General features: G+C 43.8%; 2 protein-coding genes across 2 annotated transcripts; one reads left to right on the forward strand and one right to left on the reverse strand.

The window, feature by feature from the left end:
- Positions 1-12,974: 12,974 nt before the first annotated feature.
- hint1 (histidine triad nucleotide binding protein 1) lies at positions 12,975-18,571 on the reverse strand. The gene is made up of 3 exons (XM_078214347.1): positions 18,372-18,571; positions 16,601-16,705; positions 12,975-13,300 (listed from the first exon to the last, which is right to left on the reverse strand). The coding sequence occupies exons 1-3, from the start codon at positions 18,480-18,482 to the stop codon at positions 13,136-13,138; spliced, it is 381 nt and encodes a 126-aa protein (XP_078070473.1). The 5' UTR covers positions 18,483-18,571; the 3' UTR covers positions 12,975-13,135.
- A 7,189-nt stretch (positions 18,572-25,760) lies between these two features.
- On the forward strand, positions 25,761-48,492 carry lyrm7 (LYR motif containing 7). Its single transcript, XM_078214348.1, has 5 exons — positions 25,761-25,833; positions 26,577-26,649; positions 34,586-34,656; positions 42,474-42,555; positions 46,667-48,492. Exons 1-5 carry the CDS (start codon positions 25,816-25,818, stop codon positions 46,738-46,740), a joined length of 318 nt encoding a protein of 105 aa, XP_078070474.1. The 5' UTR covers positions 25,761-25,815; the 3' UTR covers positions 46,741-48,492.
- The last annotated feature ends 23,597 nt before the right edge of the window (positions 48,493-72,089 follow it).

Raw genomic sequence — 72,089 nt, forward strand, 5'->3', positions numbered from 1 at the left:
TGCTGCACACAAATTAGCTATCATATTTCCTGTACTGAAATAGTGCCGACATTTTAACAGTACTTAATTGGGTGCAAAACACTTTAGGCTGTGAAAGCTGTCATATATATCTCAAGATGTGGAGATGCCGGCGTTGGACTGGGGTGAACACAGTAAGAGTTTTAACAACACCAGGTTAAAGTCCAACAGGTTTATTTGGTAGCAAATACCATTAGCTTTCGGAGCGCTGCTCCTTCGTCAGATGGAGTGGAAATCTGCAGTGTTGTTAAAACTCTTAATATATATCTCAATCCATATCTCAGTATATCCTCATATAACCTGTGCTATGTGTACATTCAGTGTGGAATGGAGGAGAGCGGTGGGCAATATACAGTAGCATACATTCACCTTGATGTGCTGCATGAGGGTCCTTTGCTTCACCATGTGCTGCTCATGCTCCTCCATGATGATGGCATGCATGCTCCTGAGAGAGCCTCACTGCAGGACTAGGTGGGGGTGGCTTGACAATTGTTCAATTGTCTGACCCTGTCAAAAGCTGTGAGAAGGAAGGCCGGGTCTGTGTAAGAAAAATAGGAACAAAAAAGAACTTGTTGCAAAAGTATTTCAGTAAATTGCAGCTTGACTATGTGCTTGGAGTATAGGTCTGCAAACGCAGCAGTAGCGAGGTGGCAGTTTATGTGCGGACTTGGCATTTATAACACTGAACACAAAACAGATTGACAGGCAATATTCTTGGGACAAATTCTTGGGCCAACTACCTGACAGTGGATGGTCTTCCCTTAGAAGTTACAGTCAAGTATCTGTTCAAGTGGTTCTGATTACACAAACCAGTATTGGGCTGACTGCAAATCTTCTGCTAGATATATTGAATTTTGAGTTCTTTGCTTCTTGCACCACCTTATGGCCCTCTGGGCAACTCATGCTAAATAATGGGTCCTGCACCTCTACTCACATAGAACAGAGTTGAAACTGATTGAACATTTTGTCGGATTTTTCACTGCCGACCAAGGAAAACTCTCATCCATTATATTGTGCGGGATTAGAACAATTTTAAGAGGTGAATGGTTGTCGTGTTCTCATGTACTGAGCTATATCAACACCTCGTAAAAACTGAATGTTGGCCCATATTTTGCAGTCAGCAGCAGAGACTGCGGGCCCGATCTTATCGGCCGTTCCGCCACGCTCCTGCTGCAGCGAGGTCGGAAAATTTGGCGCCCAGCCAAATCCCCACTGCAGCAGGATGGAAAACCCCCGCCAGCATGAATGGCCGTAACGTTCCAGCCTGCATTTTAAATTATGGGCCAAATCTTCTGAGGAGTTGGTAGTCAGTGTTATAATATTGTGCACGATGTAGTCTCGATTAAGTGATCTTGAGACTTGAATGTTTAAACATGAGCCATTTATTGTTAACTATTCACAGATCTGAGGTAAGGTCGTGCATGCAGCTGTTCCACACAGGTAGGCAGCTCACAGAGTTCTGTTCTATACTGTTCCCTCAGAGTCGCTTACCATATGACTCTGTATATCATGCCTTGGGTGGTGCTATCCTCCAGTGCCACATTAACCCTTCCTCAACCGAATACCTTTATATTACAATGCATGCAGGTACATAACACAACATGGCTCTTTATTCTCTAAAAAGACTTTGTGACCTTCTACAGAGTATTACAATACAATTTTTATTTGCTATCCCTGCTCCCCCATCTCAAGTCTCAGACTTCATAAATTCAGATAGTTTTGAGGGTTAACAATTCTTCCACAACTCGGTCTGTCATGCTTAGAGGAATGATAGTAGCACTCTGTGTTTCTGGTACTTGGCGATGTCCATTTGATTTGTTTTGTGCAGTCCTTCGAGCTGCACTTCTCTTTATTAACAAATGGGCTGTTTTTTTCAGACTTTGTGGGTGTGTCCCATCCCTTCCCCGGGGAACGTTCATTCCTAGATTGGATTTGATTTTTTTTCTATCATGTCCGCCATGTTCGTGCTGGAGCTGGACGTTTTACAAATGGAGCCTTCATTTCCACTTGTTTCACAATTTCAGCCAAACATTTGTTTGCTGTTGTGTTTCCAAATCATTTGCATGTTTATAAATCTTTTCATTCAGCTCAATAATTTTCACTACGTATGAGACATTCAGGCTTTTCCGTCTTCTAGCTCCTTGTGCCTCAGTGTTGGATTTACATTTTCTGATCCCATTCCTGTCTCGTCTTTCTCTGTGTGCAACAGAACTTTGTCCTTTGTCTTTCATTTTGGATCTTTAATTAACCCAGTCAGTCTCCAGCGAAGTCTTGATTCAGTTCTGTAATTGTGCTACCAAGTGGCTCTGTGGACCATGCTGTGAGGTGATGCTAATCTTCATGAGGAGATCCTGAGAATTCATTTATTTATCTCTTTTGCTACTTCAACTCAGTGAACTGCAAACCACACAACATCAGAACTGCAACTGACTTTGTCTGTTCCCAAACTTAACTGCTGTCTGCCTGCTTCTGTGAGCAAATACACAGGAAAGAATAAAGGAACCTCCCTAATCCCCAAAGCCCACTTCCATGGCAATGTGGCATACTGAGGACATTGCAAACAGAAAAGTAAACCAATTATCTTTTATCTTCAAAACAACCCCTTTGTTTCTGTGACCCATGTAAATAGTTTATATCTCAAATGGAGTTAACAGATTTTTTTCCAGACTTGTTGGTTCCACCATGAAACTCCCTTCTTTACCAATATGTTTCTTAGCTTCTTTAATCTGGAACTACATGATTAATTTAGACATTTTATGAAGGCAACTGTAGACATCACACCTCTACCAAGAAGCTAAGTACAATAGCCCATTGAATGGTATTTATCTTAGAGGCGTTTACCAATCTCTCAAAACCAGGCTTTTCCACTTACCTTATATTCCTTTATTTCCTAAAGCTAAAAGTTATATTTCTAAGACGCATGCATTATGGAATCAAATATTCACAGCACTCTGCCACTGTGTACTGGATACATCTGCCAGCAGAAATAGCCTCTCAGTGTCCATCCCGTCAAGCCCCTTGAGAATATTATATGTTTCAATGAGATTGCCTTTCATTCTTTCAAACTCCAGAGAATACAGGCCCAATTTGCTTAGTCTCTCATCACAGGACAACTCTCTTATCCTCAGAACCAGTTTAGTGAACCTCCAATGGCAGGCAAGTATATCCTTCTTTAAATATGGAGACCAAAACTCCACAGATTTAGGATGGAATTTTCCCGTATGCCCACTAGTGTCCCGGGAATCGTAGCAGGGGGACACTGACCATGCAAAGGTCCATTGACTTCAGGCGGGATTATCCAGTCGTGGGAAGAGCGAGGCCAGAAAATCTTGCTCATGGTCTCACAAAGCCTGAACAATAGAAGCATGTCTTCCTTATTCCTGTTCTCCAATCCCCTTGCAATATAGACTAAAGTCCCATTTGTCTTCCTAATTGCCGGCTGTAACTGCAGGTTAATTTTGAATTCTTTGCAGGAAGACACCCAAATCTCACTGAACATCAACACTTACAAGTTCACGCCTTTTAAAAAATATTCGCTTTTCTATTTTCATCACCATCGTGTATAACCTCACACTTCCTCCTCTTCATACATTTTTCATCATTTTAAGTATTTTCTTTATTAAACTCTTAATTCTAAATATCCCCACTTCCCGCTTCCATTGTCACCTGCAGCACTACTTTCACTCCAGTCCTGCCACACCTGACCGCACAACCAACCCCTGCGGCACTCATTCCCTGCTCTATGATATCTGTGGGACTGAGGTGCGAGATGGGAGATGGGAGTTTGTGAACAGGGTCAAGGATGCTGGAGGGAGTGGGGGTGATGCCAGAGTGTTTTGACATCCAACTGAGCAGGTTCCAAGCCAGCTGGGAGCACCACTAAATAAATCAGTGTAAATAGCAGCGTAAGTACAGGGCAATCAGTCCAAGTCCATGTGATCCCAGCAGGGTCCCATGTGAGTTCTCCTGGAGCCATTTCTGGCAAACCACACTTCCAGGTTCCAGTTTAAGGCTCTCTGGAAGTTATGCTGCAGAACTCAATTGTGGCAAACTTCTCAGCACTCACTGTTACTGGGCTGCAAGATGCAGGTCATTGTAAATGACATCTTTATTTACATTGGTACTTATTTTAATCCCCATTTTAAAATATTTAAACAATAGGTGGAATTTTCTTCTTTGAAGACTAAGTGCAGTGAAGAGTGGGAAAGAGAGTGCTTTTCCTGCCAACCAACTTGGCGGATCTCAACAGCCGATCATCTGCTTTTTGACTCATTATATGTGCATGAATATCAAGTATGTTGCATTGTGCGGCAGGATTGCCTGGAATTAACCCTCCCTGCCATTATCTCATTGGCTCATCTTTGTGGGTGCTATATTTAAACCATGCCCCCACACACGCCCACTCTCTGATGGGGGAGAACAGTAGAATGGCCCACTAAAGAAAGAAGGCCGCTGCCCCAAAGCTTACCAAAAATACATTGGCAGCACTCCTCCAAGCTGTTGAGTGGGGCTGGGGGGACATACCTTTCCTCTGTGATGGGAGCCAGAGGTCGACTAACCTCACCACCAAGGCTTTGGAGGAGGTCGCCAGTGCAGGAAGAGAATGAATGATCACATCTGCCCAACCAGGGTAGTCCACCTCCTTCTCACTCTCAGCTCTCACTCTCAGAAGCAGGCATTCGCAGGGTGACAGTCCACAGGGATCTCACACTCTACCAGCACAAGGGATATCACCACTGAGTCTCTCACGCACACTTCTACATCTTTATCTCTGCCCACATCTTGCACTAGTCATGTCCTCAGGCCTTACAGAGGTCCACTCAGCACACACAGAGAGCAGGCATGCTTATCATCAGCTTTGCCATCCTTCCTGCTCACAGTCTGTCCATATGTCTTCAGTAAGAAGTTTAACAACACCAGGTTAAAGTCCAACAGGTTTATTTGGTAGCAAAAGCCACACAAGCTTTCGGAGCTCCAAGCCCCTTCTTCAGGTGAGTGGGAATTCTGTTCACAAACAGAGCATATAAAGACACAAACTCAATTTACATGAATAATGGTTGGAATGCGAATACTTACAACTAATCAAGTCTTTAAGAAACAAAACAACGTGAGTGGAGAGAGCATCAAGACAGGCTAAAAAGATGTGTACTCGGCCAACGTTGTCTACCTGATACGTTGCAAGAAAGGATGTCCCGAGGCATGGTACATTGGGGAAACTATGCAGATGCTGCGACAATGGATGAATGAACACCGCTCGACAATCACCAGGCAAGACTGTTCTCTTCCTGTTGGGGAGCACTTCAGCGGTCACGGGCATTCGGCCTCTGATATTCGGGTAAGCGTTCTCCAAGGCGGCCTTCGCGACACACGACGGCGCAGAGTCGCTGAGCAGAAACTGATAGCCAAGTTCCGCACACACGAGGACGGCCTCAACCGGGATATTGGGTTCATGTCACACTATTTGTAACCCCCACAGAGTTTCACTGGCTGTCTTGTCTGGAGACAATACACATCTTTTTAGCCTGTCTTGATGCTCTCTCCACTCACGTTGTTTTGTTTCTTAAAGACTTGATTAGTTGTACGTATTCGCATTCCAACCATTATTCATGTAAATTGAGTTTGTGTCTTTATATGCTCTGTTTGTGAACAGAATTCCCACTCACCTGAAGAAGGGGCTTGGAGCTCCGAAAGCTTGTGTGGCTTTTGCTACCAAATAAACCTGTTGGACTTTAACCTGGTGTTGTTAAACTTCTTACTGTGTTTATCCCAGTCCAACGCCGGCATCTCCACATCATATGTCTTCATGCAGGAGTAAATCACCCACAACAACAGGGAGAGTTCCAAACAGTTGGGGATGTCAAAACTCAGGCCACACAATGGGCACAAGGAGCGGACAACAGAACTGGCCAAAGAGAACTGGGACTCTGCGTGTGCCGATACAGAGATCACCGTCCTCCAACAAACCAATGAGGACCCACCAACAGCTCCTTGACCAGCAGATGTGTAGCATCCCTAGGATATGTAGCAAATCCCTAATTATATTTTCTCTTTTCAACAAACACAAGTAGGAATGGAAGAGGTTCGTTCATAGCCTCCAGCCAGACCTAGTCTTAGACCACCTCGGATGAGGATCCTGAGGACCATCAGGTATCGAGCCGTCATTGCGTCTTCCACATTGACCCCAGCCATTCCCATTCCCCAGGCTGAGGAAGGTGCATCTACCCCACAGCATGAGGCCTAAAGCAGGCCAGGGGCCCTCCAGACCTCGGCTCTCCTGAGACTGCCCACCAAGGCCATCACAAGCTACAGGATATAGAAGTCGGCAAGCTGCCTCCACCTCCACAGTGAATGTCAGGGAAACACTTAAATGTAGCGACAGGTTCAGAAAAATTAATAAATAGTAAGATCATAAAAGTGGCACGGGTGTTCACAATCTGTATATACTTCGCACAAATCTAAATATATCTTGTCACTGTCAACTTCTCAACTAATGTATGTCTCTTCGAAGTCCTACAAGTCTGAATCATGCCCCTCCCCCTGGCCCACCCTTTGCACGTATGTCCCATTGTGTTGTTCAGGTCAATGGTGTTGGTGTCTTGCTCCATCTCATCACAGCGCCTGGCCATTCTCTGCGCAGCAGTGACATGAGCAAAGCCTCCACCTCCAAGAACATGGTGATTGTGCAAAGCTCTCTGAGAGGCTCATATCATGTGGCCTCATGAGTTTTGATGCTGTAGTCTGGTTTAGTCTCCTGCTGCTTCTGCATGAAAGCATGCTCAGTGTAGATTGTAGAGGATTGAACGGAGACCTACACTGCAGTCAATCTCAGTTGATGCAACTTTCGATGGGCCTCCGTTTAATGTGGGTTGAAAGTGGGTTACATATCCTCCAATACACATGGCTTTTATTCACTCCTGGTGGACTGCAGCGTTCTGTCATGTCCCCTGTCGTAGTCCTCACTTTGCCACCTGCTTGATGCAGAGCTATGGAACCAGCTAACAAGTGGTGGTTCTTGAGCTTCCTGCTGGAGGGCAGTGACAATGTGAGATCGGAGGTGTGTCAGGGCCCCAGTTGACGAACTATGAGGTGAAAGCATTCCACCTGAAGCTGAAAGTCTGGCTAGCATGTCTTAACATCAACCTCCTACCAGCTTACTGATAGGCAACCCTCATGGTTCTGTGATCATTGGAATGCCATCAGTGTGCCTGATTTTTATCTGAATCTCTGAGACTGCTGTGTCAAAACGTGGATGCCTCATGTGGGACCAGAATGAAGGTCCACTACATCTGACTTGTGCTCTTTTTTATCAATGAGTTTACTAATTTAGAGAAATTTGATAGATGGCATGGTAAGCTGACAAGTTAATGTCGAATCGGAGTGTTTCCATTTTTGGGCCCACAGATGGCAAGGCTGGTCTGTACGGGAGTGTCAAAATGGTGACCGGGTCATGAATGCTTGACAATGATCAAATGATGCAGCTGCTGAAGCTTTCACACTCCACTGAAAGGTGAGCTGACTTGTAGACTCTCATCCATGACAGAGTTCAGTGTTCTGGAGAACAATCTCTTGCTGGGTATTCAGTATCATGATGAGATTTGAACACTTGTCCTGCATGAACAATTGTCTATGGAGAGATACAGCGGTGCAGAATCAGAGCGACAACCTCAGACATCAAGGCGACAACCATTGTATCCTGACTGAGGGGCCTGGCTATACTCCAGGTATACTGCCATTAACGCATTGAGGATTGCAGTACTGTTCCTGCCTCTTGAAGGCTGCTGTAGGAAGTGGAATATTGGTGAGATGCTTGACAGGGCTGCACCATGTCTACTCCTCTCACAGTGCATGCTGGTGGAGCTTTTTTTCCCCATAATCGAACAGCCACATGCCCCAGAGCCTACCGAGCCTTCCAGGGATGAGAACCTTTTATGCACAAGTGTATGCTAATGTTCCTCAGGGATCTGGCATTTACAGTATAGTTCACACCTAAATTTGATCCTCCAAAATGTATCACCTCGCATTTGCCTGGATTAAACTCCATCTGCCATTTCTGTGCCCAAGTCTCCAATCTATCTATATCCTGTTGTACCCTCTGACAATCCCTGGCACTGTAAGAAGTCTCACAACACCAGCTTAAAGTCCAACAGGTTTATTTGGTAGCAAATACCATAAGCTTTCGGAGCACTGCTCCTTCGTCAGATGGAGTGGAAATGTGCTCTCAAACAGTGCACAGACACAGAAATCAAGTTACAGAATACTAATTAGAATGCGAATCTCTACAGCCAGCCAGGTCTTAAAGGTACAGACAATGTGGGTGGAGGGAGCATTCAATCCCTGGCACTATCAGCAACTCCACCAATCTTTGTATCATCCTCAAACCTACTAATCAGATCACCCACATTTTCCTCCAGACCATTTATATATACTACAAACAACAGAGGTCCCAGCACTGATCCCTGTGGAACACCACTAGCTACAGATCTCCATTCTGAAAAACATCCTTCCACCACTACTTTCTGTCTTCCATAACCAAGCCAGGTCTGTATCCAACCCACCCCGAATCCCGTGTGATTTTAGTTTTTGTACAAGTCTGCCATGTGGGATCTTGTCAAACGCCTTACTAAAGTCCATATAAACTTCATCCACACCCTTCCCTCATCAATTATCTTTGTAACCTCTTCAAAAAACTCAATCAAGTTGGTGAGACATGGCCTTCCCTGTACAAAACCATGCTGCTTGTCACTAACTAGTCCATTCTCTTCCAAATGTGCATATATTCCTGTTTCTCAGTATCTTCTCTAAAAGCTTCCCCACAACTGTCATCAGGCTCACCAGCCTATAATTTCCTGGATTATCCCTGCTCCTTTTCTTAAACAAGGGAACAACATTGGCTATTCTCCAGTCCTCTGGAAACTCGCTTGTGACCAAAGAGGATGTGAAGATATCTGTTAAGGCCCCAGCTATTTCTCCCCTTGCCTCCCACGGTAACCTGGGATAGATCCCATCCAGCCCCAGAGACTTGTCTACCTTAATGGGGTTGAATCTGACTAAGTGCTGCTCGGTGACAGTAGCCTCAGTGAGGGCACTGACAGATTAAAATCCTTTGTTTTAGAATGCAGCCTAAACTTGCACTCATGTCATGACAGTAATTGAGGGTGGGAGCGTCCAAAACCTTAATCTGCTAGCTCAGAGGTCTTGAGGTCCTTGGGTATGAAGAAGATGCATTTTGCCCATTGTTTTTACAGTTGGATCCTTCTGACCTTCATGTTTTCTGATGAGAGGGACAAAAGGCCTTTGGAACCCAAAGACCAAAAATTACCACAAGAATATCCAACATGAGTTAAGGAGCCTCAATGTCTCAACTCGCATTTGACTGTTCCTAACATGTCTCACCTCTGCCTTCCTCTCCATTTGGTAAAACGGAAATTAGTTGGGTACTCCTTCAATTGGCCCAAAATTCCAGTCACTGACTCTTCCTGAGAACCTTTCTTTCATAGCTTGTTTTTCAACTGTATCATTGTATGCACTTGAAAAATGGTGCTGAGGTATTACTCCAAGATCTTCTTTCAACTGACCACCCCCCTCACCCCCCCCCCCCCCCCAGCCTCTTCTGTGTTGTCTAACCACCCTGACCAGTCAAGCTTTGCCCTTCAACCACATCATCATGCCTTCCTGCTGGTCTCGCCTGAGCAGCCTTGGCACAGAGTCAGAACAGCCATAAGTGCAGCACACTGTAACGTAGGGAAACGCTGTGTGCCTATGCCTCGAGTTCACGAGTGAGTTCATGAGTTCCTCATTGTGCTGGAAGAGCATAATTCCCCTCTCCAATCATTCTCAATGCTACAGCCAATCGTGATTATTGTTGATATCTCTGTTCACCCCTCAGAACCGTTTGATGTTGATGTCCCAATGCTCCATCCAGAACCGACTCCTCCTCATTTTCATCACATTACACTGTGACTTACCGAGACTTTCCCCCCGCCCATCCCCAACCACCACGAGACCATCAATTCCACCCCCACCCACCCCTTTACTTGTTGCCCATATACAGACTGAAGCTGTCTCCCAACTATGACTTCGTCATTTGCAGCCCAGTATTAACCCAGGACGAACCTGTGTGAGGGAACAACTAATTTCTGTGCAGCATACTAGGCATGACTGGCAGTGCCAACAGGCTCTCCCCCTCAGGACTGGACCAGGACAGGCATTCCATGCATGGCCTTCTAAGTATGGTGCTTCTGTTCAGGATTGACTATGCATTCTCATCCCATCTAATCCCCTTCCACTATCCCTTCATGTGTCTCTGTACACTCTCCTCCACCCGCCGCCCCCCCCCCAACTCACACTACTCAAGCATTTCCACCAGCCCCTTCCATGTTGTCTAACCACCTCCAGTCAAACTTTGCCCTTCAACCACATCACCATGCCTTCCCGCTGGTCGCGCCTGAGCAGCCTTGGCTCACTCAGAACTGCTACAAGTGCAGCACATTGAAAGGTAGGCAAGCACTGTGTGCATATGCCTCGAGGTCACAAGTGAAGTGCAGCTTGCCAAGTGCACATCACTTACAGTCATGTATCACACCAGTCCAATTATCCATTGACATGGCCATTTGATCTGGAGTGCAGGCATGATTCCATCGAGCTTGGTTTTTAATATGTATTAATGATATTCAAATACATGCAAAGGTGGTTGCTCACATGGCACTGCTGGCTACCTAACACACCATGAAAGTCGGGAGCAGAAAATTTCAAACAATTTCTATACTGGCAGAAAACTGACTTTTGGCCAGACTCCCAAGTTTTTCACTGCCATGATGCCCTCTGCTGGCAGGACCAGAAAACACAGTAAGAAGTTTAACAAGTTCTTCACCTGAAGGGGCTTGGAGCTCCGAAAGCTTGTGTGGCTTTTGCTACCAAATAAACCTGTTGGACTTTAACCTGGTGTTGTTAAACTTCTTACTGTGTTTACCCCAGTCCAACGCCGGCATCTCCACATCATGAGGACCAGAAAATCCAACCTATAATCTCCATATGATGAAAAGACTTTTGAAGGAGAAACAAGTTTATTCCTGACGGGACAGAGTTTGTGTTTCAGTTCCTGAGCACATAGTAAGGATTATTTTTTATTGCAAACCTGGTTTTCAATGTGAGCATTTAAAGCTCCAAAGTCAGTCAACACTACGTACCATAGAAATGTGGTCTTAACACCATGGATTTTAGCAACATTACAATTTAACACACATCAGCTACTGATATTACTTTTGTTCACATATGGCGCAAATAGAGGTTGGCACATGTACCTTGATACTTCATATGGGAAACCTACTTGTTTCATTTTTACATCAATATATTACCACACCAATTAGGTTTGCCTTAAAATGCCTATAAAAGCATTTTTCCAGGCCAAACTTGCTCTGGTTGCTTTATGAATAAATTATTCATAAATTATAAAAGGAATTAAGCACTTGAGTTTGACATATTAATATGCCAAGTAACAACCAGATTGTCATCTAAGAACGCTTTCCAACCCAAGGAGAAATCACCATTGTTGATCATCACAACCTAAAGGTACACATATATTAGTCAACTGTAAACACAGGGCTGGAGCGTGGAAGCACTGGCTGCTTTCCAGTCTATCCAAACCAACCGAGAACACAAATCAAGGCTAGATATTTACATGGTAAGTTTGTAAAATTGTTTTCATAAGTTTACACTGGGACGAACAGGAGCAGGTGCAACACCAAATTTATTCAATGTTGATTAGAACCTAAAGTTTTGTTTTAAGCCTAAAGTAACCAAGATGCCTACTTAATTTGGTAGATTGATTTTAATTGATCAATCCCATTCCTCATTCTTCTCTGGCTATTGGCTGGAGAGAAATGGAGAATTAGGTCCATTGAGAATGTTGTGTTTTCTATCAACAGAAATGAATACTGGATTCCTGTTTTAAAACAAAGTTGTATTTTGATCCTGGATCTGTTAAATGCTGAGAACCAAGGGTAAGATTTCAGTCTAGACTAAAATCAAAATTTATTCAACACTACAAGGAAAAATAGATGAAAATTTTGACAGTAGAGATCAAAAGAATATATTGACGAGCTGATTTTTTTTAAACCTACAGTCAACTTTATCAGAGCAGAAATTGAAAGTTGGGTTATGAGGGATAGTTTTGAAACAAAGTTATTGGTATTCAGCGCTGATATTCCAAGAATTTGCAACTGTGTTTTACAGAAAATCAATTTCTCATTAATGAAATTTGAGATCACATTTGTCCTCTTCAGGGAAAGTGAGAGCATAATGTTAACATGCTCTTTAACTTCTCCCCTGCTCCATGCAGCTGCAGTCCATATCTCAGAATACAATCTTAATCTGAACCATATGGTGATTCAAATATAAAAGTTGCTGAGGAGGTTGGCACTCCTCCCTAAAAGCTGTCCTGCGTCTCAAGAGTCTGTTCCTGAGACCCAAGGAGTACAGTCTCTTGAACACTAAGCATCTGCGTGGAAGAATGTAACAATAATGTTCAGTTCTGAACTGTGCAGTGACAGATCAAATAGTACTCTGGAACCTATTGAGAAGAGAAAGTTTGACTAGAAGCTAAAGAAAGGTATTTTTATGGCCCACAGAAAGAGGTACAAACTCCTGAAAGTGTTTACTCTTTTGTCTTCCATCTCAGCAACACACACACCCATGTTATATGTACGATAACGTAGTCACAAACTGCAATATGGGTTCATACTCGGAGGGATTAATTTCCTTTCCCAGTTGGGAAAGTCATCATGAAGCAGCTGCCCAACTGTTAACATTGGCCAGAGAGCTGCAAATGGCCAGACAGCTGCATGAATGATCCCCCAGCATAAGTAAATATGCCAAGGGGAATCTTAGTTTGGGGCGGGGAGCCATGAAATTTCCTTCTATGGCATTCTCATGTAAGTAAACAGTACTTGCACAGCAAATTCTTTATGAACTGAATTTATTTTGTAAGCTTTACAGCAACTAAAACATGAAGACAGCAGTGGTGTTTTCAGATTGGCACGCCATGTTCTGCATGCAACATCGCCTTTATTTAAGAGACTGCATTATTTGTTCCACAGGTCAAGTGACATTCAAGTAGCGATTAGCCTGGTGGCCAAAGCATTTGACGCCCACCACATACGTGGAGGTGAATGTGATAGACAGACTGTCCACCGTCCTGGCCTTCGTTCAAAACGAGTCTGTAGCCATTCGTTAAGCCCAACTTCGCTGCACATTTTTTACCGATGAGCATCAGGTGTCCAAGAAGCTAGAAGGTGATTGGAAAAAGATGCACAACTGAATCAGTATATTTCACCACAGAATTATCAAAAATAGATTTACTAGGTAAAATACAACGAGTATACAATTATTAGCATCTAATATACAAGATGGTACTCATAGATCAATACCAACATGGCCTGGTACTAAGCCACAAAGATACCAGGTTTAATCCCCCCATTCTGATTGCACTTAGCACTTCAGGATGCTACAATTTTGCTCAGTGAGCAAGAGAAAATGGGAAGAAATGGGTTTCCAGTTACTGATTGGCCTAAATAGGCAGGACTGATTTAGCTGCAATGCTGCCACAGTAGGATAGCGTCATGCGGGAACAATGAGCACTTGGGTAGTGCAAGGTTGCTGGGCAGCATAGATCTGTAAATTCGTTGAGCCACCATCTTCAGAAGACAATGGAAAAATTAGGAAAATGCATGAACATGTTTTATCCTAGTAATCTACTACAGAGTTACCCGACCAAATTACAGAAACCCAATGGGCTGATTTTAACTCAAGTGAATGGATTTATAACCGAGTACAATTTCACCCAAAATCTTAAACCTTTTCAGCGAGATCATGTCAATCTAGATATGACAATGTAAAGAAAACAGGTTTCTCAAACTTGGCTTATATTCCCTGGAGTTTAGAAGGTTAAGGGATGAGTTACTTGTGTTTAAAATGACAAAGGAAAAAGGAAATGTTACACCCAGATAACAAGCTATACAAGTTCTCAGGCTCCTTTTACAACCAATCACTTCCCTATACCCATCTTTTGCCACACCATAAAATGTGAGAAACTCAGGGGGCTCATCATCATAAAAATCAAGACTGACTGCGCAGCTGCCTCTGCTTGCTACATCCTTCCGTTCCATTTGGCCTAAAATCCTAATTTCTTCTCACTTTACAACAGCCTGTATTTATATAACACTCTGAATATAGAAAATATCCCAAGGAACTTCAAAGGTACAATCAGCCAAAAGTGGTTTAGTTCTAAACTGCCAACAATCCGCAGCTTCCCCTCCATCTTGCTACTGCCGCATTCAAAATTATCTCAAGCATTACTCCCACAATCTCCTGCTCTGTTTCTCTTCCTGGTCCCATTTTAGTTGATATTGCCCACGTACATCCACCTCCTCATCCCCTCCATTTAGTTGATTATAGCTCCTTCTCATCAAAGCCCCATTCTTAAGAAATCATCAAGTTTGACTCTTCCATCATCACCACCTAGCTCCTCACCTCCAACCTCGGTTCTCTTTTTAGATCATTCAACATGTTTTTGCCTAATTCATAGCAATGTCCCTGTTCAAATCCCAGCAGATCAAACTAAAATCAGTGTTTTGTCTTCCCACATCTTTATTCCTTAGGTCTTTTGGGCTGTGCTTGCAACTTCACTCCCACTAACCTTAACATAGCCAAACAATCTCCACCGCCAACATCCATGCACCCAAAAATCCTCCCTTGGACTACTCCTCTTAATCATCCAACTTTAGTCCCTCACTGACATAATGTCCTCACCATCTCTCAACTCCTCTGTGCTGTCAGAATGCCAGTCCAGAATCTAGGCCTTCAATAATTTTCAATTCCCCCAGAAAACCCTCCACTCCCTGTTCAGTAATTCGGATCCTTCCTAAGCCTTTGTCTCAAGTTCTTTGTAACCCCAGCATCTTGCTTAACTCTCAGCTGTGCTTCAAACTTCATCCTCTCCATCGCAGAGACTACCTACATCCACCCCCTCATCCTCTCCATCGCACTGAACGGGCCACTGCGCAAGTGCCGATCTGTCAGCGCCAAGATCAGCGCATGTGCAGGAGCCCCACACTGCTGGCCTCACAATCGTTGGCCAGTATAGTAACTCCCTATCACTAACTGACTGACCCCCCACCCCCCAGGCTTGATGATTGGCCCCGCGAACATGGCTGCACCAGCCTCGACCCCCACCGCCCCCCAGCCCTGATAGCTGGCCCAACTCCCTCTGCTCAAGATCCCTATGCAGTGTGGCAGCAGGACCTTCCCACCCCCATCGATTTCCACCCCCCCGCCCCGCCCCTTATAGGCCCCGCCCCCTTGGCACTGCCTGGTGGGCTGTGCCAAGGTGCCCCCAGGCATTGCCACTCCCCTTTGCCCCCAACCCTCTGGGGAGCCTCGATTGCCTCACTTTCACTCCAGCATGGTTGGGCTGCTAGCTCCCCGCAAGTGGGGAGCTACTCTAAACCCCGCTGGAGTGAACCAGGCTTGGTGAAAGATGCTAGTGTGCCCGGAGACTTCAGTCCTGGGACCGTTAATGATATTTAAAATATATTTAAATACACATTTACATAAATTACATAAATTATGCAGCACCACATCGATTTCTGGCACAGAGCTGACAAAGATGGAAATCCGGCTGCCGAAGACTCGTGGTGGCCATGGCGCCCAGCGGAAGTCTGCTAAATGGTCTCCGCTTGAGTTAGTTTCCTGGCCCGGTGTTACAAAAGCAACGCAGCGGGATGGGAGAATGCCCCCCTCCCACCTTTTTTCCCTTTAAAGTCATTCTTTCAACCCAATTCTTCAACCAAAACATTTGGGCAACTCCTCTAATGGGCACAATGACTAGCATTATTGCCTCACAGCGCCAGGGACCCGGGTTCGATTCCCGGCTTGGGTCACTGTCTGTGTGGAGTTTGTACATTCTCCCCATGTCTGTGTGGGTTTCCTCCCACAAACTGAAAAATGTGCTGGTTAGGTGGAATGGCCATGCTAAATTCTCCCTCAGTGTACCCGAACGGGCACTGGCGTGTGGCGACTAAGAGATTTTCACAGTAACTTCATTGCAGTGTTAATGTAAGCCTACTTGTGACACTAATAAATAAACTTTACTTTAATCTCCTTTACTATATTAGCATCCATTTTCAATTTACTTTGCGAAGCATCTTGAAAGATGTTTTTTGGTTGATTGTTTTTATATAAAAGGAATAGGTGTAACAGAAGTTGAAACAATAATCTGAAGCAACAAAAAAACATTCTAGTTTTAACAGACATAAGTTCAGGCCAAAACATGGACAATTAACAGGCAAGCCCAAAGGTGGCAGCTCCTGAGATCTAGCCAATCATGATTTTGTTCATAGCCTCATCACATGGCCTCCGCCCACACTTTCAGCACCTCCTGCTAGTTGGCAGAATTCCAGTCAAAGTATCCTGTAAAATAATCTTCCAAAAAATGATTAGCATACACTGGTAAAACCTTGACTGATGAAGTGAAATTACAAACTTGCAATTACGATTGTTTGACCATAGCGTAAAAAACCTCATTCACCTCTGCATCAGAGTCTTCTGCTTTCGACAGCTGGGCGATGGGCTTCTTGGGGACCACCAGGAAATGTGTTGGAGCTTGTGGCTGAATATCATGAAAAGCGATGCACTGTAAAAAGAAGATTCATTTAATTTCGAGGGAAATGTTAACCCAGTTCCTTGCTCCCCAGAGGCTGCTGAATATTCCTGCCAATTCCCTGTCTTTATCCCATTCCGTAAGAGTTTTAACAACACCAGGCTAAAGTCCAACAGGTTTATTTGGTAGCAAATACCATTAGCTTTCGGAGCGCTGCTCCTTCGTCAGATGGAATGGAAATGTGCTCTCAAACAGGGCACAGAGACACAAAATCAAGTTACAGAATGCTGATTAGAATGCGAATCTCTACAGCCAACCAGGTCTTAAAGATACAAACAATGTGAGTGGAGGGAGCATTAAGCACAGGTTAAAGAGATGTAAAGATTCGCATTCTAATCAGTATTTTGTAACTTGATTTTGTGTCTCTGTGCCCTGTTTGAGAGCCGATTTCCACTCCATCTGACGAAGGAGCAACGCTCCGAAAGCTAATGGCATTTGCTACCAAATAAACCTGTTGGACCTGGTGTTGTTAAAACTCTTGCTGTATTTACCCCAGTCCAACGCCGGCATCTCTACATCATTTATCCCATTCTCACAGTCCGAAAGACGTGCTGGTTAGGTGCATTGGCCATGCTAAATTCTCCGTCAGTGTATTTGATTTGACTTTTTATTGTCACATGTATTAGTGTACAGTGTTGTTTCTTGCACGCTATACAGACAAAGCATGCCCGTACATAGAGAAGGAAAGGAGAGAGTGCAGAATGTAGTGTTACAGTCATAGCTAGGGTGGAGAGAAAGATCAACTTGATGCAAGGTTGGTCCATTCAAAAGTCTGTACCCAAACAGGCTTCGGAGTGCGGCGACTAGGGGATTTTCACAGTAACTTCATTGCAGTGTTAATGTAAGCCTATTTGTGACTAATAAATAAACTTTAAACCCATTGAGTGCAGTGGGCAGGACTCTTTGGCGGACCACTGGCGGGTGAAACTGAAACTCAAAATAAGGGGAAACAGATTTAGGACTGAGTTGAGGAGGAACTTCTTCACACAAAGGGTTGTGAATCTGTGGAATTCCCCGCCCAGTGAAGCAGTCGAGGCTACCTCACTGAATGTTTTTAAGGCAAGGAAAGATAAATTTTTGAACAGTAAAGGAATTAAGGGTTATGGTGAGCGGGGTGGGTAAGTGGAGCCGAGTCCACGAAAAGATCAGCCACGATCTTATTGAGTGGCGGAACAGGCTCGAGGGGCCGGATGGCCTACTCCTGCTCCTAGTTATGTTATGACTCTGAGCCCTCCATGGGCAGGGCAGCAATGCTGGTGTCGGTGGGCCCGCTTTGAAAAGGGAAGCCCGGCCCCTGGGTGTTTAGCACCGTTATTTCAGAGGATTGTAAAGGTCAGACTGCGGGTCAGTTATGCGGCAGGTTCAGTCTCAGATTGCCCGCGGGGGGGGATCAGCAGAACCTGCAGTCACCCTGGGGGGATGGGCCCTGACTCAGCACAAGGGACACGCGCTTTACCGGCGGCACAGGCCCTGGCATCAGGCCTGTTAACGGCGGAGAGACTGTAATAAATATAAAGACACTGGGACAGGTACAGCGACATTATACACACTGAGTGGACAGGGACTGAGGGTCACTCCTCCTCCCAGCCACCTGCACACTGACTGCCTTTCACATCAACACTCTCGCTGCTGCTGCTACCTTATCATCCTCATGCAGCAACTCGCACGGGATTTCTTTCCGAATGATTTTCCCGAAGATGGTGTCGCCCCCGGCTTGCGCAGTCTGGGCCTTAACCGTCTCCGCAGCCATTGCTCTGGCTCCAACCCGGGCTCCGGTCCCACACCGTCCCCCGCACCGGATCAGACCGCCCCAGCTGTCAATCACCGGAAACCCCGCCCCCGACTGGCAATCACCGGAACAGACCATCCCTTTTCTGTCAATCACCGGAGACCCCGCCCCCAACAGTCAATCACCGGAAACCCCGCCCCCGACTGGCAATCACCGGATCAGACCATCCCCTATCTGTCAATCACCGGAAACCCCGCCCCCAGCTGTCAATCACCGGAAACCCCGCCCCCGACTGGCAATCACCGGATCAGACCATCCCCTATCCGTCAATCACTCGCAACACTGCCCCAGTTGTCAATCACCGGAAACCCCGCCCCCAGCTGTCAATCACCGGAAACCCCGCCCCCGACTGGCAATCACCGGATCAGACCATCCCCTATCCGTCAATCACTGGAAACCCCGCCCCCAGCTGTCAATCACCGGAAACCCCGCCCCCGACTGGCAATCACCGGATCAGACGATCCCTCTCTGTCAATCACTGGAAACCCCGCCCCGACTGTCAATCACCGGAAACCCCGCCCCCAACAGTTAATCACCGCATATCCCGCCCCCAACTGTCAATCACCAGGCACCTCTGACTGGATGGGGAGGAAAGGGGCGTGGCCTACTGTTTGATTGACAGCTGCTTGTAGCCCTGGTTCTGAGCTGGCTCACACTTGGGGCTGCCTTCAGCAGGAGTTGTGTGACTGTACTCCACACTGTTTCACTGTCTGTCTTGTCTGGAGACAATACACATCTTTTTAGCCTGTCTTGATGCTCTCTCCACTCCCATTGTTTTGTTTCTTAAAGACTGGATTAGTTGTAAGTATTCGCATTCCAACCATTATTCATGTAAATTGAGTCTGTGTCTTTATAAGCTCTGTCTGTGAACAGAATTCCCACTCACCTGAAGAAGGGGCTTAGAGCTTCGAAAGCTTGTGTGGCTTTTGCTACCAAATAAACCTGTTGGACTTTAACCTGGTGTTGTTAAACTTCTTACTGTGTGTACTCCACAATTACAGATTTTTAGGAACATGGGAATTAGGAGCAGAAGTAGGCAAATTCAGCCCTTTCAGCCTGTTCCACCATTCAATCCGATCATGGCTGATCTCTCCCTGATCTCAAATCCACCTCCCCACCTGTTCCCCATATCCCCTTTTTTTAAAATTAGAAATATGTCTAGCTCCTTTTTGAAGCCATTCAATAATTCAGTCTCCACTGTGCTATGGGGCAGCGAGTTCCACAAATTCACCACCCTCTGCAAGAAGTATTTCCTCCTCATATCAGGTTTAAATCTACCGTCTCTCAACCTATACCTGTGACCTCTTGTTTGAGATTGCCCCATAAGAGGAAAGCCATGCTGACTGTCCCTAATCATTCCTTGCGTCTCTAAATGCCTGAAGATCCTGTCTCTTAGAATACCTTCTAACAACTTACCCACCACAGATGTGAGGCTCACTGGCCAGTAAGTTCCCAGGCTTTTCCCTGCAGCCCTTTTGAACAAAGGCATGACATTTGCCACCCTCCAATCTTCAGGCACCTCACCCTAGGTTGTCAATGATTCATGTATCTCTGCTAGGGGGCCCGTAATTTCCTCCCTAGCCTCCCACAACGTCCTGGGATACACTTCATCGGTCCCAGAGATTTATCTACCTTGATGCACTTTAAGACTTCCAGCACCTCCTTCTCTGTTACAGTTGCCTGTACATGTCCCACATTTCAGCAATCCAGAGGATCTAGCAGTCACAGGGTTGGGCTGACAAGTGGCAAGTAACATTCGTACCACACAAATGCCAAGCAATGACCATCACCAATAAAAGTTACTCTAACCATCACCCCTTGACATTCAATGGTGTAACCATCACTGAATCCTTGGGGTTACCATTGACCAGAAACTCACCTGGATTCACCACATAAACACAGTGGCTACCAGAGCAGGTCAGAGGCTAGGGATACTGCGGCGAGTAACTCACCTCCTGACTCCCCAAAGCCTATCCAACATCTATAAGGCACAAGTCAGGAGTGTGATGGAATACTCCCCACTTGCCTGGATGAATGCAGCTCCAACAACACTCAAGAAGCTTGACACTACCCAGGACAAAGCAGCCCACTTGATTGGCATCACGTCTACAAACATCCACTCCCTCCGCCACCGATGCTCAGTAGCAGCAGTGCGTACCATCTGCAAGATGCAATGCAGCAATTCACCAAAAATCCTTAGACAGCACCTTCCAAACCCATGACCTTTTTCATCTAGAAATACAAGGGCAGTAGATAGATGGGAACACCACCACAAGTTCCCTTCCAAGTCACTCACCATCCTGACTTGGAAATATATTGTCGTTCCATCGCAGTTGCTGAAATCCTAGAATTCCCTCCCTAACGGCATTGTGGGTCAACCCACAGAACATGGACTGTAACGATTCAAGAAGGCAGCTCACCACCACCTTCTCAAGGGCAACTAGGGATGGGCAATAAATGCCGGCCTGCCAACATTTATTGCCGCGAAAGAATAAAAAAAGTATATAAAGGCATCGCTGTTAGTACTTTCCATAATCAATTATGGGGTATAAAAGCATGGCTTCCAGAATACACTAGAAATTCTCAGATGTTCCATCAATATTAAATTCTAAACATCGGTGCATTGACAACTGCAGGAAACTGTAAGTAGAGGTGATAGTTCAGTCGATTAAATATGATAGCTCATACACAATTTAGACCATCATGGACCCAGTACAAAGGAAGGGAAAGATAAGCACTCGCAAAACTAATTCCAGGGCATCAAATTTTTAAAAAATCAAATATTTGATTAGTTTGATCAATACTTATTCCTGTATATAACCAATAATCCAGTTCATAATCAGACATTTCCCCCTTTAAAGCAAATAATCAGCATTTTGTTTTAATAGCACTTAATATTTTAGGAGTCTTGTGCGAGGGATTTCTCACAGTTGTCCGGTTAACCAACCTCTCAATTTACCCCTCAACCAACACGTAAAAACAGATTACCCGATCATGATCACATTGTTGTTGTGGAACTTTGCTGTATGAGAAGTGGCAGTGGGCGGGATTTTACGGCCTGATTTGAGCAAGGCCGGGGTCAATGGATATTTCCATTGTCCGCCCCCTCACCCACTCTGTTTCCGTGGCGGGTGAGGCGGTAGAATTCTGGCGAGCATTTCCAATATTACAACACTTCATTTCAAAAGTACTCAGTCGCAGTAAAGCACTTTGGAAGGTCCAGAGGTTGTAGAAGCTGCTATATTAAATCAAAGCTTTTTTACTTATTTTCTGCGGAAGAAAAATAAATATTTCAATCTTTAACCAGGGATGTAGCTTAGCCATACACATGTACTGTACATCTGCAGGAACAGAAGTTACAACACAGAACCAGTGCATTCAGCCCAAATAATCTATGTTAAATAGCAACCTCCACTGTGAGCAGCACAACTGACACAACTGAAGCTTGATGACTTCAGTCAATCTAGATTTACATTAAGTTAATATCCTTGAGTTCAAATTTTGGAATTAACAAAATAAAGTCGATTTCAAGTGTTTTGTTTCATGCTCTATTGCTTCAAAATTAATAAATAATACTGCAACAATAACATCTTGCTCCAGGACTGGTACTGTTCCAGCATCCCTTAATAAAGCTTAGCTGTCTGTCATTCAGAGATGGCATTGTTAAGCTCAGCTTTTGTAAAAATGTTGTTCAAGGATAAAGGGGGTGAATTTCTCCAGAGTTTGACCACTCAGCCAATGTAACTTCAGTGAATAATTATATACCCAAGCCTGAATGGCGTCCAGGTCTTGCTGCATATGGACCCAGACTGTTTCAGTATCTAAGGAGTTGAAATTGTGTCAATCATTGTGCAGACAGCAGCACATCAGTGTACATCTCCACTTCTGACCTTATAATTGAGGAAAAGTCATTGATAATGCAGTGCTGAAGGTGATTGGGCCTAGCACACTAGTAATGTAGAATGATATATTAGCACTATATATTAGCGACAAAATCCTTCCGACTAATTCCACTTTGCTTCCTGGCATCAGTCCAAACAATCTGAATCAGACAATTCAAATTTTAGCATCCTATTTAAATTGGAATTAGGTCTCTGATACCATATCCTCTCCAACACAAACCATGGCTCTTGAAAAGCTCTGTCACTTAAATCCTATTCCCTATCAGGTCTTACCTGTTACTGTTTTTCCCACTAATTTATATTGTCTCCTAGTCACATGGTAGCTTAAATTGAAAATTTCCATCATTATGCCTTTATCAATTGAGGCATAGATTACAAAAGCAGGGAAGTCATGTTGGAGTTGTATAAAACTTTGGTGAGGCCAGAGGTAGAGTACTATGTGCAGTTTTGGTCACGAGATTATAGGAAGCATGTGATTGCACTGGAGGGGGTGCACAGGGGATTCCACCTTTGGAATATCACCCATGTCCACCTGCTGCTGAAACTCGCCCATGTCTTTGTCATCTCCACCCAACTATTGCAGTGCTCTGGCCGGCATTCCATTCTTCACCCTTTGTAAACCTCAGCTCTTGATAAGCTCTGTCACTTAAATCCTATTCCCTATCAGGTCTTACTTACCTGTTACTGTTCTCATGGATTTAAACTGTCTCCTAGTCACATAGTGACTTAATTTGAAAATTTCCATCATAATGCTTGTATTATTTCACAACTACCGCTCCATATCTCCTCCAGCCCAACAATTTCCCTGTTTGTGGGAGTTGGCAGCGCACAGACTTGGCTGCTGTTATTACCTGAATTAGTACAATGACTATATTCATTGCTTCATTACCTGTAAACTGCTTTGAAATGTCCGTGAAAAGTGCTGTATAATGCGAGTCCTTCTTTTTGTCTGTCAAATTTCAGTGGCACAGTGGTTAGCACTGCTGCCTCACAGCACCAGCAACCTGCGTTCAAATCCCAGCTTGGGTCACTGCCTGTGCAGAGTTTGCACATTCTCCATGTGTCTGCGTGGGATTCCTCCAGGTGCTCCAGGTTCCGCCCACAGTCCGAAAGATGTGCTGGTTAGGTGCATTGGCCATGCTAAATTCTCCCTCAGTGTATCCGAACAGGCGCTGAAGTGTGGCGACTCGGGGATTTTCGCAGAAACCATTGTAGTGTTAATGTAAGCCTACTTGTGACTAATAAATAAACTTTAACTTTAATTTCAGAAAATGAGCAACTTGCTAAATATTTTATTTTGTATCAAGTTTCATAGTAGAGGATGAAGATAAAATGAGAAAAAGTGAAACTAAATAAAGGGGAAACTTACTGGATTTAATATGAAAATGGGAATGGGGAAAATAACAAGACTAAAAATAGGCAAATATTCATGATGGTTTCCATCCTAGGATATTAAAAGAAATAAGTGAGTAACGTATAGACTTTAGTTGTCCTTCATTCCTAATTCAGGAATTGCTATTCAGGAAAAGTTATTTACTCGCTTGACACGGGCAAAGCTCCAGGTGCTGATGCTATATCACCTGAATTCATCCAGCATGGAAAACCACTCCTGCAGCATCAGCCAAGACTTCTCTATCTCTGCTGGAGGAAAAGGGCTGTTTACCAGGATAAAGCATGAAGCAAAGATTGTGATCCTGTATAAAAACAAGGCTAATATCATTGATTGCAAAACTATGCATAGATTTTGGTAACGGAGTGGGGGGGAGGGGGGGTTAAGTTTTTTGGAGCCAATGTGGATGGTGGAGCAACCCAGCCATGTCCCAATTGAATGGGGAATGATATTGAGGAATTGAATGAACCACTCCTATTCTTATATTCAAAGGTGTGGAGTTGCCAGCGTTGGACTGGGGTAGCACAGTAAGTAGTCTCACAACATCAAGTTAAAGTCCAACAGGCTTATTTGGTAGTACGACCTTTCGGAGCGTTGCCCCTTCATCAGGTGAGTGAAGTGTTCAGTTCGTAAACAGGGCATATATAGACACAAACTCAATTAATAGATAATGGTTGGAATGCGAATCTTAACAGGTAATCAAGTCTTTACAGATGCAGGCAATGTGAGTGGAGAGAGGGTTAAGCACAGGTTAAAGAGGTGTGAATTGTCTCCAGCCAGGGCAATTAGTGAGATTTGGCAAACCCAGGCAAGTCGTGGGGGTTACAGATCATGTGACATGAACCCAAGGTTGAGACCATCCTCATGTGTGCGGAACTTGGCTATCAGTCTCTGCTCAGCGATTCTGCGTTGTTGTGCGTCGTGAAGGCCACCTTGGAGAACACTTACCCGAAGATCAGAGGCTGAATGCCCTTGACTGCTGAAGTGTTCCCCAACGGGAAGGGAACATTCCTGCCTGGTGATTGTCGAGCAGTGTCCATTCATTCGTTGTTGTAGGGTCTGCATGGTGTGGTAGCTCTTTCGGGTACCAACATAATAAACTAACTCAAATTAACTTAGGGACAAAGTAAAAGGGGCAGCTCCCCAAAAGGAAGGGGGGAACAGCCCGAACCAAAAACAAAGTCGAAAGGAAACTTAAAACGTCAAACCAAAAGGTGATTATCGGGGTCGATAATACACCCCAGCCCCTGCGGTGCCCAGCGGTCGCGGAAGGCGTCAACCGCGCCCGTGGACACCGCATGCTCCCTCTCCAGAGACACCTGGCCGCGAATGTACTGCATGGTGTGGTAAACCACTGTTAAGCTTATTGCCTGTGTGTGTGTGTGTGACATGCCTGGACATGCCCCTGCCGGCCTGGCTTGGGACTCCTCCCCCCTGGTCCAGGTATAAAGGTGACTGCTCCCCACCCCCTGCCTCAGTCTCTGGACCAGTTCATCAGCATAGGTGTGCGCCAAGTCTTTTGCTAATAAAAGCCTATTTGTTCTAGCATACAAACTAGTCTTTGCTTGATTGATAGTGCATCACATGGTCTCCCCAATGTACCATGCCTCGGGACATCCTTTCTTGCAGCGTATCAGGTGGACAATGTTGGCCGAGTCACAAGTGTATGTACCTGGTGGATGTTGTTCTCACGTGAGATGATGGCATCTCGTGATTCAAAGGTTTATATCAAATTTCTATTTCTAAAAAAGGTGTAAAGTATCTTAGACATTCATTTGAAATATAAATTTATATCTTCCATGAAGTACAATTACTTGTGCACTCTTACAAAATGCCCCATTCTTGCTAAACTGATGGCTTTGTCTCGGTGCTGGTCTGCCTGCCTAGTAAGGTTGCAGAATTGCGGTTTCGACAAGGCTGTGTGCTTGTTTGTCCTTGGGCAGCGCCTGTACGGTGGAGGATTTGCTACATTGGGGCGGCAGTGAAGCGGGGGAAATGTGGGATGGATACCCGCAGCAAGGTGAGAGTTACCTTTAGCCCAGGGACAGGTATGGACCTGGCCAGAGCTTGGGGAGGGTCTGGCTCGCTTGTTAATGTGTAATGCGGCAGTGAGAGATCGCTCCGGAGTTGACATTGAGCCCGGGGTGATTTGACCTAATGTGGCTATCGCTGCATCTACTGAGAGAGGGAAGGTGCAAAGCGCTGACTGTTTCCCCGTGCTTTTAAATGGTTTTTACGTTCTTGTCTGATAAACCTGAATTATATTACCAGCCAAAGACTGCTGTCCAGTCAATATATACATGCCACACTTCTTAAGTTTAATATTAAATTGACTCTTTCCTAGTAAGCAATTTAGCACGTTCTCAGGCTGTATTACAGACAGTCCAGGAACACTGAAGTTCTGTAGAAGGGTCATTTGGACTCCAAACGTTAACTCGTGTTTCTCCACAGATGCTGCCAAGTCTGCCGAGTGTTTATTTCAAATTTCCAACCCCTCCATATTTGCTTTTACATTTTGAGGCTTGTCTTGTACCAGCTCTGAGGACGAAGATGAAATAGTCACGCACCTCTTTGCAATATTCAATGTAGTTGGCTTTCATACAGAGTTATAAAACTGTTGACACCAACTATGCAGTAAGACTAGCATGTATGCTGATGATAGACCTGTTAGATTTTTTTCTAAATCAATGGTAATAAATTGCAGTTTATGTATTAATATTTTGCTGGACTATATCTGTTTCTTTGTACTTTTTGCATTGGAAGGTATTGCAGCTTTTCAAGGCTTTACATAGAACAAGACAAGAAGTGTTTAAAGGTGACAGTCAAGCTCTAGAAGGTAAGCTTAATTAAATACTGCTGATTGAACTGATGTTGGTGTAATTTTTAAAAGTATGTTTTTTTAAAATTCATTTGTGTGACATGTGCATCGCTGGCTGGCCAGCATTTGTTGTAAGGAGTCTAACAACACCAGGTTAAAGTCCAACAGGTTTATTTGGTAGCAAACGCCACTAGCTTTCCGCTCCGAAAGCTAGTGGCGTTTGCTACCAAATAAACCTGTTGGACTTTAACCTGGTGTTGTTAGACTCCTTTCTGTGTTTACCCCAGTCCAACGCCAGCATCTCGACATCAGCATTTATTGCCCATCCTTATTTGCCCTTGGATGGCAGTTGAGAGTCAACCACATTGCTGAGACGCTGGAGTCACATATAGGCCAGGCCAGGTAATGACAGCAGATTTCCTTCCCTAAAGGACATTGGTAAACCAGATGAGTTTTTTCGACAATAGTTTCATGGTCATCAGTAGATTCTTAAATTCCAGATATTTTTTATTGAATTCAAATTTCACCATCTGCTGTGGTGGGATTCGAACGTGGGTCCCCAGAACATTAGCTGAGTTTGTGGATGAATAGGGATGATTGATAGGGCACTAATAGGCTGGGTTGGATTTATCCACATTTTGTGGACAGGACACACATGGGCAATTTTCCACATTTTCAGGTAGATGCTAGTGTTGCAGCTGTACTGGAAAAGCTTGACTGGGGCTGGTATGATTGGACCCTTGACAGAGTGCCCAAATTTGTTACTCTCCGTCCCCTCTGTGGAAACTGTCTTGTAAGCCCCAGTTTGTTAAATTCCAGGTGGGATATCCCTGGGTGAGGTGGGTTGAATTGGCTCCCTTTCTTTATTTAACCTCCTCGGTTGATCGCAACAAGATTATTTCAAAAGGATTCCTTTCCTTCCTTTCCTTTTCCCAGTCCAAATTATTTATATTTTCAAAGGAATCAATTTAACCAAGCTTTCTTGAGTTAAAGAAAGAGTGCGTTTATAGCTACTAAATGTGTGAAATATCTTTAATGTGTTCCAACCAAAGCCAACATCCAATACACACAACCCTCCAAATAAATACAGTACAGCATAGGTTAATGTCCACTTGTTACAGGAATCCCGCCTCCTGGGTTGTGCTGAAAATCCCTTGTGAAGAAACTCCGAAGTGATTGTAGTCGAATCTATTTCCCAAAACACAGCTTCTTTAAGGCAGAACCAAACGTAGAGGGGGAAAAAACAGGGAGAGAAAGAGACTGCTTCTTAGCTTGCTGCTAAGCTGCTTCCAAAAAAACTAAAAGCCCTATCACATGACTGCCACAGCTTAGCTCCACCCCCAATGATATCGCTCAAGCTGCATGATGTTTTAAAAAACCTTTCTAAAAGGTACACATGACATCCCTGAATTCACATCCTCAGCCATCTTTGGCTCATACAGTTCATTTTTAAAATCGCGTTCAATATATTCGTACACAGTTCGGGGTTTTGGTCCTTCATGACAATCATGAGTAGTTAGTTCTGCAGCACGAGCATTCCATACTGGTGTTGGAATGTTGTCAGTGTCTACAGCTTTTGCAATAATCCCATGCCTTCAGCCACTTCTTGATATCATATGGGGTGAATTGAATTGGCTGAAGACCGGGATCTCTGACTTTGGATCCACTGGAAGAGGCCAAGATGGATCGTCCACTCGGCACTTCTGGCTGACGACTATTGCAAATGCTTCAACCTTGTCTTTTGTACTGATGTGCCGAGCTCCCCCAACATTGGGGATATTCGTGGAGCCTCCTCATTTTTAGTTGTGATGCCTACCAAACTTGCAAATATTCTCTTCTATCTTACAATGCAATCTTGAGCTCTATATTACAGTAAGCATCTAGTTATGGAAAAAATATACCCTTACTAACTTAATTTGAAAAGATCCAATCTGCCAAAGATTGGAAAACATGACCGCCACTGAAGCTTTTTTATAAAATAATATACATTTCTGTCCTCGCCCCATTCTTGGGGGTGCTGGTTAGCTCTTGACAGGGAAATGCAGTTATTTGGTACTTCAGTCACGTGACCATTCTTGGTTTATGTCTTGCCCGCGCAATGTCAGCAAACTATTTGACTGTGGGTGATTAGCAGGCAAGGCTGATAGAGATCTTCTGCACTTTCTGACACTGGATAACAATCAGGACATTTCAAGCTAGATTATATCTATAATTTGAGGATTCGGCTCACAACTTTATGACTTGGACGTGTGTGCTCCCAACTGATTTTACTGACACTGAGATAAGAACAGGTCAACTAAACATTGTAGAAGCTGAATCTTTCTTGATGGAAGCAGAGTTTGGTTCTTCACATTGAGATGATGAAACTTCTTCTTCATCTATCTCGTGACCTTTTTTTTTAGGGCATGGAATTGTAATTTTGCAAGCTGCATGAAGTGCATTGGATCTCTACTTCAGGGAACAGAATCATATGTATAGCACGGAAGAAAGCCATTCGGCACTTTGTGTCAGTGTCGGATAAAAATATACCTATTGACCTAATCTCGCTCTCTTGTCTATCACCTTCTAGGTTGCGGCACTTCAAGTGCATATCCAAGTGCTTTTTAAACATGACCAGGATTTCTCCTCCTAACCTTTCAGGCTAAGTTTCACCTCTGGGTGAAAATATTAAATATTTCTCCTGAACCACCACCAGTTCTTCTACTCACTACTTGAATTACTTTAAATCTGTGACCCTGGTTTTTGGCTCCTCTGTTTAGAGACATAGATTCCCCTTATCTATACCCCCTCAATCTTTTACACCTCAATTATATCTTCCCTCAGTCTCCTCTATTCCAAATAAAATAATCCCAGTGTTACAAATGCGTGGTTGTGATATTATGGATTTTGTCAGGGGGGGGGGAAAAAAAAATCTTTTTTTTTAAATGGACAAAAGGAACTGAGAAAAGGGTTGCCAAAAAGTACCTAACCTTTTTACAACTGCAATGTTTGCCAAGCTTCCAGAAGGCTCCAAGTGGAATGCAAGTAGACATATCCAGACATGGGAAGACATTTGAAATTCAATGTGCATTCCCACAAGGGTAAACAGGAACTCTTTGACAATCCCTTTCCTGGAGGTGTGACTAGCTCCTTCCACTTCGCCAAACCTGGAAGAATGGGAACCATTCGAGTTAAAGGCTGAGACATTTAAAAGGTTCATTATCTCTGCTAAAAGACAACAGATGGGACTGTGCCCCCCTGGCTTGCGCTAACCCAATATCTAATGTAGAAGCATGATTCAATAGTTTGGGACCGCAGCCATTTTGATCTGAATATCTGGCTGGCGTAGAACCCAGAAGACTCTGGAAGACAGGTCCAGCCCACGCTCTCAGCTGAACTAAGTGTTCACAATATGAGAGAGCTGGAGTAGTCACAGTGGAAGATTCACTTGCCTTGTTTGTCTTCCCCAAATGCACTATTTCTCACCTTGTCCAGATTGAATTCCGTTTCCCACTTTTCTGCCCACTTGATCTGTTCATTGGTATCTTCCTGCACACTACAGCTTTTCTTCCTATCGATCACATGGCTAATTCTTGTGTTATCTGCAAATTTCTTAATCGTACTTGCTACATTTAAATCAAAATCATTAATACAGTGCGGCCCCGTTATAACGCGACGGTTGGGGTCCATAAAATGTTATCGCGAAAAAAGCAGGGTCGCGCTAAATTGGGGTTGCGCTAAATAGCCAATCATGAGCGGGGAAAAAAAGGGTCCAATGATTCATCGCGTTATATCCGAATTCGCGCTAAATCGGGTCGCGTTAAATCGGGGTTCCACTGTATATAGCACAAGATTTGCAACCTAGTATTGAGCTCCACTGGAAATCAGCCTTCCAGTCACACACATTCCTGTGGACCTGTCCTTTATTGCTTCCTGCTACTGAGTTAATTTGGACCAAACTGGCATTTTTCCTTGGTTCTCATGAACTTCACTTTCCGGACCAGTCTGCCAAACCGGATCTTAAAAAGTCTTGTTAAAATCCATGTAGATGACCCTCCTTATTACTTCATCATCAAGTACAGTAAAGGTAATTAGACACAATTTTACTTGACAAATCTGTGCTAACTGTCCTTGGTTAATCTGTGCCTCTGATAGATGAAAATTAATTCTGCCCCTCAAGTTTTTCAAAAATTTACCCACCACCAAGGTGACTGGCCTGTACCTCCTCGAGTTATTCTTTCCCCCTCTTTTACAGCAGCAGTACAGCATTAGCTGGTGCCACTTCTCCAGCACCAGGGCGGATTGGAAAATGGTTTGGTCAAAATGATTGACTGTCAATCAAATTAACTGAGGGACAAATTAAAAGGGGCAGCCCCCAAAAAGAAGGGAACTACCCGAAACAAAAGACAAAGCAGAAAGAAAACTTAAACCATCAATCTAAAATATGATTGAAGGGGTCGGTAATGCATCTCAGCCCCTGCAGTGCCCTCGGACACTGCATGCACCCTCTCCGGGGGCACCCGGCTGCGAATGTAGCCGTGGTAGAGGGGCAGACAGTTGGGCCGGACGACCTACTTGGTCTCCCGCTGCCTGGACCGATTTATGGCAAGTTTAGCAAGGCCCAGGAGCAGGTTCACAAGGAGGTCCTCGGCGTTCCCCCTCTCAACTCCGGGTGCCCATAGTTCAGGAGTGTGGCACTGAAGTGCAAATGAAGCATCAATAAGAGTTTTTTAAGGTAACTAAAAAGGGAGTGCAGCCTATAACACTCAACATGGACATGGTCCACAGACTCCGCAAGATCACAAAAAGGGCAGGTTTCTTGGGAGCCTGTGAACCGGTGCAACCTACGGTTGTGTGGAACCACTATGCACCACCCTCTACCCCAGGTCTCCAAGGTAGTGGGGGAGGATCCCTCCAAAGAGGGACCTCCACTGCTAGACGACAACAAGGTGCGCCAAGGTGTATCCGAGCGATGGGTGAGGACACAGTAGTGGAAGGTGCACAGCAGCGACCCATACAGGAAACGCCTCTGACATGGCAAAGGGCACCAAGGGCATTTCTGTGAGGCGGCTCAAACTGTGGGACCCCTGACCTTGTAAGGGGGGTCTGGGCTTGAGGCCAATTTGAAATTCCATCCGAGCAGGGGTAAGCTCAGACGGGATCCCACTGCACAGTTGCGCCTCCTCGAGACCACGTGTGACATCGGGCCCAAGCGCAAACTTTCTAAGGTCATGAATGGCATTGGCTGCAAGCTGAACATCCACTGCCGCTTGCTAGGCTAGCTCGTGGCATGTCATCCAGCCCACCCCTTTGCCACCCAGCACATCCCTGACCCTGGTCACCCTAGCATCGTAAGAAGTTTAACAACACCAGGTTAAGCCTCCTCTCCGTCAGCCACCTGAAATTGTATCGGTGGAAGAGTGGATTCCTGAACAGTGGCTCCAGAATCACCGCTGCTACTCCAGACCAGGGAGACCTGCGGCGCAAGGCAATCATGTCCCAGAATTTGAGTAGGTCCAGGTAAAAAATGGACAACACCTGCAGGGAGCTCTGAAGAACAACCCCCGCCCCGGTGGAAAATGACAGTCAGCGTCTCCACTATTTTATCAATTGCTTCTCTTAACAACCTGGGATACATTTCATTCAGGCTCGGTAATTTATCTACTTTATTGGAGACATTTTTAGAAAAATGGGACTTTCCAAACAATACCTATTCTGTGACAGTTGACAGGATTGATTGTGAACTGGAAAGTGCTTTGATACATGGAGTTGTTGCATCAGGTACTAAAACCTGTGTGGTGTTTTACTGCTTGCATTTTAATGGAAAACAAAGCAGAATTGAAATAAAGTTTTGCGGTTGTAGAGTCAGTGTTCCTTAATTGCTAGCACTCTCATCCTGCAAAAGTACAGCTATTGCTGTGAGCCTTGGCATTACCAATGTCCACAGGAAGAGAAGAACACCGTACTGTTAGTTGGCTTGTAGGTAATGTTCAGATTTTGAGCTGGTGACAGTAAGAAAGGGAAGGAAGGCAAGAAGGAACATTGGGGTGTGGCAAAGTGATACAAAATGCGTAGGTGAAAGTGAATTAATCAGGGAGGTATGGAATGGAGAAAAGAGGCATTGGCAAATATGTGCGAGAGATTCCGCGGGGGAAATGATACGGGGAAATGTAAATGAAAGAAAAGTTAAAGTTTATTTATTAGTCACAAGTAAAGCTTACGTTAACACTGCAATAAAGTTACTGTGAAATTCCCCTAGTCGCCACAGTCCAGCGCCTGTTTGGGTCAATGCACCGAACCAGCAAGTCTTTCAGAATGTGGGAGGAAACCGGAGCACCCAGAGGAAACCCACACAGACAGTAACCCAACCCTGGCACTGTGAAGCAGCAGTGCTAACCACTGTGCTACCGTGCCACCCCAAGCGCACAGTCTAGCGTGCGAGTCATTATTTGAAAACTCCAGCTATCAGAAGTTTTGTTTTGCTAGGTTTAAACGTTCTTAAGTAGACGATGTATTATGACGGCAAACAAGATCTGAAACCAAGCTGTACCAGCTGCATATTGAGGTGCGATTTACTGTATTGTCAACATTTTGTTTTGTTTGTTTTCTGGGTTTCGGTTGTGAATTAGTGTGAACCAATCCTATTCTTCTCCCTTGTCAAATTTTCACTTCTGTAAAATTTGATTTGGATGATCTTTTAAAGAAAATGCCCGATGGTTCACTGAAATATAAATCGGACATTTCATTTTCAGTGATAGAACTCAAGTTACTCCTAACTGAAATTTTAACCAATTTGTTTTTGGAGGCCCATGTATTGGGTTTTTGAGAGTTTTGATAGTCACGTACCTATGTGCAGCTGGACGTTTTTGTTTTAAGTTGGGTTCCCAGGAGAGCCATGTTGAACTTCAGATCAATGATCCTTAAATTCAGCCATGCTTCCTATACGTCTGTAATTTTCATGCCTGCCAGTGTACAGGTGGGAGGTAGAGGTCACAAAATTGCTGCATCTGGAAATACTTAAGCAACTACTAAGGAACAGAATAAAATTTTAGTTTGGATTTTTTAAAAAAAGAAATGTATCAAAAGCCTCATAGCGGAAATTCGTTTTCTGCACTTCCTCTTCTGATTTTAATTTGACACAAATTTAAAATGAAATACATGATTATATTGGTAACAGATTCAGGAATCCGTATGGTGCCAATTCATTCTGCATACAGCAGGTCATAAGGGGTCATCTATTCTGACAAGCAAGGTTCAAAAAGATAAATCCAATATATTTTCAAAATTTTGGAGCAAATTGGGCAAAAGAAAATAAAGTTGCCCATTGTCTTTTTCCTTTTTTGCCATCACAGTAATAATAATCCTTCTCCTGCATAATGTGCTTTTGAACTATAGATCCACTGTACCTCATTATATTCAAGCATCTCTAACTACACGGGCCTACTATTCATTCTCCTAGTGTCTGCCATCTTGGTTATCTGCCAGAATCTTTATAGGACAGAATCTTGCGTAGGAAAGTCTTCCAATACCAACCTTCTCAAGATTTAGCTTGATGCAGTCCCTCGACCCAAGAAAGACTTGTGCTAAGCATGGCTTCATCCCCTTGTTAAGAGTATTGCTTAATTGTGTGCATAAGGTCAGAATCGAAAGACTGAATTCTATACCAATTTCCATTATTTGGGAGAATTATATACAGAGCTTTGTCTTTAGAAGACATTTGAAACAAGTCCCTTGCTATGTTTGTTGTGTGTTAAACTGCAATTTCCAGACTCATGTTCTTTTCTTTATTTAGTTATATACAGAACTTTGTCTTTAGAGGACATTTCATAGTTTAGAAAACTTGTGTGATGTTTCTTGGGATCCTGAAAGAATTACTCAAGCCTGGATTCTTATTTTAATACACGAGACTTGGATTTATGAATATTTGTGTTTCAAATTTGATTGTGTAGCGAAACTAATTTTGTGACCTGTTTAGCTGCAAGACAGAAGATTAACTCTGAATTCCGGCGCGACCTTACTGAGTTGTCTCCAGAGAAAATAACTGAGGTCAGTTCATTGTGGCAATTTTTACACTGCCTTCCCCTACCAAATATTTCATCATGAGCTCAGTGACTAATTGCACAAGGATGTGTCTGGGTTACATTTACATATATTTGGCATGTGTTCACGCGTTGGTTTTAAAAGATCAAAATTACTTGTGATCAAGTTCTATTATTGGAATGAGCAGCTGTGTTAATGTAAAGCCAGTTGTAATTATTTACACTGTAATGAAAAATCATACATTCTGTTCAATAGTATCGGTCTATATGTATCATTGCCTTCCTGCAGCTGTCATGTTGATTATAAGAGCAGTGAAAGCACTTGAGCAACTTCATGGGAATAATAAATATTGTCTTGTGGGAGGGTGGCAGCCGGCACTTGTTGAAATGATTTCCCTGACAGTGATCAGATTTTAGTGGGTATGTTTGTGAAATCCAAAGTGCAAGGTAAAATTAACTAAATTGGTTAGGTGCATTGACCCGAACAGGTGCCAGAATGTGGCATCTATGGGAATTTCGCAGTAACTTCATTGCAATGTTAATGTAAGCCTTACTCGCGACTAATAAATAATACACTTAGAAATGTGAAAGTTAGACATAGCCAGCATGAGGGTGAATCTGAAAATCTCTTTCCACTGTTCGGTAAATCAGGAGTGTAATTTGAGAATTCTGATTAATTCTAAATACCCAACATGAGGATAATTAGCAGCTAATGTTTTAATATGTGGTTTGAGAATAATACAAAATATGTAAGTAACATCTTAATGTCTCTAAGAAATGGTTTTTAACATGCCGTTAAAATGAAAGATGTATTCATGAAAGATATCAGCACAAGTCAGGCACAAATTATGCAACAAAGTAAATAACCAATGCATATCTAAGCCGGGGAAAATAAGTCCAATAGAAAAAGGTGCCTTCAATAGAACCGGTTTAAATTGGTTAGAGAAAATGCTGAATCATAAGAAGCCATTTTTTTGGGAGAGAACTTCCGTAAAACAGACTGACTAATAAGAGAGTTATATTTGAAGATGTCAGAGAATTATTGATTGAAAGACATAAGAACATAAGAAATAGGAGCAGGAGTAGGCCATCTAGCTCCTCGAGCCTGACTCTCCATTCAATAAGATCATGGCTGATCTGATAGTGGTTTAGTTCCACTTACCCGCCCGCTCACCATAACCCTTAATTCCCTTATTGATCAGAAATCTATCTACCTGTGACTGAAACATATTTAACGAGGTAGCCTCCACTGCTTCAATGGGCAGAGAATTCCAGAGATTCACTACCCTCTGAGAGAAGAAGTTCCTCCTCAATTCTGTTCTAAACTGACTCCCCCTTATTTTGAGGCTGTGTCCTCTAGTTCTTGTTTCCTTTCTAAGTGGAAAGAATCTCTCTGCCTCTACCCTGTCTAGCCCCTTTATTATCTTACATGTCTCTATATAAGATCTCCCCTCAGCCTTCTAAACTCCAACGAGTACAGACCCAATCTACTCAATCTCTCCTCATAAGCTAACCCCCTCATCTCCGGTATCAATCTGGTGAATCTTCTCTGTACTCCCTCCAAGGCCAATATATCCTTCCGCAAATAAGGGGACCAAAATTGCACACAGTACTCTAGTTGCGGCCTCACCAGTACCTTGTACAATTGCAGCAAGACCTCCCTGCTTTTATACTCCATCCCCTTCGCGATAAAGGCCAACATTCCATTTGCCTTCTTGATCACCTGCTGCACCTGCAAACTGAGTTTTTGTGATTCATGCACAAGGACTCCCAGGTCCCTCTGCACAGTAGCATGTTGTAATTTTTCACCGTTTAAAAATAGTCCATTTTACTATTATTTCTTCCAAAGTGGATAACCTCACACTTATCAACATTATACTCCATCTGCCAAATCCTCGCCCACTCACTTAGCCTATCCAAATCTCTCTACAGACTTTCCGCATCCTCCACGCAATTTGCTTTCCCACTCATCTTTGTGTCATCCGCAAACTTTGTTACCCTACACTTGGTCCCCTCCTCCAGATCATCTATGTATATGGTAAACAGTTGAGGCCCCAGCACCGATCCCTGCGGCACGCCACTAGTCACCAATTGCCAACCAGAAAAGCACCCATTTATTCCAACTCTCTGCTTCCTGTTAGATAGCCAATCCTCAATCCACGCTAACACTTTACCCCCAACTCTGTGTACCCTAATCTTCTGCAGCAACCTTTTGTGAGGCACCTTATCGAACGCCTTCTGGAAATCTAAAAACACCACATCCACCGGTTACCCTCTGTCAACCGCACTAGTCACATCTTCATAAAAATTCAGTAAATAAATAGACATGTGATCAGTAGATTGACAGATCAGTGAATGAACAAAATTGCTGTTAATTAAGTGCTGGGCAGATTAATCTGATTAAAAAGAAGTATGACTATTCTACTTTTTTGGCATGAAATCTGAGATCTTTTGTGAAAGCCTGCTAGCTCATTAGCTGTGTAGGTGGAACCATTGGTCTCCCATTTTGGTCAAAATGAGATTTGTCTTGTCCTCATTGTATGTTTATCTGAATATTGTTAATTTGTAATGTTTTTGATTCTAACATTTCAATGTTTTAATAAAAACTAATTTAAACATAGAAAAACTACAGCACAAACAGGCCCTTCGGCCCATAAGTTGTGCCGAACACATCCCTACCTTCTAGACCTACCTATAACCCTCCATCCTATTAAGCTCCATGTACTCATCCAGGAGTCTCTTAAAAGACCCTATTGAGTTCGCCTCCACCACCCCTGACTGCAGCCGATTCCACTCGCCCACCACCCTCTGTGTGAAAAACTTCCCCCTAATATCTCCCCCCCCCCAGCACCTTAAACCTGTGTCCTCTCGTAGCAGACATTTCCATCCTGGGAAAAAGCCTCTGAGAGTCCACCCGATCTATGCCTCTCAACATCTTATACACCTCTATTAGGTCTCCTCTCATCCTTCGTCTCTCCAAGGAGAAAAGACCGAGCTCCCTCAGCCTATCCTCATAAGGCATGCCACTCAATCCAGGCAACATCCTTGTAAATCTCCTCTGCACCCTTTCAATCTTTTCCACATCCTTCCTATAGTGAGGCGACCAGAACTGAGCACAGTACTCCAAGTGGGGTCTGACGAGGGTCTTATATAGCTGCATCATTATCTCCGGACTCCTAAACTCAATCCCTCGATTGATAAAGGCCAGCACACCATACGCCTTCTTAACCACCTCCTCCACCTGCGGGGCCGATTTCAGAGTCCTATGGACCCGGACCCCAAGGTTCTTCTGATCCTCCACAGTACTAAGAGTCTTTCCCTTTATATTGTACTCCTTCATCCCATTTGTCCTACCAAAATGGACCACGACGCATTTATCTGGGTTGAAGTCCATCTGCCACTTCTCCGCCCAGTCTTGCATCCTATCTATGTCCCTCTGTAACTTCTGACATCCCTCCAGACTATTCACAACTCCACCAACCTTCGTGTCGTCGGCAAACTTACCAACCCATCCTTCCGCTTCCTCATCCAGGTCATTTATGAAAATGACAAACAGCAAGGGTCCCAGAACAGATCCCTGGGGCACACCACTGGTGACCGATCTCCATTTAGAAAAAGACCCATCTATACCCACTCTCTGCTTCCTTTGGGCAAACACAGTAAGAAGTTTAACAACACCAGGTTAAAGTCCAACAGGTTTATTTGGTAGCAAAAGCCACACAAGCTTTCGGAGCTCTAAACCCCTTCTTCAGGTGAGTGGGGATTCTGTTCACAAACAGTGCTTATAAAGACACAGACTCAATTTACATGAATAATGGTTGGAATGCGAATACTTACAACTAATCAAGTCTTTAAGAAACAAAACAATGTGAATGGAGAGAGCATCAAGACAGGCTAAAAAGATGTGTATTGTCTCCAGACAAGACAGCCAGTGAAACTCTGCAGGTCCACGCAACTGTGCGAGTTACAAATAGTAACTCCCACAGTTGCGTGGACCTGCAGAGTTTCACTGGCTGTCTTGTCTGGAGACAATACACATCTTTTTAGCCTGTCTTGATGCTCTCTCCATTCACATTGTTTTGTTTCTTAAAGACTTGATTAGTTGTAAGTATTCGCATTCCAACCATTATTCATGTAAATTGAGTCTGTGTCTTTATAAGCTCTGTTTGTGAACAGAATTCCCACTCACCTGAAGAAGGGGCTTAGAGCTCCGAAAGCTTGTGTGGCTTTTGCTACCAAATAAACCTGTTGGACTTTAACCTGGTGTTGTTAAACTTCTTACTGTGTTTACCCCAGTCCAACGCCGGCATCTCCACATCCTTTGGGCAAGCCAGTTCTGGATCCACCGGGCAGCAGCCCCTTGGATCCCATGCCCTCTCACTTTTTCTAGAAGCCTTGCATGGGGGACCTTATCGAACGCCTTGCTAAAATCCATATAAACCACATCTACCGCCTTCCCTTCGTCAATATGTTTAGTCACATTTTCGAAGAACTCCACCAGGCTCGTAAGGCACGATCTGCCCTTGACAAAGCCATGCTGAGTATTCTTGAGCATACTAAACCTCTCTAAATGCTCATATATCCTGTCCCTCAGGATCTTCTCCATCAGTTTACCAACCACTGAGGTTAGACTCACCGGTCGGTAATTACCTCGGCTATCCCTATTCCCCTTCTTGAAAATAGGAACCACATCCGCAATCCTCCAATCCTCCGGCACCTCTCCCGTCTCCATCGACGACGCAAAGATCATCGCCAGAGGCTCTGCAATCTCCTCCCTCGCCTCCCACAGTAACCTGGGGTACATCCCATCCAGACCCGGCGACTTATCTATCTTGATTCCATTCAAAGATTCCAGCACAACCTCTTTCTTAAAGTTAATTGAAGAATTTCGTTGAACTGAATGAACTTTTTTTGCCTTTGTGAAATGAAATGTTTAATGAAAAGATTTAGCCTTTAATATAACCAGGCCACAACAAGCAGCTAGAATTTATGCATTTATCATGTCAGAGAGATTGCAAGAATTCACTTTTCCTTTTGCAGAGTTCAATATATAGATATTGTAGATGTCTCAATAGGTTTTAAAAGGAATGGGATGCAGAATTTCAAGACTTTTGAGAAGATACAAGAGAGACTTATTGGACTTGCAGCATGGATGAAGGACGTCATTTATTTAGAGTCTGGAGAAGGCTGGGATTGTACTTGGAGAAGAGGAGAAAAGGTTACGGTAGCAATAAAGGAGGCTGTCAAAATCATGGGGGGGATTTGATTGAGTAGACCGGGAGAAACTCCATTGGCAGAAGGTTCAATAATTAGGGACTCTGGGAGAGAGGCTGGCATAATGGTAATGTCACTGAGGTAGTAATTCATAGGTTCATATGAATATGGTATATAGTGAAAAGTATTGTTACTTGTGCACTATGGACATGAATTCAAATCCCAACATGGCAGCTGGTGGAATTGAAATTTAATGAATAAAGCCTGGAATTGAAAGGTTCACTGATGTCATTTTAAGGAAGGAAATCTGCCATCCTTACCTGGTCTGGCCTACATGCAATTCCAGACCCACAACAATGTAGTTGACTCTGAACTACCTTCTGCAATCTCCCAGAAAGCCAATAAGTTCATGGGCAATTGGGGATGGGCAACAAATGCTAGTCTTGCTGGTAATAGCCACATCACATCAAAGAACAAAACAAATCTAAGTGATAAAATGGGCAAAGAAAAACCATGGGGGAGATATGGAGAATATTTTTTTACACAGTGAATTATGATCTGCACTGCCTGAAATGATGATGGAAACTGGTTCAATAGTAATTGGATATATACTTGAAAAGGAACATTTGCAGGACTTTGGAACAGAAGAATAGGACTAGTTATGTAATGCTTGCAAAAAGCTAGCACGGGCACAATGGGCCAAATGGCTTCTTGCTGTTTAGCATGATTCTAAGTAGATAATTAGCTTGTGAGAGCTGATGCAGTCATAATAGGCTGAATGATCTTCTGCTATGTTATCAAATTGTGAATCTATTTTTCTTCATTACTGCTGAGGAAATTATTTTACTGAATGCCTTGCTCCCTTCTGTTATTTCTCTTTGCATTTTATCCCCATGAAGCACCCATCCATACCTCACGCTACTGACCCTCCTCCCCAAAATATCCTGAACTTTGATTTGATTTATATTTCTACATGTATTGGTATATAGTGAAAAGTATTGTTACTTGTGCACTATATTCTGCACCCTATCCTTTTCCCCTATATTTCTTGCCTGTATAATCTTGCAGTTACAGGTCGGGTGAAGAGAAAGATCAGCTTACTATATGATTGAACCAATCAAAAGTCTGACAGCAGGGAAGAAGCTGTTCTTGAATCTGTTGGTACGAGTTTTCAGACTATTGTATCTTTTTCCTGACGGAAGAAGGTGGAAGAGAGTATGTCCGGGGTGCGTAGGGTCCTTGATTATGCTGGCTGCTTTCCCGAGGCAGTGGGAAATGTAGATGGAGTCAATGGATGGGAGTTTGCGTGATGGACGGGGTTACGTTCACAACCCTTTGTGGTTTCTTGTGATTTTGGTCAGAGCAGGAGCCATACCAAGCTGTGATACATCTATAAAAGTTGGTAAGAGTCATAGTGGACATACCGAATTTCCTTAGCCTTTTGAGAAAGTAGAGGCGTTGGTGGGCTTTCTCGACTATAGCATTGGCGTGGTGAGTCCAGGACAGATTGTTGGTGATCTGGACACCTAAAAACTTGAAACTCTTGTCAGTGGTACGTCACCACCCTCTTCCAATATACCCTTGCCAGTTCTCCAATGCCTTGTCACTGCCATCCCAGTGTTGCCACATCAAGCCTAGCCTTCTGCCCTGGCACTTTGACCATACCCTATCAGTGCTCGCTCCTTATCTTTGTCCAGCTGCCCCGACCCATCTTCACTGCCCCTCTCCCATTTCTACTAGATCTTACAACTGCTTTCCTAATACTTCTATGTCTGTTGTGCAGTTTTATGGTCTGTACTTCTGTATTTGTTATTGAAATCAATACGTTTCCCATTTATCCATCTACTAGAATCTAACCAATTGTAAATAGTCACTTCATTGAACAGAAATGTTAAACTGCATTATGGCAAAATGCTTTTCCCCATTTTGTTTTTTGCATCTGCACTATGGCGTACATTTTAAGCATGCTTCTGATGGAGGATTCAAATATGTTAAATGGATTATTTAACAACAGCTTGTATTTATATGGCGGCTTAATTGAAGGAAAACGCCGAGCATTATCAAATCCAATTTGACGCCAAGTCTCCAGGGAGATATTAGGGCAAAGGACTAAAAGCTTGTTCAGAGGTTGGTTTTAAAGAGCATCTGAAAGAAGGAGAGATAGGTAGAAGGGTTTACGGAGGGGATGCTGAGCTTTGGACAGAAAGTGTAGCTGCCAATGGTGGAGCAGTTAAAAGTGGGGATATTCAAGTGACCAGAATTGGAGGAGCACGGAGGATCTTGGATGGATCTAGAGTTGGAGGAAATTACAGAAATAGCAAGATGCGAGGCTGTGGAGAGATTTGAAAATAGGATGAGAATTTTGGAATTGAGGTGATGTTTACCAGGCGTCTGCATGGGCTAGCGCACGCAGATGATGGGTGAAAGGGACTTGGCCTGGGTCGAACACATGCTGAAAAGATGGAGGAGTTAGAGCTTGGTATATTAGACATGCCATGTTTGTATAATTGCTCAAAGGTCTGTTTATGACAATATTGTAGGCTTGGTTAAAATGCCTCTAGAATTTGTTTAGTAATTGTTTCTGAATTAAGTGTTTTGTTCTCTTCACAGTTACTTAAATTTGGTTCAGATGTTGAAATTATTCTCCGAAAAACGGTAATCCAGGGAGTTCTCTCAAACCACGGTACAATTTGTAAGTAAAATCCTTTCTTTCAAGTACATAAATCTAACCAAAAGAATGCATTGCCTGCTAAGACAGCAATTGCATGCTTTATGATCTTTGTTTGTATATGATCAGATTGGATAGGATTTTCCACATGCCCAGCGGCGGGTTTTGCAGTGGCAGAGGTGGCCTGCCATTGGCTAGTGGTGGGATTTTTTGGTCCCGCCTCGGTCAGTGGGTTTCTTGTTGTTTGCACCCATCACCATCAGCAGGACAGGAAGATCCTGCCGGCAGGAATGGCCGGAAAATTTCAGCCAATTTGTCTGAAACCACTAAAATTGAGATTAGTTGGAGATTTCCTTTTGCTATTTTTAATCAAAAGTTCAAGCCACTTTCATAGAATAGAATAAGAAAATAAGGCCATAGAGTGCAGGACAAATGCAACAAAAGTTTGGGCCGTTGTGACAATGGCAACTCATTGAAACATCTACTCACTTGGTCTCGTTCATCTTCTCATTTCTTCTTTCAAGTTAATTTAAGTTATATATCCACCGCAAATGAGCTGGGTCATTCTGTAATCAAACAACTATCTGGGTTTTTTAAAAATGTTCTCTTAATCCCACCCTTCGTTTTTTTCCTTCAGTCTTAAATCCACACCCTCCATTTAACAACTCAATTGCAGTGTAAATTATTTTTACTGAACGCCTCTGCCTGATCATTCCTTAACCTTCTTTGCTTAAATAAAATCATACCCAGTTTCTCATGCCTATCCTCATAACTAAAGCCTTGATACCTTCCAGTTGTTCTTTTATAGGATATGGGAACAAAAACAGGCCACTCTGCCCATTCAGTCCATGTTGGTGTTTATACTCTACAGTCAAGCCTCTTCCATCATTTCTTGTTGTAACAATCTGTTCCCTTCTCTCTCATATGTCTAGCTTCCCCTTAAAGGTATCTATACTATTCACTTCAACCGCTTCCTGTGGTAGTAAATTCCTTTTGAGTGATGAAGTTTCTTCTAATTAGTTCTAGTTATGCTTGTTGCCACAGGAGGAAACATTCTCTCTGTATCCGCTCTGTCCAAACCTTTCATAATTTTAAACATTTCTGTTCTGTAGTAAAGAGAGTCAGCCTATATATAGCACAGTGACATGCTCGGGAACAGCGGAATTAGGAGCAGAAGTAGGCAAATTCAGCCCTTCGAGCCTGCTCTGCCATTCAATCAGATCGTGGCTGATCCCTTCCTGGTCTCAAGTCCACCTTTCCACCAGTTCCCCAAATCCCTTTAACCTGTTTTTTTATCAGAAATATATCTATCGCCTTCTTGAAATCATTTGATGATTCAGAATCCGCCGTGCTATGGGGCAGCAAGATCGTGATGGGTTTCCGGTCAGGTGGTTCAGGTCATGAGCAGTTCTGGTCAAGCCGGGTGAGGTCAAAGGTTGCTCAAAGCATGGAAATAGATCAGTGGGGCACAAGTGATGAAGGGGAGAACTAGTCTGGCATCACACCGTGCCAATATGCACCAGCCAAATTATGCAGGTAACTTTTTTATTTTACTCAATTAAAATTGATGTGTGGCACATGCGAAAATGATCGGTTCTTAGAAAGCTGGACTTGAAACACTACTTTACCCACGCATTTCTGGTATTCTTAGAATTCTCTGCACCCTCTCCAGTACTCTGCGTTTTCTAACTAGCGTTTGATACAGGCTTAGCATAACTCCCACCATGGCATTAACATCCATGTATCTCTGAGGTTACGGGAGGGAGCACAATTCTATATCCTTTCCAGCCTCAAAAGTGTCCCTTAACCATTAACTGCTTCTGTCTGCCCTTTAGCCAGTTTCTTATCCATGCTGCTACACTCCCTTTAAGACCATGTGTTTTTTTTTAGCAAATGCATATAGACGGATTCCACATGCACAATATCCACAAAACCCTGGGAGGTTTCCCATTGTAGAAATCACCATTGCCTCAAGTTACTGCTGAATAGGAGGTTTAATTACTCTCTTCCAACAAGACTGCTTTGCAGCCCATTTGGGATTTGATCATTAAATTAACTAACTTGGACTCGGGCCCAGTTGAACTTAAGCACTGCAGAGGTTATGTTAGGTACCCATTCTCCATCCAGTGATCTTCCATTGGAGAGGCTTGTAATTCATTTATAATTTTGCAGTTTATTTCTGAATTTCACGTCTTCTGAATAATAATAATCATCTATTAGATGTGTGAATTATAAATTAATCAGTGTGCTTCTGTTTCAGAAGTTGGCCCCCCCAGCATTGAGTTTCTTATTATTAAATATTTCCAACAATATGCAAGTTGTCTTTTGTTGAGTATTGAGGTTGCTTTGGATAGGTTAGTGTTGAGCACTTGTATTCCAAACCAAAAGATCTGGTATTAAAAGGAATACTGCTCCGTAATAGCGTTCTAAAGTTAATAGCTTTAGATCTTCACTCTTAAAAGCATGTCTGTCTTTAAATAACCTATTTCTCCAAATGATGATTGACTTTCCAGCTGAAGGGGATTTTGCTTTCAGAGCAACTTGGTCACTTGGTGAAAATTGATGCTGCGTATTTGGTCAGATGCTGCTATGCTCTTAACAGTTGCCAGTTTGTATGAAAGCTTGCTTGGAGTAGTGATGGAAGGCTGTAATTTTTTTAATTCTTTCACGGACTGTGAGTGTCGCTGGCTAGGCCAGCATTTTTGTTGCCCATCTCTATTGACCTTGAGAAAGTGGTGGTGAGCCACCACTTTGAATCACTGCAGTCCATATGCTGTTGGTGCACCCACAGGGTGCAGGGTGTTGACCTAGCGACACTGGAGGAACATTAATATAGTTCCAAGTCAGGATGGTTGGAAGGGAACTTGCAGGTAGTGCTGTTCCCATCGACCTACTACCCTTGTCCTTCGAGGTGATAGAGGTTGGAGTTTGCACGATGCTTTCGCAAGATCCTTAATGAGTTTCTGTAGTGCATCTTGTAGATGGTTCACCCTGCTGCAACTGTACATTGGTGGTGGAGGGAGCGAATGTTTAAACTAATGAATGGGATGTCAATCAAATGGGTTGCCTTGTTCTGGATGGTATTGAGTTTCTTGTGTCAATAGAGCTGCAATCATCCCGGCAAGTGGAGAGTATTCTATCACACTCCCGATTTGTACGTTGTTGATGGTAGACGGGCCTTGGAGAGCCAGGAAGTGAGTTACTTTCCACAGAATACCCAGACTCTGACCTGCTTTTGTAGCCATAGTATTTATATGGCTGGTTGAGTTCACTGTATTGGTCAATGGTAAGCCCAAGATGTTGGAGATTCAGTAAAGGAAATGTCTTTGAATGTCAAGAGGAGATGGTTAGATTCTCCCTTGCTGGAGATGGTAATTGCCTGGCACTTAAGAGTCAAGTAACATTTGTACCACACATCACCTGATGAAGGAGCAGCATTCCAAAAGCTTGATTTCAAATAAACCTGTTGGACTGTAACCTGGTGTCGTGTGACTTCTGATCTTGTGATGGAAGGAGGGTCATTAATGAAGCAGCTGAAGGTGGCTGGGCTAGGACACTCCCCTTAAGGAACCCCTGCAGTGAGCTGAGATGATTGACCTCCAGTAACCACCTTCCCTGTTTAAAACATTGTCTATCTTATTAAATGTCAGATTAAAATAATAAGAGATTCCCATCACAAGTCCACTGTGTAAATAAATCATTTTCATCAATTTTTAAACATCTTTTTTTCTTTGCTTCTGATTTTTTAAAAATAACTTCCATGAGGCCCAAGTTTCCCAATTGTAACAACAGTTGGCTAGTCTCAGTATTATGATCAGAAAAGCTACAGCATAACCTGTAATTATGTTTTATTAGGCTGACAGCATTCGAATCAATACAATTGTTTTTGAAAACGTAATAGTTCGTACAGATGAATCCAACACAAGAGAAAGATGTGGGAAAATGCTCCACCCAGAGTTGATAAATAATGGTTTTATCATGGACTTGACTTTCGTGATCTATTTAAAGGAATACTGAGATCCTTCCTCTGCCTCTCTCATAAAAATCTCCAAAAGTGCATTAATATCTCTATAGCCCTCAATTTCCCTTCTCATAAGATACCGATCAAATAACCTACCTTTTTCTTTCCCCACAGCCATTGCACCCAGGAAAGAAATTCTTCTGGATAACTTGCCTTTCACTGAAAATCCTACACAGAAAGATACCTAGTGTAGAAAATATTGCCGTGCTGGATTTAATTTATTACCATGTCTCTAACATTGTATTGGAACAAATAAGGTTTGCCTTTTCTGAAGATGTTAAGTGTAGATAACATTTGTAATGAAACTAGCTTGGATGTGGTGACACAACATCTCATTTGTTTTTGTCTGGTGTACAGGCTGCTTAGCAATGAAAATAAAAACCAAAAATGTTGGAAGCATTCAGCTGGTGGGCAGAGAGAAACATTTAATGTTTCAGGTTGTTAGCCTTTCACCTATTTGTAATGCCGAATGTTGCATAAGACTTAAGATTCCTATTGTATTTCCAAATACAGTTGTGTACAGTAATCTAGTAGCTATACAGGAGACCACAGTGCTGTGGAATATTTTATGTTGTGTGGATTTGGGAATTTCCTTTTCCCTGACCTTTGGCATCCCTCCTTCATTAGAGCTAAAAGAGGCCTGGTTTGAGCTGACAGTCCAGGAACCAAGTTGTGGAATAATTACCAAATAAATAATATACTTCTCCTAAGAACTCCTGGATGAAAAACAAAGCATCGTTCATCTACTTCGCCTTTTACCATCATGGTATTGCATGATACAGTCATGATGGATTGTCGACTAATCATTACAACCAATCTCTCTCAATTAGATAACCACAGACCCAGACATGATGTAAGGAAAATCTGTGGGTGAAATAGAATTGTTATAGCACTGAGGATGGCCATTCAGCCTGCTGTGATTGTGCCAGCTCTCTGCTAGAGCAACCCAGCTGGTTGTACAACCCCAACCCCCCCTACCCCCCTCTTCCAGCCCTGCAAATATTTGCTGTTCAAATAATCATCCAACTTTTCTTTTGAAAGCAACAATCAAATCTGCCTCCCCCAGGCAGTGTGTTTGAGATTCAGCACTCCAGTTCCTATAGATGAATTTTTTTAAATTCCACTGAAATTGGTGCACAGTGCCGATGGCATGACGTGACAGAATCTCTCAGCTTTTTGTGTGTTTCTTTCTGTTATTTTCCCTGTTGCACTGTAAAACATGTTGAGCCAGTGCAGCAAATTGGCGTGCCTGTATTAGTGTAAAATTACATCATGATAGGAACATGCATGGCAAATTGAGCTGTCTCCATATCTTTGCAGACATGCAACTATTATCTTTTTATTAATTAGAAGAGTTGTCCGTTTGTTAACACATGTGGGGGGGATGCATTGGAGGATGCTGCAGAGAATGGAGTATCTATCTCCTCTTTGCGATTCCGAACAAAGATGTGTTTGTTTGGAATATTGTTCTCAATCTGTAATTAGTTTTTTTGTTTAAAAAAAAAGAGGGCAGTGTGATCACGACCACTAGAGTTGATGCACTTTTATTTTCAAAGTCAACACCTCGCAATTGAAATTTATTTTTTGGACTAGTTTCAGTTGGGAGAAGACAAGATCATCCTCAGTAGCTCTATAACTATAGGACTGTGCTATTGTAATTGGTTTTACCCAAGTGTATAAAATGACTTGCTAACCTAACCCTACTTTTCTGCCGATTTAAAATTGGATAATGTTACCCAAATTAAATAATTGCTGGGTCAGCATTAAGGAATATGTTTATATAAATGGTTAACGTTAAAGCATTGTTAATCAATCTGAAGCATTTTTAAATATAAAACAAGTTTGAACTTTTATTTTGTGATGGTTAGAATTTTAAGGAAAGTTTTTGGAAACTATGCTGTTTTTCCTTCCATGTTCATACCAATACAATTTTGGAGCATACTTTGCTGTTTTCTCTGGTATTTTTTTGTTTTTTGTCCATATGTATATTTCCATTATTTAATTTACAGTATTCTTATTCCTTGAGAGATGTCCAGTACTGGAATCTTTACTGTTACTTCAACCAGCATTGTTGATTCTCTCTTCAAACTGCCCTATTACATGCTGTACAAAAATGACTGGTTATTCTTAAGGACAAAAATGCTTTGGACAAAAGTTGTCAGTTTATCCTTTCAGCTCTGCTCATGGGACTATGATGTGGAGATGCTGGTGTTGGACTGGGGAGGGGGGGGGACACGGTAAGAAGTCTCGCAACACCAGGTTAAAGATTTCAGCGCTGCTCCCTCATCAGGTGAGTGAGGAAGGAGCAGCGCTTCGAACGGTTGTGATTCCAAATAAACCTGGTGCTGTGAGACTTCTTACCATGGGGCTATGTTATGCAGAGTTGCCCTTCAGCCACACCTTCTTTGAATATGAGAAAAGACCATTGGTTCAATTACAGCCTAACTCTGATACCTTAACTCATTCAACCATGCACCCAACTTCTTTAACCGTTTCAGATAACTTGAATTCTTGATTTCCGGAATTGTTGTAATTGCTCCTTCCCTTAAGCGATATCCTTCTGAGCCAACACCAAGAATTGCACACAGTATGTAAGACAGGATCTAAGTTCACCTATTTAAACGCTGCTAAGTAATTTATTTACCTTTTAGCTACAGCTAAACAGTGCTGACTGTTTTGTAGGTTTATCTCCTATAATTCCTCAAATCTCTTTTTTGTGATCAGCAAGATAGAACACTTTAATACACGCGTTTAAACATTTCAATTCCCTGCTAAGATGCTATTTATCCTCATTAACTACCACTTATTTGGCACAGTTGATGAAATGACTTGTTTCCTCATTAATCTGCAATGTTGCCAAATATTTGCCCGACCTCCAATTTTGACATCACGTGCAAACATGGAATTTTGTTTGAAACATTCTGCCAAGTCGTTAATGTACATTTGACAGAGCAAGGGTCTCGAGACCAACTGAGGATATTAAACATGAAATCATAGAAACCCTACAGTACAGAAAGAGGCCATTCAGCCCATCGAGTCTGCACCGACCACAATCCCACCCAGGCCCTACCCCCATATCCCTACATATTTTACCCGCTAATCCCTCTAATCTACACATCCCAGGACACTAAGGGGCAATTTTAGCATGGCCAATCAACCTAACCCGCACATCTTTGGACTGTGGGAGGAAACCGGAGGAAACCCACGCAGACACGAGGAGAATGTGCAAACTCCACATAGACAGTGACCCAAGCTGGGAATCGAACCCAGGTCCCTGGAGCTGTGAAGCAGCAGTGCTAACCACTGTGCTACCGTTGCTACATGGTTCCAGCAATCAACAAGAATAAGTTGCAAAGGGCAGATTGGTTAGAATATCCTCTGTGGTGATTGAAGTCTTTGTATGAGATTCTGTTCATGAACAATGGGTATCATTAGTATGGTTTTAGGAGTGCTGCAATGATTTAAAATCCTGCCAGGTGACCAGAGATTAAAGTGACCTGGCCACTTCAGAATTTTCATAGCTGACGGGCAGGAATGCAGTCGTTGATCACAGGGCCCCCTGAAATCACCATGCCGGGGGGGGTGATCTTCAGGTCTGCCCGGACTAGAAGGGGCAATCTAGCCACGACGCTCCCATCCCGGGGCAGAGTGGCAAGGTCAACCCCTTTCTCCCAGCCCAAGCCCACCCAACCCCAGGACCTCTCGGGGTCCCTTCCTCTGCCTGGCAATAGCAGAGGGGCAGATGGCCCATTGGGCCCAAGGCAACAGGCTAGGATGTTAGCGCCAGGGGACAGTGCACCAGGGGCACTACCAATACGTGTAGCCTAAAGGGGGCCTGCATTGGGGTCTGGGGGGAGGAGACCTGAGTGAGGGGGGGGGTGCTTGAATGAAGGGTCTGGGGGGGGGGGGTGCCATCACCATGCCTGTGGGACGGAGGATGTCCCTCTTTCATGAAAGGTTGGTGGCGCTCCCCTGGTTATTTGGGCGTGGGGGCGGCAGGGAGAAGAGACCTGTCTCAAGCGCAGAGATCAGGGTGCGCTATAAGGGTGGCAGCCCAGTCTTGGAACAGCGGGGCTGGCTGGTGGGTTGCACCAAATGACCTCATTTGAATCTTTCAGGCCGGTGAATCCCACCTGTGCTGCCAGCACCAGCAGGAAACACTCCTGTTTTCCCATTAGCGTGGGCACTTATCCTCAAAATGGGAGAATACGATCCATCGACTTGCTTTCTGTGCCAACTTCTGAATCTATCCTTTGCTTAATTGTCTTGGCTTTTCTGTTATTTTGACTTTTTATTAAAAAGAGCCTCAAAAGTACAGAAGCTGCAGTTTACTAATTTCAAGAGTTGGGATACCCTCGGACTGGTTTACAGCTTCAAATGAAGTGTGAAAGATCATTTAAATAAGATGATGTAATTCTGGATCTGCCATGAAAGCTCATGTAAGTAACATGATATATGTCAGAAAATTTTAATTGTGTTGTCAAGGTGTTTTTGGGAATAATTTTGAGCTACAGCATGTTACTTAGTTTTAAAAAAACTTGGAAATTTACAGATTGCGCTGATCTGGATTTGACTAATTGCAGCTCGTGAGAAGATGGGAACTAACTAAAACTGTACAGATAAAGAATGGATTTTAAATATAAACATTGTCAAAATTGATTTTAAAGTATTTTCTATAGCAGAGTCAGCACTTTTACTGCTGTTTTCAGAATGTTTACATGTACATATCTACTTTTTTGAAAGCGCACACGGCTATCCACAATTCCTCCTTAGGATTTTTGATATATTGTCAAACTTTCCCATTGTAAGTTGCTGATGTATAAACTTTATTCAGTTACTCGATGCATTTGCAGTGTTCGCACTGCAGGTGGTGCTATAGAACCTCCATTGTCCCCTACTTCACCAATCATGTATTTGAGAGCCTTGCTCTAATGTGTCTCAGGTGTTCAGGGCCAAACTTCCTAAATTACAAGTTGAAGATTTATTCGCACATACTTAATGAATAGTACCTTCTGTCCCCTCAGAAGTTTCAAAAAGTGATTTTCTCTCCACCCCGCTCTACTGATTGGACATGGGATCTGATTTTTCTTTTAAAAATAATGGCCAGAATTCTCCAGCCATTCACGCCGGCGGGATTCTCTGGTCCCTCCGGCAGTGCAACCCCTGCCCCCGGATTTCCCGCTGGTGTGTGGTGATGTCAAGGGGATTCCCATTGACAGCGGCGGGACCAGAGAATCCCACCACACAACGTGCCACATCCTGCCGGAGGGAAACCCGCAGCTGGGATCCCATATGGGAAATAGTCTTTGTGGCATTCCCCAGATTAACTCAGCGTCGCCCTAAGGCCTTTATTGCTCTCCGCTTCAAAGTTTCATTGGGTGACTGACTCCCATTGATATTCTGTGTGGTGTGGCCCAAGCCCCATTACATGTCTGGCATTTAAAAAAAAATTTCCTATAATTCTTCTTCTTCCCCCCCCTCCCCCCCGCCGCCGCCACCACCACCGCCAAAGTCAGGTTAGATGGGGAATGTGGAATTCAAAACACAAGGCGATTAGCCATGAAGGGCAGAGAAGGCTTGAGGGGCCAAGTGGCCTACTCCTATTTCACCTGCTCGTCTGTGACCACTTTAACTCTTAATCTTTCCTTTACGTAGTATGTTTGACAGAGAAACAGGCTATTCGGCCCAACCCATATATGTTGGCATTTATGTTCCACTCGTCTCCTCCCATTTTTTCTCATCCTAAATCTTTCATTATAACCCTCTATTCCCTTCTCCCTCAAACATGCCTAGCTTCACCTTAAATGCATCTATACTACGAGCCTCAACCACTCCCTCTGCTAGCAAATTCCATTTTCGTACCCCCTTTTGGCTAAAGAAATTTCTCCTGAATTTCTGATACATTTACTAAGTGAAGCCTTTAGTGTGTTCTTGTAACGCTTCCTTTGACTGTCATGAGAGAGCATCCCAGACTTGAGCTTCCCGTAGAAGGTTTGCTTTGGTAAGTGAGGGTCAGACTATCCCAGTATATTATGTGGATACATGGCATTCCAGCTCAGTTGAGCATCTCGTGTCTCGTATTTTTGTCCTGCCGTGTAAGCTTCAAGTGAAAGAAAGTGGGTGAGCTTCTTGGCATGACACTGATAAACCGATGCATATATCAGTGTGGGCAGGACCAATGCTCTATAGACTTTCAGTTTGGTAGGCAGACTTGCTGCTCTTCATTCTCAGACTGATGTTCAAAGTCTGCCGAAGGTTATATTTTCTTTTGCAATCCTTGCATGTGTCTCATTGTCAATATAGATGGCTCAAGAGAGTCTGTGTGCTACTGAGACTTATCCGCTGCTTGCAGGTTCTGGTCATGGGTTTTCCTGGACAGGCTGAAACCCTACTTTTCTTGCTGATCATGAGGGCACCAGAGTGGTTAGCACTGCTGCTTCACAGCGCCAGGGATCCGGGTTCGATTCCCAGCTTGGGTCACTGCGTGTGTGGAGTTTGCATGTTCTCCCTGGTGTCTGTGTGGGTTTCCTCCCAGGTGCTCCGGTTTCCTCCCATAGTCCAAAAGACGTGCTAGTTAGGTGCTTGGCCATGCTAAATTCTCCCTGTGTACCCGAACAGGCGCCGGAGTGCGGCGACTTAGGGGATTTTCACAGTAACTTCATTGCAGTGTTAATGTAAGCCTGCTTGTGACACTAATAAATAAACTTTACTTTTACTTTAGACTGGAGTTGTCTTGTGCATTGGAGAACAAGTCCATGCTCTATGGCATGTTCAGCTCTAATCCGACAGCTGGTGCACAGTCAGTGGCTGACAGGAGATGAAGTATGACCTTGGAGATCTTGGACTTTGCCTTGAGTCATCTCGGATTGAGCAGCTTCTTGTCCATGCAATGTCTGCTTTCAATACCAGGATCACCATCCTGGAAGGCATCGGAAAGCATAGTGGAGAAAAACATGCTGCAGAGGGTTGGCACCAGCACGCAACCCTGTTAATCCCATTAGTGACTGGAACTGTGTCGGAAGATGCACCAACATTCTTACAGACAGAATTTGTGTGATCCTTTCCAGTCCATAATCAGAATATTTTTCTGTAGAGTGTATATGGGCAATCTTATCAAACAAATTTTAAAGGCGCGAATATGTGTAAAAATGGGAGAGTTTTTAGATCTGTTTTTTCAGTGAGGCCACAAGTCCAATCTTGTGTCACTCTGTGCAAATATTAATGGGAAATGTTACCCACCAGTAGGGGGAGGAGGTGGGGCGGGGCCTGAGCTCACTGGAAAGCTGGCAGCTCACAGTAGAAGGCGCTATCGCGCATGCACACATCTCTCTGTTGTGTGCAACAGCATAGAGAGATCTGTTAGTCACCTCCACTCGCGAAAAGTGACCTTCCTTTCCGCCACCCCCCCCCCCCCCTCAATTTCTGACTTCTGAGGCCATTTGCCGCCTCCCCACTCACCCGCCCAGTTGATCATTGGTTTCAGAGTGCACGGTGTTCCCCCACGACCCCACTCCGTCTGATGCCCGACAATGTATCTAACCAGTTCTCAACTGACTTCTCTGAGGTCTGTCAGCTATGACGTCGATGTAGATGTTGCTTGTGTCAATGGTGACCGATGTCACCTTTACTCTCTTGTTTGTGATTGACTTGCCCACATTGATGGGATCCCTGGCAACTGTAGTCTGCTGGTCAGGGAGGTGAAGAGACAGCGTTTAGGACATCTTTTCTCATACTAGAATGGTGAGTAGTGTGGTCCTGAAAAGGACTGCTCAGGCAATCGGGATAGCCGACTTCCACACTGCTGCCTTCTATGGCCTACTCAATGGCTGAGCCAATTGAGCTCAGGTTCGTGGCTACAGCTCCCAGGGAATCCATACCTGCTGCCCATTGCCACAGGACTTGTAACATTTAGATGATGAACATGAATTGGATTATAGGGAGGGAGAGGGGCGCATCGAGCGCCTCACTCTCCTGTCCTGGCCTTGGTTCAGCGGCAAGATGAGATAGATGGCTGGGAATAGATCCAGATGCAGTGGATGACTGGGACATCTTCTGTGTTCTACATGGTGCATTCTACCTTGGATTGGTCTCATCTGCCTAGTTCTGCTGAATCAGTTTTCGCACCCAGGGTAGGTGCATCCCTAAGCCGCTGAGGGTAGGAGGCCCAATGGCTACCCTCACCTGATTTGGCACATCCGCTGAAACATTGATAACTACTTGCAGGTCAGAACGTGAGAGCTGGATGAAGGTGAGGACTAATACCGGATGAGCCACTCCAACGAATGCAGCGAGCTCACCAGTGAGAGGTACTATTCCTCCTTCCATATGTCTTTGATCCTCTCCACCATTGGTTTACCAATGTTTAATCTTGTAGAATGAGCTACTGATTGAGCAACAACCTTTTTCTTTTGGATTGTGCCCAACTCCTTGAGCATTGTTGCAGTTAGATCCGCGTAAGGCAAATGGAGAGAATTCCATCATTCCCAACTTGTTGCTGCGTCGTGACCCAGGAATCTCTGCAGCAACATCCTGGGCGTGACGTTATTGGTCTCCAATAATCAGAACCAACTTTCTTTGTGCAAAAACAGAAAATGCTGGAACATCTCAACAGGTCTGACAACATCTGTGGGGAGAGAATAGAGTTAACGTAATGAAGGGTCAGTTAGACTCGGAACGTTGGCTCTATTCTGCTGACCTGCTGTCAGACCTGCTGAGATTTTCCAGCATTTCCTGTTTTTGTTTCAGTTTCCAGCATCCGCAGTATTTTGCTTTTATCCCTTTGTACTAGATCTGTCTCCGGCCGGTGATGAATTATCCCCCTGATCCTCAATGACTTCAGATTCGCTGTAATATCTTGGTACAGTGCCCAGCTGAATGTTGCTTTGATGTCGAGGGCAGTCACTGTCACCTCGCTTCTGGAATTCAGCTGATGTCCTTATTTGGGCCAAAGATGGAATGAGCTCTGGAGCCAAATGGTGTTGACGGGTCCAAAAACGAACATGAGTCGGGGTCCCGTGCTGGTGTTATTGAGGATTCCTTCCATCATTTTGATGATTAACAGTAGGCTGCTGAGGCAGGAATTATCTGGGCTGCATTGGTCCTGCTTTTTGTGGAAAGGTCCCATTTAAGCAATTTTTCATGTTGTGGTTGTACTGCAACAGATTGGCTAGTGGTGCAGCTAGTTCCGGAGCACAAGTTTGGTTTGGTTTTATTGAGGCCTGTTTCACATGAAGTGAACTGAATTAGCTAGATTGGCATCTTCGATTGGAGTGCAACAATTTCCTGGCCCTTTCTTCAATTTAAGCTCGAACAATTTATTTACTACCCAAGGGGGTGAAAGGTTTTTGGATTAATATACTGTATGTGCTTTGCCAAGCTGCTGCTCTGTTTTAGTTTAGTTATTTATTAGTGTCACAAGTAGGCTTACATTAACACTGCAATGAAGTTACTGTGAAAATCCCCCAGTCGCCACACTCCGGCGCCTGTTCGGGTTCACTGAGGGAGGATTTAGCATGACCAATGCACCTAACCAGCATATTTTTCGGACTGTGGAGGAACCCGGATCACTTGGAGGAAACCCACACAAAGACATGGGGAGAACGTGCAGACTCCACACAGTGACCCAAACTGGGAATTGAACTTGGGTCCCTTGTGCTGTGAGGCAGCAATGCTAACCGTTGTGCCACCTTGGGTGCGATGTTAAAACAGTGATTAGGGGTAAATTCCCAAAAGTGGGCAAATGGCCCATTTTGTGCAGTTTTTGTCTTGTGGCTGTAAGTGAAAATGTTGGGTTAGTGCTGGAGCACCAATACTCAGAAACGAGCTGGGAAAATGGCTCATCATTATCACATCGCAGAAGGCCATTTGGCCCATCAAGCATTCACTGAGAACAATCCCACCCGGGCATTATCTCCATAGCCCCACATACTTACCCTGCTAATCCCCCACCACGAAGGGTCAATTTAGCATGGCCAATCAACCTAACCTGTGGGAGGAAACTGGAGCACCCGGACGAAACCCATGCAGAACTAGGGGAGAATATGTAAACTCCACACAGACAGTGACTGGAGGCTGGAATTGAATCTGGGTCCCTGGCACTGTGAGGCAGCACTGTGCCACACATTGCTTCAGGAGTAATTCCAGCTATTGGTCACTGTTTAATTTTCATCAGTAGATGGCACTGCTGCATATCAATAAACACAATACACAGGGTCACCTGGTCTTGTCTTCCTCTGAGCCATGGTGTCATTTTTACCTGGAAATGATTCATTTGACGGCAGTTGACTTTGAGCCCCCTTGCATGATCTACCTCAAAGCAATTTCTGTTTTCATAACTTGGAAAAGATTGCTGTTACCTGGAGACATTTGCATAACAAAAACCATTTTTTTTATACTCGCGATTTATGGAGATACAGAGCAAAATTAATAAATTTTAAATGGTTGTTGAAAATTAACCCTGCTCATTTTGCGAAATTACGATTGCGTATCTCCATCTACCCTCAGTCTGTGTGACCTTCATCTTTTACCACAGGCACACCATATATGCACAATGCCGTTCGATATTTATTTATTGTGCACATATTTACCAATCAAAAGCAATGTTTGTTTGAAACTGAAATTGGAAAGGGGTTGGCTGAAATTTTCCAAAATAGAAAGCTGGCATCAAATGTCTGTTTTCAAAACAAAACTTTTGTTTTTGCGTAGGGATTAATTACTCGGGTTACTGTGATCGTCATCGACGAGAACATCAGAACCAATCGACTCCTTTCCCCTGCCGCCATTTTGTCTGCTTCTGGAAGGAACAAAAGATGCCAGTCTAAATTTGGGAAAAAATTCATTCTGGGGCAGATAAAATGAAAAGTTGAGTCATTTGCAATAGCTTCTGAAAATATTTAGATGAAGTAATTGCTTATGAATTAACATTTCCATTATTTGATGAGAAGTTTTATGCCCACTCTCAGCAGCAATAACTTTTGACTAAATTCCAGCAGCACGTCATGGGGGAAGAATTTTTTTGTCAGACCGCATCCTCTGAGACTTCAGTGCAGCTTCAGTCTGGAGCAAGTTTCGCTACTAAATGTAAAATTATCTCTTTTTTTTTGTTGGAAAATATTTCTAATAATACAAGTAGTTTAAGCTTTGACTTGCCCGACATATTTTGAAATGCATTCAAGTTTTTGAAACCACAGAAGCCTTTCTTGAGCGAATGAGATTATGAAGCAGCTGTCTTTGATTGTACAGTAACCACCCTGGCGCCAATTTTCAAAAGTGCTAATAATACTGCACAAGAGCACTTCCAGCTCATGTTATCTGCAAGTTCTTTCACAGTGAGGAGCCAAGACCAGTAGGTGTGTTCCCGTGAGGGAAATAATTCACTTTATTTTCCCAGAACTTGCATATTGCAAATCATTCCTGCGTATCATATCTTATATGTTTGGATTTGCTTTACCCCCACGAATCAAAATGATTTGCGACTATATTGACTTATTCAGAAAATCTACAAGTGAAATTATATAAGGCAGCCACAGGACAAGTCCCAACAGTTCACTCAGAACAAGTCATATAATGTGCACTGCGAGTAATCCAAGTGGTATCATTCAGTTAAGCCATTAGTCCCCAGTTGCCCTGATGATGTGATTCTGAGCCATACAGGCAACAAAAGGCAGCACCAGCAAATATTGAGGGGGAAAGCAGATACCCCAACCCCTGCTGCAGCAGCTTCTCCTTGAAGCACCCGCCCCCACCCCAAAGCAATTCCCCATCTCCTAGCAACAGCTATTTTTCCAAACAAGTCGCAATCTTCTGAATGTATTTATTCAAATGTAGGACATTCTGTACCAATGATCTGGGAGTCTTGAAATAAATACTGTTAGGTGTTTCATAACTAGTTGTTTTTCACAATTTACACTACAAAGCACATTTAGTTTCCTATAGGGGGATAGGTTGCAAACTGTCAACATTCTTTCTTTTGTTTTTAATGTGGTGTTTTGCATTTTAAATTTAATAATTAACTGATCAAGCTATGCTCAGCAGACTGTGTTTATAAAAGCACCATCACATTATGAGTGCTGTATATTTTTATTGGCACTTCACAGTACACAGGGAGATTTGGTTCAAAGCATAATCAGGAGCTGTAAGTCTGCTGCGTTGCCACTGGTAAACACTGAATTCGCCCCCACCTTGTAGTCAGGAACTGAAATCGATGGCTCAGAGATACCGATGGCACAGTGTTAATCAGGGACAGGACAGTAATCCTACTCCTCCTCATTGATGCCCCATAAGGGGTCAGTGGGGCAAAGATGGTTTCAGCATTTGGTAAGGGGGGCGCTCTTGGCATATGCAGGTATTTGGGACAGTGGGCAGTTAGGCCCCCCACAATTCTATCCCTATGCTGCCAAGGCGGGAAGGCTTTCAAAGACAATTGGGCAGCCGCCTGTCCGAAAGGAATGCTGCAGCTGACAATGGGAGCACGACAGTCCGATTCTGGGGGCTGAAGGACAACACCTTCCGCAGGAAGGCTGGAACCTCGAGCAGTGAAATAACACGTGCAAAGCAAGAGAGGCGGGAATGGGAGGCTCAACCGTCAACACAAGATTTACTGCCGTAGACTAAGTTACCTCAAGATGACGGAGAACCAGTGATGGGTGCGACTACAACTCTCTAGCTATCTCTTTGCTGAACACCTCACACTTTGCAATACTGGTTACCATGCCCTACTGGCAGCCATCAAAGTCATTATGGTCTTCAACCTCTTTGCTTCTGGTTTCTTCCAAGGATGGACTGCGTGCTCATGTGGCATCTGAGAAGCAACTGCATACTTCTGTGTCTCTCAAATCATTGCTGTCCTATTTGCCAGACCTGAAGCACACATTCATTGTACGACATACCTGGCCTCTCAGAAACAGAAGGCATGGGATTTTGCTGCCTTCACTGGATTCCCCCCAATGTTCAACTGATCCTGTGAACACAACAAGAGATTCCTCCATCTGTGCACTCACTTTCCTGGGAAAACAGTCATGATTCCTTCATCCCACAGCAGTCCAGGCTGCTTCAGGCCATCACTCCAATCATCAAAGTGTATGCATGCGAGCAAGGAGCAGGGGTAGGCCATTCGAGCCAGCTCTCCCATGGCGGACCTGATAGCAACCTCAAATCTGCATCCCACCTCTTCCTGATAACCTATCACCCCTCCTTACTTACCAAGAATGTACCCATCTCTGCCTTAAAAATATTCAAAACTTCAAAAATATTCAGAGTTTCCACCAGCTTTTCAGAATGAGAGTTCCAAATACCCACGACCCGCTGAGTGAAAAAAATTCACCTCATCCCCATTTTAATGGCCAACCCATTTTAAACAATAACCCCCTTGAATGTATCCTTCGCAGCAATAGATCCCTTGCAGACATATCTACTGTACAAGACATCACCAAATGGCATTTCAAAACTAGGCTAATAAATAAAAGTCAATGTGGATTGAATTCTTTGATGAGGATAGTGTAGTTTATATTCTGTAAAAGGACTTTCCAAAGGAGATTGACAAAGTTCCACATAGGCTTTAGTTTTGCTACAGACTTTACTATGAGATTAAAGGGACAAATGGGAGCATGGATATAAAATTGTCTAAACGTGAAAAAGCAAGGAGTAGCGGTGAAGAGTTTTTCAAACCGGAGAGGGATTTACAAAGTAAAGTGCTCAATTGGTGGGAAAAATGGTGTAAATCACAATTGTTTTTTCAATGGGAGTTCTGACCTGAATCTCCCACACTTTATGCAATGCGGAGGTCACAATCGTGAATTTCATTAAAAGGTCGGGGGGCGGGGCCTATTCACGCTGGAGTCTGACAGTTCTGGAACTCTGCGCATGCGCAGTGGCCCCGAATTGTCAGATTGCCGTTTGCTGGCCAGCCCAGCACCCCCGAAGTACTGCCCCTACAGCGCCCCCATCCCCCCCGCCGTCCCGTCCCGCCACAGCCCAATCATGGCCCATACAAGCATTCCCAGGCCGGACCACCCCCTCCCCACCCACCATCCCGGAGTACCGCATTCTCCAGCCCCGGCACCACCCCCCCCCCCCCCCCCCAGCAGTGACAATCTGCCACACCCCCTCCCAGCAGACCCCCCCCCCCCCACTGATCCCTCCCCCCATGAAAGGGAGACCACCCTGGGAGACAGACCTCCCCCCCCCCCCCCCCCCGGAGACCACCGCTGGCCTCCCTCCAGCCCTAACCGATCCTATCTGCAGAGTGATAGTGGACCCCGCCCCCCCCCCCCCCCCCCCCCTTTGGCGCTGTCTGATGGCTGGTGGGCAGTTCCAAGGTGTCCCCTGGGCATAGGCACTTTTTTCTTATTCATTTGTGGGACATGGGCATGGCTGGCTGGCCAGCATTTATTGCCCATCCCTAGTTGCCCCTGAGAAGATGGTGGTGAACTGCTGCCTTGAATCCATGCAGTTGACATGCTGTGGGTTGACCACAATACCGTTAGGGAGGGAATTAGTAAGGAGAACTTTGCAGGGTCGACAGGGTTGTTTGTTTTGCTGTTGTCTTTTCCGGTGCCTAGGTCGATGCCAGGTGGCCCATCCAGTTTCATTTCTTTGTTGAGACTTTGTCGCGATTGTTACAACTAAGTGGCTTACTAGGCCATTTCAGAGGGCAGGTAAGAGTCAACCACATTGCTGTGGCTCTGGGGTCACATGTAAGCCAGACCAGGTAAGGATGGCAGATTTCCTCCCCTAAAGGACATTAGTGAACCAGATGGGTTTTTCTGACAATCGGCAATGGTTTCATGGTCGTCAGTAGATTCTTAATTCCAGTTTTTTTTTAAATTTAATTCAAATTCCACCAACTGCTGTGGCGGGATTTGAACCCGGGTCCCCAGAACATTATCTGAGTTTCTGGATTAATAGTCGAGCGATAATACCACTAGGCCATCGCCACCCTCTTGGGCAGTGCCAGGGGGCACCAACCCCCACCACCTGACTCCCTGGGGGGCCCTGATTGCTTCTCCCTTCACTCCAGTGGCGTCTCCCGCTAGTTCCCCAAATGTGGGGAGCTATTATAAACCCCGCCGGAGTGAAATACTCCTGGTGGGATGGGAGATGTTATCAGGCCCGGAGAATTCAGTCCCAGGCCTGATAATGACATTTAAAATAGATTTAAAATAGATTTAAATCACTTACCTTGTCCTCCCGCTGGTTTCCAGCGTGGTTCCGACTGTGCCTGCTCTCCGGCTGTGGGAAGCGCGCATGCATCGGAAACTTATGCGCGAATCCCGTGAAATGGTCGACACGCGCATCTCCCAACCCGCGCACCAAAAAACGTGCGCGTCGGGATGGGAGAATCAGGCCCAGTATATTTGGATTTCTAAAAGGCATTCAGTAACATGTCACGTACAGGTTACTGCTCAAGTTAAGAGCATATGGTACTTGGAATGATATATTAGCTGGATATAGGATTGATTAACTAAGGAAACAGAGACTCAGGAAAATGAGTCATTTTCGGGTTGTCAAACAGTAATTAGTGTAGTGCCTCAGGTGCTAGGTCAGTGCGAGGTCCTCGATTGTTTACAGTCTATATTAGTGACTTGGATGAAGGGAGAGAGCCTACATTGTAGCCAAATTTACTGATGATACAAAAATAGGGAGGCAAGCAAGTTGTGCAGAGGACATAAGGAGCTTGCAAGGACTTATAGGTTAAGTGAGGGGGCAAAAAATTGGCAGATGCAAGAAAATGTGAGGTTGTCCACTTTGGCAGCAAGGACAGTAAAGCAGTATATTATCTGGAAGGACTGAGGCTGCAGAATGCTGCATGTAGAGGGATCTGGGTGTTTTGTTTGATTAGTTCAGGGAATGTGGGCATTTATTGCCCGTCCCTAATTGCCCTTGAACTGGGGCATTTAAGAGTCAACCACATTGCTGTGGGTCGGGAGTCAGATGTAGGCCAGACCGGGTGAGGAAAACAGATTTCCTTCCCTAAAGGACATTCATCAACCAGATGGGTTTTACTACAACCGACATGGTCATCATTGGACCTTTAATTCCAGACTTTTTTTATTTGATTCAAATTTCACCGTGATGGGATTCGAACCCAGGTCTCTGGATTACTCGTCCGGTGACAATATCACTACGTCACTGCCTCCCCTGTGTTTACAACTCCTGAGATACTGAAAGCAGTTTGTGCTTGAATGGTCCAGTTATCTAAATGTTGTATTTCCGAGAACAAGTCAGAGACTGGGTTTTCTGTGGAAAGTGGCTCACCTCCTGGTTCCCTAGAGCCTCTCCACCATTTAGACACAAGTTGGAACTGTGATGCAAAACTTCACACTTGGATGGGTACAACTGCAGCAATGCTCAATGCTACCCAGATCAGTTTATTTGTTCAGTATTCCATCCACAAGCCTAAACATTGGGGTTCTCATAGAGACTTATAAAATTCTAACAGGACTAGACAGGGTAGATGCAGGGAGGATGTTCCCGATGGTGGGGGAATCCAGAACTAGGGGTCACAGTCTGAGGATTCAGGGTAGACCATTTAGGACGGAGGTAAGGAGACATTTCTTCCCTCAGAGTGGTGAGCCTGTGGAATTCATTACCACAGGAAGTAGTTGATGCCAAAACATTGAATGTATTCAAGAGGTGGCTAGATATAGCACTTGGGGCAAATGGGATCAAAGGATGTGGGGAGAAAGCAGGATTAGACTACTGAGTTGGACGATCAGCCATGATCCTAATGAATGGCAGAGCAGGCTCGAAGGGCCAAATGACCTCCTCCTGCTCCTATCTTCTATGTTTCTATTGCAACATCTCCAGTGGCACTCCCACACCTACCGAGGTCAATGTCTGCAGGTATAAAAAAACACCCCCATCTCAACTCGCACACCATATGGACTTGGATTTAGATCATCGTTTCTTCCTTGTTGCTGGGTCCAAATCCTGGACTTCCCTGCCTAACAGTACAATAAGAGTGCTTTCACCACATGGACTGCAGCAATTCAACAAGAAGGCGCATCTGCATATTATTAAAGGCAAATTGGGTGTTGACACTAAATGCTGGTCTTGCCAGTCATACCTACATCTCATGAATGATTTTTTAAAAAGAACTTGTTGTTTGTACAAGTCTCAAATTGCTTATGCCTTCCTCCAGAGACCCAGGGTAATACTCTGGGGATCAGGGTTCGAATCCCACCACGGCAAATGGTGAAATTTGAATTCAATAAAAATCTGGAATTACACGTCTAATATGACCATGAAACCATTGTTGATTGTTGGAAAAACCCATTTGATTCACGAATGTCCTTTAGGGAAGGAAATCTGCCATCCTTACCTGGCCTGGTCCCCAGGTGACTCCGAATCCACAGCAATGTGTTGACTCTTAAATGAAGTCAGGGATGGACAATAAATGCTGGTCCAGCATTTGTGCCGTCCCATAAACGAATTAAAATAAATCCACTTTGTCAAAGGGAATTGCTGGCGTCGCTGCTTCTGCCAGTGGATTCTGACACTTGGCAACCCATAAACATTGCATTTATTAGCTTCATTTTAAATTGAGGATTGACACTCAAAAGAATGATGAGTACTGGGAGGGAGAAGTTTCAAATTTTGAAAAAAGCATTTCAACCACCCACCTTAAAATTCTTATAAGTTGATTTGTTATCTGAAATTGGAGAGTAGCGGATCTAACACTGAGAAGCAAGGTGCCAAATCCTTAATTGTCAAGTGTGAACAAATTTTTCATTTGGTTTTGTTTATCGGTTATATTTTGTTACTCTTGAAGCTGTTTCCACTAATCTTTTTCTTTTGCTATGCGTGCCCAATGCACACAAAGCCTCATCAAACAACATGAGCAAAGCATTTTAATTCGCTGCGATGTGTCCATGTGGAAGCGATTTTATTATTAACAATGAATTATCAATGTGTTCCGAAAAGAAAAGCGTGGTCCTCGTGGTGGGGAGCACTGCAGGAAATGAGGAACACATTTCCCATCTCTCTTTCAGGGGGGAACCTTTGGTGCACCTTGGTACAACCTTCACTTTCTATCTACTCTTACTGCAATATTGTTTCTACCTGATTAGAATTCGATAGTATGTCATAATGCTATCCAATCACAACTCTAGGATATTTTAATGTTTAAGATAAAGTGGAAATAAATTCCATTTCAAATAATTTGATTTGCTGGTGCATGTTATAATCACTTTAGCATGAGAAGAGCAATGTTATGACATCTGGTGCTAATTGTCTAATTGGTAAGAGCACTGAAACTATTTGCCCTCACCAGCTGCAGATGAACGTTTCTATGCATGAAATGAAACGTTTTTGAGACGTCTGTGGCAGACACTGCCTTATCAACCGCGAGTTACGTTTTCCATTTGCTGAAATGTCAGGAGGCCAATTCTGCATGACCACGTTCAAGGGATCAGTGATCTGTTCTTGATCAGCCTTTCATCTTTCTGTAAAGACTGCACTGCAATCATGAGAAGTTAATTCAAATAGTCAATAAGACATTGAAGCAGTCTTCACTGTTTGTCCTTTTCCAACCACAGAAAGGCCTGGGACTGGGGAGAAAAACTGAAGGAATTCTTCCTGACTAAACCTAAAGGCAGATTGTTTTTGTGCTGAGTAAACAATGTATTTTTGTATCGTAAGGAAATGCTGATTGAGTTCTCCCCTATTGACTATTGATTCGCATCTAATAGCATTACTAATGCCAGGTTGTGGAGACAACACTAAGCTTTGATTTTTTCCACCTTCTCTCCCTCATCGCTAGCGCAGTGACTTATACTTGAATAAAATTCTGGAATTGGCAACTGGTCTCCAGAATTTTCAGTGATCATTCTGAATGTATGAGGGTGAACAGCAAATGTTGGAAATTTTCATCGCTGATTCCCTTATAGCCAAGTCTGATCCTGTCCTCCCGTGGTATTCACTGACAAAACACTTCCACGAGAGCAAACAGGAGCCCGTTTCCTGAAACTGAAGACAGAGAGGCCATTTGTAGCATTTAAAATGTCACTTTGATTAAAGCTGAGTAAATTAGCACAGACCAGAAATCAATGCCAGCATCTTCATGTCCTAATTCCTGGCACGCACAGCTGACCAAGTGGGGATTCAACATTCAGCTCTCTTAATCTTTTCACTAAAGGTTTCTTGTCACACATGTATCTTTTAATGGAATCAGTGATTAAAAAGGATGTTCCAAGGACTGACAGTCACCATAGGATTGAAGTTCTGTTCCAACCTTTCTACCCAACATCAGAGCTCAGCATTTCTGCTGGGACATCTGACCCCAACTTCCCCAGAAATGAGGAGCATCGCTGAAATGGAACTGCCTCCTGGAGCACTGGAGCATTGGGGGAAGACAAGCCATGCCGCCTTTTTTACAGCTCTCGCTGACGTAGTCTACAAAGTAAAGAGTTTAAATATCCTAAAGCTTACTTGAAAAGCTACGGAAAGAAGGTGTAAGGGGGTAGGAGGCGTAAGATAAATGCGTGAGGGGTAGGATGGGTGAAGGATGAGGGTGGCAGCTGGATAGCGTGCTAAGGTCAGGTCAGGGGGTATTGGAGGTGGGTCAGAGTGTAGAGTTGCAGGGTGGGGGTGTTGGGGGGGGGGGGCGGTCTGGACTGTCAGTGTGGGTGATTAGGGGGTGCAGTTGTACAGTTACCAAGGTGTTACACCGGATTTTTCTGTCCAACTTTCCCTGGGTTATTATCGAACCAAGATATGACAGAACCAATTCCTTGTGACTGCAAGGTAATGGAAGTATAAAGAATGGATTGAGTTAGTGTCTTTGCCAAACGTGTTTGAAATATCACTGAAAAACATGTTGAATTTTATTCCAATTCTAGTTGAATGTTACCATGGCTTTTTGAGTCAAGGCCAAATGAACAGTAATGGTCTGTAGCACTTTGCAAAATTGACTTTAATGTCTCCAAGGCACTGACACAGCCCTCAAAGAGGTCGTTTTCATCAATGATATCAGAAGCAGCAGCCCCCACTGGTAAATCAAAACACCAGCAAACACCATCTCACATTCATGAGAAATCCACTCATCCACTGTTACTGTTGACAAAGCAGAGTGCAGCACAGGTTCCCCTACCGTAATCTTCAATTTGTATCATTCTCTAGCTTTTCTCCTATCTTCACTCATTGTGTCCATCGAACCCATCTCCTGCTCCCTCAATTCTATTCCCACCAAACTGCTGGCCAGCCAACGCCCCTTTGTAGCCCTACATGAGCTGATATTGTTATTGGATTTCTCTCTGTTGTTACATCACCCTCTCTTTCAAGTCTGCTGTCATCACCTCTTCCCTCAAAAATACTAACCCATGACCCCACCATACTTGTGAACTTTCACCTCTATCGCAAACCTCCCTTTCTACTCCAAAGTCCTTGAACAAATTGTTGCCTCCCAAATCTTATTGAAGCGTAGAAGATCCTGAGGAGACCTGACCAGGCTGACGCTGAGAACGGTTCCCCTTGTGGGAGAGATGAGAACTAGGGGACACAGTTGAAAAATTACGGGTCCTCCGTGTAACACTGAGTGAGGAGAATTTCTTTTCTCTCAAGAGGGTCTTGAACCTCTGTCTTAGCCAGACAACAGTAAAGGCAGTGTTATTGAATACTTCTAAGGCAGAGGTAGATAGATTCTTGATTAACAAGGGAATCAAAAGGCATGTGCGAGTGGAGGGGAGGAAATTATTGAATTACGGAGCTATCTTGAGGGGCCAAATGGCCTACTCCTGCTCCTAACTTGTATGTTCATAAGTTGTATGTTTGTAAATCCATGCACATCTTTCCTGGAATTCCATGTTTGAATCCCTCCAAAAAGAATTCTGCTCCTGCGACAGAACTCTTCACAAATTACAGCTTAAAGGTAAATTATCTGTCCTTGTCCTTTGTGACCTGTCTACATCCTTTATCACAGTTGATCACCATTCTCCTCAAATACCTCTCCACTGTCATTCAGCTGGGTGGGACTGAAACTGTCTTGCTCCATTCTCATCAATCTAAAAATAGCCAGAGTATCACCGGCAATGGCTTCTCTTGGCATCTTTGCCAAATGTGTTTGAATTGTATTGAATGTCCACAATTTTAATTGCCCTGCCATTGGTGACCGGGCCTTCAGCTGCTTAGGCCCTAAACTATAGAATTCCCACCTTAATCTTCTCCACCACTCTGCCTTGCTTGAAACAAATCTATTTGACCAAGCTTTTGGCCATCTGCCTTGTGCTTTATGTGGCTCAATGTCAAATTTTGCTTTATAACACTACCGTGAAGTGCCTTGGGATGTTTTATGACGTTAAAGGCTTTAAGTAAATATAACTTGTTGTTGAATATCCTTTGTTCACGAACAGGCTTATATATTAAGAAAAATGTGCTTTCAATAGAACTGCTGAGCATGATTTAAGTGTAATTCATAACATTGTTCAGTGATATTTCAAACAAGTTTGGACAAAAAAAGACAAGGTCACTTCTCTCTTTGCTGCGTACTGTTGATTTGTAAGTATTTATTCTTTGTATCGATAGTTCTCAGAGGGAGAATAACTTTTGGTTCATGAGTAGGCTTAAACTTCTCAAACATTTTTTCAAGTTTCTATGATTGATGTATTTGTGATCGTTGCCAGGCATAGTCGGAGAAGACTGTATTCAACTGTACAATCAAAATGTGCGATTAACTTTACACTCCAAATCATCACTGTCTAAATATGAGATGTAGTGGAGGCAATAAAAGATAACTATTTTCTAGTTGAGTGTCACAAATTGCCCCCGTTCTGTAACATGAAATATAGGCGATCTTTCTACAAAGAGTTTAGTTTATTTATTAGAGTCACAAGTAGGTTTACATTAACACTGCAATTAAGTTACTGTGAAAATCCCCTAGTCGCCACACTCCGGTGTCTGGTCAGGTACACTGAGAAAGAATTTAGCATGGCCAATGCACCTAACCACCACATCTTTTGAACTGTGCAAGGAAACCGGAGCACCTGGAGGAAACCTACGCAGACACGGGGAGAACGTGCAGACTCCGCACAGACAGTGACCCAAGCTGGGAATCAAACCCGGGTCCCTGGCGCTGTGAGGCAGCAATGCTAACCACTGTGCCATCATGCCACCCCCTTTTAGAGGTTGCATTTGCACAGTGCAGAATATGTCATTATATCATTTGATATTTAGTTTTGCATTAATTCACCATCTCATGGAAGAGATATAATAAAGGTGGATGAAGGTCAAATTAATTTTGGTCAATTTGTTTTCTATCAGGTTGGTATTATTTCCATCCAGGGGAAATCTGAAATCTTTATCTCCCTATTTTCTATGATAACAGATCTCTGCTTTAAATGACAATTTATCTTCAGCACCCTTGAACCTGAAAATACTCCACTACGGAAGAACCCTCTACAGGTTTATCCTTGTGATGCTATTCTTGACAAATAGCTGTGGTTTTACATACAGATTAAGAGCAGAAGTAGGTCATGTGGCCCCTCGAGCCTGTCCTGCCATTCATTAAGATCATGGCTGACTTATTGTGGCTTCAGCTCCACTTTCCATCTTATCCCCTATACCCATTCACTCCCTTGTCAATCAAGAATCTATTTACCTCAGCCTTAAAAATATCCAATGGCCCTATCTCCACCGCTTTTCAGGAAATAGAGTTTCACAAACTCACAGCCCTCGGAGAAAAAATTTGTTCTCATCTCCATCTTAAGTGGGAGACCCCTTATTTTTTAATTTTGTCCCCTAGTTCTAGTCTCTCCCACAAGGGAAAACATCCTTTCAGCATCTACCATGTCAATTCCCCTCAATAAAATCACTTCGCATTCTCCTAAACGCCAATGGATAGCGGCTCAATCTGTCCAAATTTACCTCATGGGATTAACCTTTCACCCCAGGAATCAGTTGAGTAAACCTTCTTTTAGCTGCCATTTACAATATAGAGGTCATACCAAGGAGTTTTGGTAGTGTTTGTCACAGCACATAACATATACTTTTTTTAACTCTGTTAAAGTAAGAGTGGCACGGTGGCACGATGATTAGCACTGCTACCTCACAGCACCAGAGAACCAGGTTCAATTCTAGCCTTGGGTCACAGTCTGTGTAGAGTTTGCACGTTCTCCCCGTCACTGTGTGGGTTTCCTCCCACTCTCCAAAGAATGTGCGGGTTAGGTTATTGGCCAAGCTCAATTGCCCCTTAGTGTCAGGGAGATTAGTGGGGATAGGGCCTGGGTGGGATTGTTGTCAGTGCAGCTTCGATGGGCCGAAAGTCCTCTTTCTGCACTGCAAGGATTCTATGTTTTTTCCCCCAAAGCTAAGGCCCTGTACACAAATCAGTCAATAGCAATGCAAGTAGTGGCTGGAAACACTGCAGCAAAGCTGGTAAACACAACAGCACCAAGATATACTGACTGTTCAGACAAACAGATTTGAAATTATGTACTTGCTTCTGATTAATAGAATAGATTAACTTTTGCAAGAGTTTTGTTATTTGAGTGCATTTAATTTAATTGAACTAAGATTTCCAAGAAATAGCAAAAATTATCAAAAGCCTTTCAATATTGCAATCAGACAATGAGACATGGAGTGACAGAATTAATTGATGGAAATGGTGCATTTTTTCAAATAGCGCTGCAGAATAATTAAAAACATTGATTTCTGCTCATACACTGTCTCCTGAGGAAATCAAATTAAAACGGAGACTTCTGATAGGAATAAAATATCAGCATTTTTAAATTTAACTTTGTAACAGATGTCCAAATCCTGCTTTGTCTAAAATCAAATATTCACCAATATTCACAATATTAGAAAATAAGCACATTGAACTTCAATTCATCCAGTTTTAAGTTTCAGCCAGCATTGTGCATCGTTCCCCAAACACAAAATGCTGCCAATCTTCTTCCATTGAGGCTCTTGAATGAATACTTCTAAATAAACAGGAACAGCTGCGCTGATTTTCTCTTTATCTGAGGAAGTTATACTCCAACTTCAGGTTTGGCATCAGAGTCCATTCTGATTCACCACCCACTGCTTTATAAAACTGCCCAGTTTTCAATTAAGCTGCTCGAATAGGAAATAAAAAAAATGCAGCTGCTTTAAACATTGCCTGTTTGGGACTTGATCTGCACTATACTTGCAGCTGCCAAGTGCCGAGTGAAAGCCTTTGCTACAGTTCTGCTGCAGCCATTCTATCAAAGGTGCGTTCTGTTAACTAATTTGGCCGCAAAGTAGAAAATTAATGTGGCCATCGCCTCAGAAGAAAGGTTTACTCTAAATTTACGAATGGACAAATAATTTCCCTGTGCAGTCAACTGCAAATGGCTGTTCTGTTTTTAACCTTCCTCCCCTGTATCTATGTCGAACATTATTGCACTTAAACATTTTGATTTGATTTATTATTGTCACGTGTATTAACATGATGTGGAGATGCCGATGTTGGACTGGGGTAAACACATTAAGAAGTCTCACAACACCAGGTTAAAGTCCAACAGGTTTATTTGGTGGCACAAGCCACAAGCTTTCGGAGCGCTGCCCCTTCGTCAGGTGAGTGGGAGTTCTATTCACAAACAGGGCATATAAAGACACAAACTCAATTTACAAAATAATGGTTGGAATGCGAGTCTTTACAGGTAATCAAGTCTTAAAGGTACAGACAATGTGAGTGGAGAGAGCGTTAAGCACAGGTTAAAGAGATGTGTATTATCTCCAGACAGGACAGTTAGTGAGATTTTGCAAGCCCACGCAAGTCGTGGGGGTTACAGATAGTGAGACATGAACCCAAGATCCCGTTTGAGGGCGTCCTCATGTGTGCGGAACTTGGCTATCAGTCTCTGCTCAGCGACTCTGCGTTGTCGTGTGTCGTGAAGGCCGCCTTGGAGAACGCTTACCTGAAGATCAGAGGCCGAATGCCCGTGACCGCTGAAGTGTTCCCCAACAGGAAGAGAACACTCTTGCCTGGTGATTGTCGAGCGGTGTTCATTCATCTGTTGTCGTAGCGTCTGCATGGTCTCCCTAATGTACCATGCCTTGGGACATCCTTTCCTGCAGCGTATCAGGTAGACAGCGTTGGCTGAGATGTATTAACATACAGCGAAAAGTATTGTTTCTTCCATGCTATAGTCAAAGCATACCATACATAGAGGAAAGAAACGAGAGAGTGCAGAATGTAGTGTTACAGTCACAGCTAGGGTGTAGAGAAAGATCAACTTAGTGCGAGTTAGGTCCATTCAACGGTTTGATGGCAGCAGGGAAGAAGCTGTTCTTGAGTCGGTTGGTACGTGTCCTCAAACTTTTGTATCTTTTTCCCAATGGAAGAAGGTGGAAGAGAGAATGTCCGGGGTGCGTGGGGTCCTTAATTAGGCTGGCTGCTTTGCTGAGGCAGCGGGAAGTGTAGACAGAGTCAATGAATGGGAGGCTGGTCTGTGTGATGGACTGGGCTTTGTTCATGACCCTTTGTAGTTCCTTGCGATCTTGGGCAGAGTAGGAGCCATACCAAGCTGTAATACAACCAGAAAGAATGCTTTCTATGGTGCATCTGTAAAAGTTGGTGAGA

This window comes from Mustelus asterias, chromosome 6 (genome assembly GCF_964213995.1).
Source record: "Mustelus asterias chromosome 6, sMusAst1.hap1.1, whole genome shotgun sequence".
Taxonomy (NCBI): domain Eukaryota; kingdom Metazoa; phylum Chordata; class Chondrichthyes; order Carcharhiniformes; family Triakidae; genus Mustelus; species Mustelus asterias.

What these genes read in the sequence shown, in the direction of transcription:
- lyrm7 (XM_078214348.1), top strand. An exon ending in TGACAGTCAAGCTCTAGAAG is followed by an intron (nt 26,650 to 34,585) that starts GTAAGCTTAATT and finishes TGACCTGTTTAG; the next exon opens with CTGCAAGACAGAAGATTAAC. An exon ending in CTCCAGAGAAAATAACTGAG is followed by an intron (nt 34,657 to 42,473) that starts GTCAGTTCATTG and finishes TTCTCTTCACAG; the next exon opens with TTACTTAAATTTGGTTCAGA.
- hint1 (XM_078214347.1), bottom strand. Translation starts at nt 18,482, where the DNA reads ATGGCTGCGGAGACGGTTAAGGCCCAGACTGCGCAAGCCGGGGGCGAC. An exon ending in TGCTGCATGAGGATGATAAG is followed by an intron (nt 16,706 to 18,371) that starts GTAGCAGCAGCA and finishes TTCTTTTTACAG; the next exon opens with TGCATCGCTTTTCATGATAT. An exon ending in CAGAAGACTCTGATGCAGAG is followed by an intron (nt 13,301 to 16,600) that starts GTGAATGAGGTT and finishes ATCACCTTCTAG; the next exon opens with CTTCTTGGACACCTGATGCT.